General features: G+C 45.0%; 1 protein-coding gene across 1 annotated transcript; it reads left to right on the plus strand.

Annotated features, from left to right (window-relative positions):
- The first annotated feature begins 24,510 nt into the window (after positions 1 to 24,510).
- Positions 24,511 to 59,373, plus strand: LOC137414067 (uncharacterized). Its single transcript, XM_078778527.1, has 5 exons — positions 24,511 to 25,032; positions 34,595 to 34,657; positions 37,811 to 37,864; positions 49,620 to 49,763; positions 58,809 to 59,373. Exons 1-5 carry the CDS (start codon positions 24,942 to 24,944, stop codon positions 59,192 to 59,194), a joined length of 738 nt encoding a protein of 245 aa, XP_078634653.1. The 5' UTR covers positions 24,511 to 24,941; the 3' UTR covers positions 59,195 to 59,373.
- Positions 59,374 to 69,036: the final 9,663 nt, after the last annotated feature.

Genomic DNA, 69,036 nt, shown 5'->3' on the forward strand with positions numbered 1-69,036 from the left:
CGGCCCCTCGGCCGCCCCCCGTCCACTGCATCCCCCGAGGCCTTGACCAGCCCCGCATCCTCGGGAGGCCCGCGAGGAACCTCGGCAGCCTCCCCCGAGGCCTGGACCAGCCCCTCGGTTGGCTCACCCGCTTTTCGCGTGCACCGCTCGAGCCTTCTCGGCACTGCCCCCGCTCACTGCAACCTCGGGAGGTCCGCGAGGAACCTCGGCAGCCTCCCCCGAGGACTTGCCCGGCCCCTCGGCCGCCCCCCGTCCACTTCATCCCCCCGAGGCCCTAACCAGCCCCGCATCCTCGGGAGGCCCGCGAGGAACCTCGGCAGCCTCCCCCGAGGCCTTAACCAGCCCCTCGGTTGGCTCACCCGCTTTTCACGTCCACCGCTCGAGCCTTCTCGGCACTGCATCCGCGAACTGCAACCTCGGGAGGCCCGCGAGGAACCTCGGCAGCCTCCCCCGAGGACTTGCATGGCCCCTCAGCCGCCTCCCCGTCCTACACCCCCCGTCCGACCACACCGGACCCCCCCCCCTGCCTGCAACCCCCCCCCCCCGTCTGACCGTTTTTTACAGTTATATCACAATTATAAAGACAATGGTTTTCAATTACCTTTGTTTGTTGCTTTTATATAATCCTGAGCACTATTTTGAGGCCTTTATTGGATTCCTTGACCCAGAAAACATAGGATTAGCATATTTAATTAAGTCTCTAGGTTGACTAGAAGCCGAGATCGCGCAAAATATGTATTTTATGGCGGCCATTTTCAAAATCCAAAATGGCGGCCATGCAGGTGTCTGTGCAAATGCCAACATTTATTTTCAGATTCTCCATGCTCTGAAGATTCCAAAAATGTACAGGTTTGCTAATCCCAAAATTTTGAAAGAAATATTTGTTAACATAGTGAACCTGACTATTTAGTGTTTTAAAACTGTCGCATACACGGGTTAGAGTAAATGTTAGGGGGAACCACATCTATATGTCACATGCAAAAGTAAAAGTTAATTTCCAGATCTTTCTCAAAACCGGTCGTTCCAATTTTGTAGGTTCGACTCGGGGACAAGTCTGACGAGGGAGAGGGGGAGTGTTGTGGTTTTGAGTTTTGTATAATAAAGGTTAAATTTCCCCCTCATAGTTAGTCACACAAACAACATGTAGCCTCGCGATAGTGCAGTTATCTCTTAGTATTTGTGAGAATAGTCCTTTTCCTATGTTAGTTCTGCATTGAGTAGAGTAAGGAGAATAGGTCCTTCTCATACTTCCATTGCCTTATCCCGCCTCCTTATCCGGAGGGGTTGGAAAACAAAATGGGTGGTCAATTGAAAGAAATGGGAGACAAATCCACCCGGGAATTGGAAAAAATGAGAGTGGCGTCGAAGAAGGATATGAAAACAAGTACAGATACATTCAAAGTACACCGCCCCCATGCCAAATAATTAAATATCCTACAGCGCGACATTGCCGGGGCGCCTCGGGCACCCGGCAATACCGCAGTGCAGCTCATAGAGGCTGCATTGGGAGGGAGAAGTGTACACTGATTGAATAATTGTATAATTAAAATCAATAAAAGATTATCACAAAATATTTTCTTAATGAATTGGCTAATAGCATAATTAAACCACTAGTGCTTCATCCGAAGATGTATCTTCTAGAAATTTAATTAAATAACTCATTCATAAAAAATTAAATAATTAATTGATTAATCAATAAATAATTAATCGATTTTTTTTTTTTTTTTTTTTTTTTTTTTTTTTTTTTTTTTTTTTTTGTATACAAGATCGAGGCTCGTGAAAGAGCGAACATTAATCACACAGAAAGACAAACCGACACATAAAACATATAACATCGGGAGCGGTAGACAAGATGGGGAGAGAGGGGGAAGGACACAAACACAACATTTGAGAGCAGGGACCGAGAGACATGGAGACATCGAGAGATCTGAGAGAGGGCGAGGGCTTTGGGGGGGGGGGCATGGGAAGGGGGCGGTGGGAGAGGTATAAAACATATGGACACTGCCAGGACTTCCAGGAAAGAAGTTGGAATTTCAAACAAGGTGGATCTGGGGTGAATTAGCGGGGGTAGAAAAGATCAAGGTTTTGGATGGGGGAAGATAAGAGATGGTGGTGAACAGCTGTTTTAAAGACCTGGAGGGAGGAGTGGGATTGAAGGGAGTGAGGGAGTTTGTTCCAGAGGCGGGAGAAAAGAGGAATGAAAGAGTGAAGGTGAGCAGAGAGCCGAGATTTCGGCAGTTTAACCATCAGAGGGTTGCTGGCAGATCTTGTGCGACCTGTAGGAATATTTGGGGGACAGAGCACAGAGAGAGCTGGGGGTGCAAGGCCGGAGAGGAGTCGGTAGAAGACAGAAAGACCACCTACCTGCCTGCGGTGAGTGAGTGAAAGGCCCTCAGAGATAGCTTCATCGCGGGAGATTCCAATAATTCTGAAAGCTTTGGTTTCAACAGCGTGAAGCCGAGCTAGGTGTGAGGCAGGAGCACCGGCCCATAGGGGAGAACAGTATTCCATTGAGCTGCGGATGAAAGCCTTGTATGTGGTGAGGAGCTCAGGTGTGCCGAGGAAGGACTTCGCACGACGGAGGATGCCCAGTCGGCGACTGGCTTTGGAGGCCAGCTTGGAAATGTGGTTTTCCCAAGAAAGATCATGGCAGATAGTGAGACCCAAAATCTTGAGCGACAGAACTTCTTGGAGAGGATTGTTGAGAAAGTAGATGGGAGGGTTGTCCAGTCGATCTTTTCGGAGAGACATAGTAAGAGTGTGAGATTTGTCAGGATTGAAAGACATGTTCCACTTGTTTGACCAGTCTGTGATTTTGTCCAGGTCTTCAGAGAGTGAGGAGGCAGCAGACTGCCGATCTGAGGGAAGACGAATGGAGCGGCAGAGAGTGGAGTCATCAGCAAAGAGATAGAGAGGATTTTCGAGAGAGTCAGAGAGATCATTGATGAAGACCAGAAAAAGCACGGGGCCCAGAACACTGCCTTGGGGAACTCCAGCCTGAACAGGAAGAGGAGAAGAGAGAAACCCATTCAGGGCCACACGTTAACGACGACTAGAGAGGAAGTCCGCCAGCCATGCGTGGAGATTTCCATGGATACCAAAGGAGGAGAGTTTGGTGAGCAGAGCTGGGTGCCAGACCGTGTCGAAGGCACGTGATATGTCGAGGGAGACAGCTCTAATTTCCTGTTTGGCATTGAGGACCTCCATCCATTGTTGAGACAGCAGAAGCAGCATGTCCAGAGTAGAGTGACCTGGTCTGAAACCAAATTGATGATCAGAGATCAAGCCATTGGAGAAGAGGAAAGATTTCATATCCGAAGCAATGATGGATTCCATGACTTTGCTGATAATTGGGAGAAGGCTGATTGGTCTGTAGTTGCTAGGATCTGTTTTTGCACCTTTTTTGTGCAAAGCGGTGATGTTGGCTGATTTCCAAGCAGATGGGAGTTGACCTTGAGCAAAAGAGAGGGTGAAGAGAACAGAGAGAGGGTGAGATAGAGCAGCAGAGCAGGATTTTAGGACCCGTGGGCTGATGCCGTCGGGTCCAGTTGCAGAATCAGAGTCGAGGGTTGACAGAAACTTTTCCACCTTGTCAGGAGGAAAGGACACGGAGTCCAGGAGCAGCAGGGTACGACTGGGTATGGTGGGTACAGAGAGGGATGGGTTTGGGACACAAGATTTAGAGGCAAACACAGAGTTGAGGCATTCAGCTTTTTCACGTGCGGAGTCAGCTGTGTAGCCGTTTGAGGTAAGGGAGGGGATGGAGGGGGAACAAACACCAGAAACGGATTTGACCAGACGCCACCAGGATTTGGAAGAGGGAGACAGATAAGAGAGTTCGGTCTTGAGAATGGAGAGATATTGTTTCCTGGCTCTCCTGAGGGTGGACACACACTTGTTTCGGGCTTTGTGAAAGGAAATGAGATTTCCTTCCGTTGGATTTGCTTTCCAGGAGACGAAGGCAAGTTGTTTCTGGGCAACAGCCTCACCACAAGATTCCGTGTACCATGGACGGGAGGAAGGGTATGACAACTGAAGACGAGATGGGATAAATCTGTGCATGAGAGAGAGCAATTTACTTTGGAAGAATTCCCAGGATGAGTTGATGTCAGAGGTGGTAGAGATGGGAGACCAGTCCAGATGATTGATGGCTGCTTGAAGACCGTGCCAGTTGGCCTGAGTGAAATGCCAGACTCGTCGACGCTGAGCAGGCTCCCTGAGGATGGTCAGAGAGATGTCCACTTTAACAAGGACATGATCAGATGATCCGATCGGAGCAGAAGAAGAGCAGCAGACATTTTCAGGGAAGTTAGTCATAACCAAGTCCAGAAGAGAAGATGTTCCGTTGACTGAGATCCGGGTCGGGAAATTGACAGATTGTGTCAGTCCCAGTGAGTCGCAGAAGTCCTTTGCTGAAGAGCCATGGCTGGTGAGAGAGGTACCCACACCCAGCCAACTGGCATGGTGACAATTGAAATCACCACATATGAGGAAGAGAGTTGGGATGAGTAGATAGAAGTTGGTCCATATCATCAGACAGCGAGATGTAGATGGAGTCATCACTGTTTGGTGGACGGTACAACACACATATGAACAAGAGGTGGGAGCGAAGGGGAAGCCGTAGCCAGAGGTATTCCTGGGGGTGAGGTGGAGAGAGTGCAGTGCAGGGCGAGTGAGGAAGAGAGTTTTTGATAAAGATAGCAAAGTAGATAGCATAAATAGATAGCAATAATAAAATAATAGATAGCAATAAAGATAGCATAAAGATAGCAATAAAGATAGCAATTTGATAAAAATTAATCAATAAATAATTAAGCGATTAAATGATCAATCAATAAATCAAAAATATCCTTGATAGCCACATCACTTGGTCACTGTCATGTCCAAATATATTAGCTTCCCAGCTCAAAAGGTGCCTGAGATATTGGCCAAATGAGAAAGAAAATAAATAAATGATTAATAATGAAAATAAATAAATAATGAAAAAATTAAATTATTAATTAATTCGGTCACAGAACACATAAACCACCACCATTTCATCAGAATCTGTAAATGATTTTTTTATATTTTTTTGGAATTAATCGAATAATTAAATAATTAATCGATTAATTGATTAATCAATAAATCAAAAATATCCTTGATAGCCACATCACTTGATCACTGTCATGTCCAAATATTAGCTTCCGAGCTCAAAAGGTGCCTGAGATATTGGCCAAATGAGAAAGAAAATAAATAAATGATTAATAATGAAAATAAATAAATAATAATCATAAAAAAATTAAATTATAATTTATTATTATAATTAATTAAATTATAATTATTAATCAATTCGGTCAGAGAACACATAAACCACCACCATTAATCATCAGAATCTGTAACTTTAAAAAAAAAAAAATTTTTAGTCATTAATCGAATAATGAAATAATTAATCGATTAATTGATTAATTAATAAAGCAAAAATAGCCTTTGCAGCCAAATCACCTGGTCATTGGCATGTCCAAATATCAGCTTCCTAACTCAAAAGGTGCCTGAGTTGATGGTCAGAAGAGAAAGGAAATTTGATTAATTAAATAAGTACTTAATTAATCGCTAATAATTAAATAACTCCTCAATTAATTGATTAATCAAAAAACAAAAAATACTGTTTTTGACAGAGGACCTGCTCACTATTGTGCCGAAATTTCAGCTTCCTAGCTCAAAGGATGGCTGAGATATCGCCCGGACAAACAAACAAGAAAACAAACAAGAAAGCAAGAAAACAAACAACCAGAGTGAAAACTGAGTACTCCCTTTCAGCGTGCGTCACTGCCCAGCAATGACGATTCTGGGCACCGAAGGGGCCCCCTTTGGTGCCCAGCAATGACGATTTGCAATGCCTGGAGATGGCATAGGAAAGGTGCGGTGTACAACAAACAACCAGAGTGAAAACCGAGTACTCCCTTTCAGTGTGCGTCACTGCCGAGCCCCCTTCGGTGCCCAGCAATGACGATTTGCAATGCCTGGAGATGGCATAGGAAAGGTGCGGTGTACAAAAGTGAGCAAGGACGTTGGGCGCAGGTTGGGCGAGGTCGCATTGGGACACGAAGAGGTGACGCGGTGTGAGGAACGCGTAGAGAGCGAGGTAGAGCAGAGCGCAGCTAAGTTGACCGAGGGTATGGAAATCGCGACACGGGGTGTATTTAGGTACGAGCAAGACTTGGTCCCGAAACCCTACCTTGCGTTTGCCCGGAAGAGGCATTTCAAGTCTCTCGGTTCCGCCAGGCCCAGAAAGAACAAGGGGCTTAATCCCCCCTTCATAAGGGTAAGAAGGGCGGCGGAAAACCGTAACAATATAATAGTTAGTATTTGGTTCCATATCCCTTATGTGCAATAACTGCATCGGCCATGTGATCCATCGACATCACCAAACTCTCGGTATCTTCTTTTGAGATGGAAGCCTTTACTGCAGCCATTTTCAGTTGTTTGTTTTGGGGGATTTCTGACTTTAGTCTCCTCTTTAGCAAGTGAAATGTTTGCTCCATTGGATTTAAATCAGGAGATTGACTTGGCCAGTCTCAAACCATCCACTTCCAGCCAGACTTCCACTTTTTTCCCCCTGATGAACAACTTGATTGCGTTGGCAGTGTGTTTTGGGTCATTGGCTTGCTGCATGGTGAAGTGCCGTCCGATGAGTTTGGAGGCATTTTCCTGTACATACATTGCATGTTTCTGCACACTTCGGAATTCATTCTGCTGCTGCCATCATTAGTTCCACCATCAATAAAGATGAATGAGCCAGTTCCAGACACAGCCATGCAATCCCAAGCCATGACACAACCTCCACCATGCTTCACAGATGAGGTAGTATGCTTTCAATCATATGCAGTTTCTTCCTTTCACCACACTTTCACCTTTTCTTTGCTTTGGTAAAGGTTTATCTTGGTCTCATCTGTCCATAAAACTTTGTTCCCGAACTCACCTCTGTAATTATTGTCAAATTATAATCCGGCCTTTGTATATCTGGTGCTGATGAGAGGTTTGCATATTGTGGTGTAGCCTTTGTAATTCTGCTGTTGAAGTCTTCTGTGAACAGTAGATCATGAGACTTTCACGTCTGCACTCTGGAGGTTGTTGGTCATGTCACAATTCGAATCCTGTAAGTATCTTACTGCTCTTACAATCCCGAATGTCAATCCACACAAAATCCTCTGCATTAGTGCTTCTCAACCTCTTTTATTTCACAGAACATTTTCGAGTTTGCTAAATCCTCACGGCACTCCGAAACAAATTTTACCATGACAACGTGTATTATATTTTCATCACGCACAGGTCATTGGAAAGAAGAGTAAACATCACCTTTTCCCACCTAAATGAGCAAATTGTAATTAACATAGTGCATTCAAAATCATGTAAATATAAAAAAGTGGTTTACAAAATATTTCAAACAATGATATAAATTAATTTGAAGTTTTATTATGAAAGAAAATCCTCATTACCATTCAGCCTACAACTATGATTTATAAACTTGATCTGTTTCAAAAAACCTTCTCTCAAATATATCATTGATGATCACAGGGCCAAAGAAGCAATCATGTGAGAGATTGAAGGCCCGGACCTTCATTTGGCACTCGTGAGAAACGTGCGGCTTGAGGAACAGATCAGGAACTTAATGTTCAGCTCCATGATGGAAAGAGCAACGCAAACTTCCTCTTCTCGGCTCTTTAGACAAGACCTATTGTTGTTCTTGACAAGTGTTTAAACCGGTAATGATCCCTTCATTGGCACGATCAAAAACGGTTGCATGCTCCTTTTTAAAATGCATCCAGAGGCACCTTCCCAAATTAAAGTTTGAGAGCTTGGTCACTCCTAAGGTGTATAAATTCTTCTCGTGCCTTTAGAGAAAAATCTCCTTGACTGATGCATCTGCAGATGAAGTGAAAGGATCACGGACCCAGTCATACTGCTCCATTCATGTTCCTTATTCTCCTCTAATTATGAAAGTGCCGTGGCACACCAGTGCGTCACCTTGTGCTCTTCTATGTCTCCATAAATCCCATTCCAGAATTTTTCTAGCTCATCTTTTGGGGGGAATTGACATTCTCCTTCTCTTTCTCTAGTTCTCGGCAGAATCTTTTCGGGTTATATTCAAACATCTGGTTGTTGTTTTTTCCTGTTGTTGGCTTTGTAGTAGTTTCCTCCTCCCCCCCCCCCCCCCCACCCCCCTGCTATCATATCTATTTTGAGTTTGTTTTCCACACCCATTGACTCTAGGTCTCTATCTTCAATGTTATATGTATATATATGTATATATATACACATATATTATATATATATATATATATATATATATTTTTTTTTTTTTTTTTTTCAGATTATTCACTTTAGCTTTGTGCTTCCGTTTCCTTTCTTGAATTGTTATATTTGTCCTGTTTCCTTTTTGGAGTTTTTCTCTCTCTTTCCATGGTGATATTTTGTTTCTGTTCGTGGGACCCGGTCTATTTTTCTTGCAGTATTGTTTGCCTGTTATTTCCTTGAATGAGCAGTGCCGCTGCAAACCGCAGTATTGATTTATTTTGAGGGGGATGATTTTTGGTATCATTTTTCTGAGTGCTCGGTTTGTTCTCCTTACGAGTATTTTTATCCCTTTGTTGTTTTCTATTCGATAGTCGTGGTCTTTCCCCGAATGGTGTCGGTCTCATCTCTATTTTGTTGGCAAACACTTCTTCCAGCCCGAGCTCTCATCATCATCATTTTCCTCTTCTCCGCTCTGCCATTCTTCCTGGTCGTCCTCCTCATTATCATCTACCATTGTTATCCCTTCTGTCTGTGTCATCTGGTCTGGGTTAACGAGCTGGACTTGTTCTCTCTCCAGCGGTGGGTATGCATCATTTCCTTGAGTTTCCGGTGTCGGGCCGCCGTCCGAGCTCCCATCCTGTTGCGCAGCTTCTCTTTCTGTTAATGTGACTATTACATTATTGTGACTTGAATCTCTCGCTCGTGGATTCTCTCATGTCTTTTTAATGGTGTTCTTCGACCAAAAGACCTGTCGCACACAGAACACTTGTAGGGCTTCTCTCCCGTGTGTGTTACTTCATGTTTACGTAAATGTGTTGTACGAGCAAAAGCTTTATGACACATAGGACACTGATGCGGCTTCAATCCTGTGTGAACACTTTGATGCTTGTTTGAAGCTGACAATCGAGTGAAGGCTTGAGGACACAAAGGACACTTGTAGGGCTTCGGTACTTGGTGTATTCTTATATGTTGTTGCAAAAGTGATGAAGAAGTAAAACACTTGTTGCACACAGAACAAATCTTCTCTCCAGTGTGCACTCTTTGGTGATTTTTCAATGACGATAAACGACTAAATAGCTTGTTGCACAGACAGCACTTAATGGACTGATCTGTGTAGTGTGTGCTTCGATGATCTCTTAATCTTGTCTTGTTAGCAAAAGTCTCATGGCACACAGAACATTTGAACATTTTGCTAACGGTCAACATTTTGCTGGCTTCTCCTTTTACTTTTGGAAGCAAGTTCTTTTGCTTCGCTTCCTTGTGTGTCTTTTGATGACCTTTTAATATTTTGCGATCAACAAACGTCTCATGGCACACATAACATTCGAATTGCTTCCCTTCCCTGTGCTTTTTTTTATGTTTTCTGAATGTTGAGACATGAGAAAAGGCCATGCTGCAAACAGAACAGCTGTAGGGCTTCTCTCCTGTGTGTATTCTTTTATGTTCATTCAAAGACGATAACCAAAAAAATGCCTTACTACACACATGGCAAGTGTATGGCTTCCCACGTAAATGTATTTTATGATGCCTTCTTAAAGCCGAAATAGAGCAAAATGTTTTGTTGCACATCAAACAAACATCTTGAATCTTCTTTGGTATTTCTTTATCCGTCGCTTGACAGCTTTTGCAAAAGTTGATCTTCGACAGGCTGCCAAATTTGTTATTGTCCAGACAAAAAGGCTTTGAAGGGTGATCATTGAAAGAAACCTCCATGGAGAACAACTGGGAACACTTGTTACAAGAAAACATCCTCATTTGTTTCTCTGTAAAAGAAAATTCACAAAAAAAATCAATCAAAATACTATTAGTGTGAAAATGATACTGCATATTGACAGTTATTTGACACTCATGCAGCAGAATATTGTTCGCCATTCTGTGCTCACATGTGACAGAGTGAACCTATATATTAAGCATGCACTATAAATGGATGAGGTGTGTGTGTGTGTGTGTGTGTGTGTGTGTGTGTGTGTGTGTGTGTGTGTGTGTGTGTGTGTGTGTGTGTGTGTGTGTGGTTCCACTGGAGCTTTCTGATGTGGAATGTGGTACTGCACCAAAATGATCGTCATGATCTCCTGAGATGATTACGATAATTACCTCCAAATAATCCGGAAAAAATTGCCATTTAAAATGCGCAGCAGGTTATGCAGAGAGCAGTTTAATAGGTCCTTCCACAGCATGACATTCCAATTACAAAACAAATAACAAAAACAATGATAACATTCTAACCAAGCAGATATTAATTAATACTAATACTATTGTCATGTCCCAAGGGTTAAGACCCCAAGAGGACGAATGGCCAAAATGAGCTTTAACTCCGAAACATATACCCAACTTTACGGTAGTGACACGCGCGGGAAGGTTCGAGGTCTTACCTGATCGGGAACACACACAGTGGTTATCCGATCCCCACAGACACAGAGATGGGACAGCAAAATCCACAATACAAGGAAAGTAAAATTCGACAAATAATGATTTAAGGAAAACTAGAACTGCCACTTTAAAACTGCTGGCAGTGATAACCGGTTTACTCCGCATTCCAGCTTTTTTTTTTTTTTTTTTTTTTTTTGTATACAGAATCGAGGCTCGTGAAAGAGCTAACATTTATCACAAAAAAAAAAATCAAACAGACAAACAATATATATATAAAAAGAGGGAGCGGTAGACAAGATGGGGAGAGAAGGGGAAGCACACAAACACAACATTTGAAAGCAAGGACATCGGGAAATCTGTGGGAGGGGGAGGGCTTGCGTGGGAAGGGGGAGGGGGGTGGGAGAAGTAGAAAACACAAGGACACCAAGGACTTCCAGGAAAGAAGTTGGTATTTCAAAAAAGCGGCATTGGGGTGAAATTAGCGGGGATAGAAAAGATCAAGGTTTTGGATGGGGGAAGATAAGAGATGGTGGTGAACAGCTGTTTTAAAGACCTGGAGGGTGGAGTGGGATTGAAGAGAGTGAGGGAGTTTGTTCCAGAGGCGGGAGAAAAGAGGAATGAAGGAGTGAAGGTGAGCAGAGAGTCTTGATTTTGGCAGTTTAACCATGAGAGGGTTGCAGGCAGATCTTGTACGACCTGTAGGAATATTTGGGGGACAGAGCCCAGAGAGAGCTGGGGGAGCAAGGCCGGAGAGGAGTCGGTTGAAGACAGAAAGACCACCAACCTCCCTGCGGTGAGTAAGTGAAAGGCCCTCGGAGGTAGCTTCATCACGGGAGATTCCAATGATTCTGAACGCTTTGGTTTCAAAAGCGTGAAGACAAGCTAGGTGCGAGGCAGGAGCACCAGCCCAGAGGGGAGAGCAGTATTCCATTGAGCTGCGGATGAAGGCCTTGTATGTGGTGAGGAGCTCAGGTGTGCCAAGGAAGGACTTCGCATGACGGAGGCTGCCCAGTCGGCGACTGGCTTTGGAGGCCAGATTTGAAATGTGGTTTTCCCAGGAAAGATCATGGCAGATAGTGAGACCCAAAAGCTTGAGTGACAGAACTTCTTGGAGAGGATTATTCAGAAAGTGGATGGGAGGGTTGTCCAGTCGGTCCTTTCGGAGAGACATCGTAAGAGTGTGAGATTTGTCAGGATTGAAAGACATGTTCCACTTGTTTGCCCAGTCAGTGATTTTCTCCAGGTCTGCAGAGAGTGAGGAGGCTGCAGACTGCCGATCTGAGGGATGAGGAATGGAGCGGCAGAGAGTGGAGTCATCAGCAAAGAGATAGAGAGGATTTTCAAGAGAGTCGGAGAGATCACTGATGAAGACCAGAAAAAGCACAGGGCCCAGAACACTGCCTTGGGGAACTCCAGCCTGAACCGGAGGAGGAGATGAGAGAAACCCATTCAGGACCACACGTTGACTACGACTAGAGAGGAAGTCCGCCAGCCATGCGTGGAGCTTTCCATGGATAACAAAGGAGGAGAGTTTGGTGAGCAGAGCGGGGTGCCAGACCTTATCGAAGGCACGTGATATGTCGAGGGAGACAGCTCTAATTTCCTGTTTGGCATTGAGGACCTCCATCCATTGTTGAGACAGCAGAAGCAGCATGTCCAGAGTAGAGTGACCTGGTCTGAAACCAAATTGATGATCAGAGATCAAGCCATTGGAGAAGAGGAAAGATTTCATATCCGAAGCAATGATGGATTCCATGACTTTGCTGATAATTGGGAGAAGGCTGATTGGTCTGTAGTTGCTAGGATCTGTTTTTGCACCTTTTTTGTGCAAAGCGGTGATGTTGGCTGATTTCCAAGCAGATGGCAGTTGACCTTGAGCAAAAGAGAGGGTGAAGAGAACAGAGAGAGGGAGTGAAAGAGCAGAAGCACAGGATTTTAGGACCCGTGGGCTGATGCCGTCAGGTCCAGTTGCAGAATCAGAGTCGAGGGTTGACAAACTTTTCCACCTTGTCAGGAGGAAAGGACACGGAGTCCAGGAGCAGCTGGGTACGACTGGGTACGGTGGGTACAGAGAGGGGTGGGTTTGGGACACAAGATTTAGAGGCAAACACAGAGTTGAGGCATTCAGCTTTTTCACGTGCGGAGTCAGCTGTGTAGCCGTTTGAGGTAAGGGAGGGGATGGAGGGGGAACAAACACCAGAAACAGATTTGACCAGACGCCACCAGGATTTGGAAGAGGGAGACAGATAAGAGAGTTCGGTCTTGAGAATGGATATATATTGCTTCCTGGCTCTACTGAGGGTGGACACACACTTGTTACGGGCTTTGTGAAAGGAAATGTGATTTCCTTCCTTTGGATTTGCTTTCCAGGAGACGAAGGCAAGTTGTTTCTTGGCAACAGCCTCACCACAAGATTCCGTGTACCATGGATGGGAGGAAGGGTATGACAACTGAAGACGAGATGGGATAAATCTGTGCATGAGAGAGAGCAATTTACTTTGGAACAATTCCCAGGATGAGTTGATGTCAGAGGTGGTAGGGATGGGAGACCAGTCCAGATGATTCATGGCTGCTTGAAGACCGTGCCAGTTGGCCTGAGTGAAATGCCAGACTCGCCGACGCTGAGGAGGCTCCCTGAGAATGGTCAGAGAGATGTCCACTTTAACAAGCACATGATCAGATGAGCCGATTGGAACAGAAGAAGAGCAGCAGACATTTTCAGGGAAGTTAGTCATAACCAAGTCCAGAAGAGAAGATGCTCCGTTGACTGAGATCCGGGTCGGGAAATTGACAGATTGTGTCAGTCCCAGTGAGTCGCAGAAGTCCTTTGCTTAGGAGCCATGGCTGGTGAGAGCAGTACCCACACCCAGCCAACTGGCATGGTGACAATTTAAATCACCACATATGAGGAAGAGAGAGTTGGGATGAGTAGATAAAAGTTGGTCCATATTATCAGACAGCGAGATGTAGATGGAGTCATCACTGTTTGGTGGACGGTACAACGCACAAATGAACAAGAGGTGGGAGCGAAGGGGAAGCCGTAGCCAGAGGTATTCCTGGGGGTGAGGTGGAGAGAGGGCAGTGCAGGGCGAGTGAGAAAGAGAGTTTTTGATAAAGATAGTAACCCCACCTCCAGGACGAGGCTCAGGTCTATCACACCGGAGGAGGGAGTAACCCGGGAGAGATACTAAGGAATCAGAGACATAATGAAGGAGGAAAGTTTCTGTTAAGCAGATCACGTCTGGTTTGTCAGAAGCAACCTGTATGGAGAGATCAGTTAAGTTTGAACGAAGGCCCCGGATGTTTGAGGTCCATACCGTTAATGAAGAGGATGGGGGAGCATCGGATACAGAACAGGGGGGAGGAGGGGTAGGGTAAGATTAAGAACGATTAATCCGATTAAGAACGATGGAGGAGGGATGGAATGAATGTGAATTTAGAACATGTAGTGAGGGAGACGTATAAGAGATTGAATTTATTTTTTTTGAAATGGAATGAGTTGAAGAGGAAATTGAAAAAAGCCTTTTAAATAGGAAGAAAAACAGCGTGTTCTAATAAACCACTGAATAAAACACTAAAGGGGAAAGTTTAAACATATTTAAATAATATTTAAACAGAACCGTGAACAATCTTATATGCACAAAATACCAACGGGGGGAGAGCCGAGAGGGACCACCACGAGTCACGTGAAGAGGGCAAAAGGTGGATGGCAAGGAGATAATGGGGGCGGGGCGAACAGCACACCTGGACAGAAGTACAGGATGGGACAACACACGTGGAGAAAGGAAAATAAATGTTTTTTTTGTTTTGTTTTTGGAGGGTGTGGATTTAAAACGTTAGACAGAGTATTATGTCCGGGGTAGAAGGGAAAAATCTAAGAGCCAAGCAAAACGCGAAGTAGGGGACTTAAGTTAGTTAACAAACACCGACGGGGGTACAAGGCCACACACGCGGAGCAGAACACGATTAATTAATTACGAGTTACAGGAAATTCAAACCAAAACTAACTATAAACAAACAATAGCGCATAGACGATAAAATAACGAGTTGAAATTTGACAAACTCACAAATTAAAAAATAACTTCACTTTGGATGCCCGGAGAGAACCAAGCCTCAAGGTCGGAAGCTTCAACAACTAGGCTGCGCGGCACGAAATACTCGACTATTTTATACAGGTATGAAAGATTAACACCGAGAATCTTCCGAGGGACACACTATAGGTACACACACGTAAGATAAATACAGTTTCGACAAAAATACAATTGTGAACAATTACTTAACTTCGAGCGTTCGTGAAGATCGTGGAACAGCTTCGAAAAACCGTGCACGCCCCGACAAGATCTCGCGTGATATTGATAGAATATTGATAGATAAAGGTGATATAACATAACAAATATCATGAAACATTTACATTTTGTAGTCCATTGTATAATTTAAATAAACATAAATGCAAATTTTGCATGTGGAAAAAGTAAGTACACCCCTACATTTATCACTACTTCAAATACCTAAAATTAGAATCAGCTGCACCAGCTCAGGTGCAAATGATTAGAACATCGTGAGAGAGGATCTTGGAGGAAACTGTCTTATTTAAACCTCAGACATTTAGTTTGGCTTGCTCTTTGTTGTTGAAGTGTGTGGTGTCACCATGCCTTGATCAAAAGAGCTCTCTGAGGCATTCAGAAAGAAGGTTATAGATGCCTACGAGTCTGGGAAGGGATTTAAAAAGATCTCCAAACAATATGAAATCAATCATTCGACTGTCCGGAAGATCATCTACAAGGGGAGAAGATTCCAAACAACTGCCAACTTGTTCAGGCCAGGCCGCCCCAGCAAGTTCAGCCCGAGAGCAGACCGCAATATGCTGAAAGAAGTCTCTAAGAACCCCAGCATGTCATCACGGGACCTACAGGTAGCTCTTGCCACTGTTGATGTCAAAGTGCACGAGTCTACCATTAGAAAGAGGCTGCACAAATTTGATCTACATGGGAGGTGTGCCAGGAGGAAACCTTTGCTGTCCAGAAAGAACATCAGGGCAAGACTAAAGTTTGCCAATGAACACCCAGGCAAAGACCAGCACTTCTGGAAGAATGTGCTCTGGACAGATGAGTCAAAGGTAGAGCTATTTGGCCACAGTACCAGAAGACATGTTTGGCGAAAACCAAAGACAGCATTTGACCACAAGAACCTGATACCAACTGCAAAGCCTTGTGGTGGAAATATTATGGTTTGGGGCAGCTTTGCTGAATCAGGGCCTGGGCAGCTCACTATCATAGAATCCACTATGAATTCTTCATTGTACCAGAGGGTGCGTGAGGATAATGTGAGGCCATCTGTCGGAAAGTTGAAGCTCAACCGAAGGTGGACCTTGCAACATGACAATGACCCTAAACATACCAGTAAATCCACCAAGGAATGGCTGAAAAGAAAGAAATGGAGGGTTCTGGAATGGCCAAGTCAAAGCCGGGATCTAAATCCCATCGAGATGTTGTGGGGTGATTTGAAGCGAGCTGTGTGTGTGTATGCAAGAAACCCCTCAAACATCGCACAGCTGAAAGAATTCTGCATGGAGGAGTGGGCACAAATTTCTCCCAGTCGATGTCAGAGACTGAATGAATGAATGAATGATCGTTTAAAGGCCATTTTCCCCGCTAGAGCAGGGGTTAGCCTTGCAAGCCCCATGACAATCATGGTTCCCTGTTTGAGGCAATGTTTTTATGGCCGGATGCCCTTCCTGACGCCAACCCTCAGTCGCCTCTTACGATGGGCAGGGATACGGTGTACCTATTCTAAATCGGGGTACACACCGTGATCATTCATCCCAGCAAGCTGGTACTCAATTTGCTGACCTCGGAAGGATGACAGGCTGGGTCAACCCCCTGGCGTTAATTCAGCGATCGATCGGGATTCGAACCCAGGATCCTAGGATCCCAAGCCGGCACCCTGACCGCTAAGCCAACACCAGGCATATGTCAGAGACGATGTCAGAGACTGGTAGACAGTTATAAGAAACGCCTACTTGAGCTTGTTTCTGCCAAAGGGGGCAATACCACCTATTAGAGCCAAGGGTGTACTTACTTTTTCCACATGCGAAATTTGCATTTATGTTTATTTAAATTATACAATGGACTACAAAATGTAAATGTTTCATAATATTTGTTATATTATATCACCTTTATGTATCAATATTGTTGAAATGAAGATCAAATAGCTGTATGTTGAAATATGTTGAAAAAGTCAAAACTTTACGTGGGGTGTACTTACTTTTTCACGTGACTGTATACTGGAATCTAACCCCTCTAACTCCCCCTTATTTACATTCATTCTCATGAGGGAATTGGATTAGCTTAAAGTCACACTTTTCATGAATGTAACTGCAACATTTAACAAGGACTTACAGCATGAGCATTTCATAAGAAAAAACAAAAACAACAACGACGAGCAGCAGCAGCAGCAGCAGCAGACAAATGCTGTGTTCTGTGCACAAGTTTGCTCACCTTGCAGTTCAATAGCACTCATGGGCTTTCTGGGAGGAGAATCAAACAGCTTTTGCTTTACATGAGGTGTATTGCACAAAACCTCATGGAAAGTCTGAAGAAAGTCACCTTGGAAATTTTCTATCATCAGTGCATGAGCTGCACCTGCAAACAATGCGACATCAGTTCATTGCAAAAGAGAAGGGATACACAAGTGAATTTCAAATTATGAAAAAGGGACATTTTGAAAATGCGAGAGCACCTCCACATTACAGACAAGAATATGAATACAAGACAAGCAAGAACAAAGCTGCCACCTTCAATCCACAAACAATAAGCAACTTTCAATATGACATATCAATGCTCAATGAGGCCTTTTACCAAAGCCGCGTCTATTAGCAAATGTAATAACAACACCAATGATAATAACGTCTCTTATTATAATGGAGCAAACATATATGGTTATGTATGTATGTATGTATGTATGTATAGATTTAGGGATTTTTTAATGGCATATTATGATCAGTTTTGGATGCGGTTTGCGACACAGTCCTCTGTAACAGAGTGGCAGAAGTTGGAAGTTGGAAGTGGGGATCCCAATGGGATGTACCATCTCCCCTATTTTGTTTGTGCTGGTTATGGAGTTGTTGATACGTGTGGTGAGTGGACATGGGAAAGTAGTGGCGCTAGCCCCTGGTCAGAGTTTGCCAGATATGTTTGCATTCATGGATGACCTGACAGTTGTCCAACCGTCGGCTGATGCAGCAGTAGAGGTACTGGGACGACTGGAAAGGTTGATGCGGTGGGCAAGAATGGACTTTAAAGCAAGAAAGTCTAGGAGTGTGGTAGTGAGACGAAGAGTGGTCGATAACATGCACAGGTTTGAGCTGGGAGGGGAGGTGGTTTCATCATTGGTGGAGGCCCCTGTGAAGAGTTTGGGAATATGGTATACAGTGGAGTTGAATGATGTGGGAAGAGTGGAGGAGGTCAGAAACAAGCTTTTGAGAGGTTTGAAGGTGATTGAGGGATATGGTTTGCCAGGTTGAAGGTTGAGGTTGAAGTTGAAGTTGAAGGTTGAAGGAATTTGAAGGTGTGGTGTTTGAAGTTTGGATTGATGCCACGAGTATTGTGGCCATTGATGATGTATGATATTGCGAATGGGCATGTGGAGAGGATGGAGGTTGTGGTGAGCGGGTTTATGAGAAGGTGCTTGGGAGTGCCACGTTGTTTGATGAACATTGCCTTTTTTGGTCAGGGTGGAAAACTCCGGTTTCCCATGACATCATTAACCGAGGAGTTTAAGGTGGTGAGGGTGTGGTATTTCATGATGTTGCGGGTGCGGAGTTCATGATGTTGCGGGATTCAAGTGATGCAGTGGTAAAGAATGCTCTCCCAGAGAAGAAGGGAAGTCGGAAGTGGAATGCAAGAGCAGAGGTGGATGAGATGGAGGAGCAGTTGCAACAGGAGGAGGTCGTGGGCATGGTACAGCATGGGAAGCATGGCTTGGGGTGGATGAAGCATGAGCGATGGGGAAAGGCATGTGTGAAAGAGAGGACGAAGAGGGTTGAGAGGGAGGTGAGAACAAAGGAGGAGGGGGGGGGGAGATATGTGAAAGCAGTCAGACAGGCACAGCAAGGTGCTTGGACTAGGTGGGAAGGTGTGCGGGTGAGGACATTGAAGTGGCAAGAGATTTGGAGGATGGAGCCAATATTGTTGAGTTTCTTGTTGCGGGCAACGTATGATGTGCTTCCGTCACCAGTAAATTGAGATTGTGGGGGTTGTTGCAGGAGGAGAGATGTTCTTTGTCTGGTGGTTTGGGAACGGTGCAGCATGCACTGAGTGAGACCCAAACACTCCAAACACTTTGCAGCAGGCAAATACAAGTGGCGGCATGATCAGGTGCTGGCGGTGGAAGTGCAGAAGCCATATATACACTGTGCTGCGGCCCAAAGCGTAAGGATGATCCACTCTCTGACCCCACCACTCACCCCTTCACTTCAATTAACTTCAAACATTAAACATGAAAACAAGCACAGACACATAAAACATACAATGAAGGGAGCGGGAGACAAGAGGGGGAGAGAGGGGGAAGCACACAAGCACAACAACAGTGGAGAACAGGGACGTCGGTAGATCTGTGGAAGGGGGAGGGCTGGAGGGGTACACGGTATAAAGCAAATGAACACTGTTAGAAATTTCAGGAAAAACGTTGGAGATTGAAAGAGGTGGTTTGGAGTGTTTTAACGGGGGTAGAAAAGATCCAAGGTTTAGGTAAGAGATGGTGGTGAACAGCTGTTTTAAAGACCTGGAGGGACGAGAGGGATTGGAGAGAGTGAGGGAGTTTGTTCCAGAGGCGGGAGAAAAGAGGAATGAAAGAGTGAAGGTGAGCAGAGAGTCTTGATTTGGTGGTTTCACCAAAGAGGGTTTCTGGCAGATCGTGTGCGTCCTGCAGGAATATTTGGGGGGCAGAGCACAGACAGAGCTGGGGGAGCTAGGCCGGAGAGGAATCTGTAGAAGACAGAAAGACCACCAACCTGCCTGCGATGAGTAAGTGAAAGGCCCTCATATTAGCAAGTGAAAGTGAAAGTAAGTAAGTGAAACTACTTAGTAAGTATACTTAGTATACTTAGTAAGTGAAAGGCCCTCAAGAGAGCTTCATCGTGGGAGATTCCAATGATTCTGAAAGCTTTGGTTTCAACAGCGTGAAGCTGAGCTAGGTGTGAGGCAGGGGGACCAGCCCAGAGGGGAGAGCAGTACATATTCCATTGATCTGCAGATGAAGTGCATGTTATGTTATGTTATGTTTATTTGTGACCAAAATGTCTTATTCTTCAAATATATATAAAACTGAAAAACACAGTCCGTGAATCTGTGAGGCTGTGAAGGCGTGTGACGAAAAACGATTAATTTATTTACTGTTTGAACATCGGTTGCATCCTGTCCATTAATTATGTACGTCTCTATACCTTTCGACCCTGGAATATACCTTTCGACCCTTTAGATTGCTGAGACCCCTTAGACCTTTGAAGACACTGAGTCCCAAAAGACCCAGAGGACCCAAAATACCCCAAAGACCCCAAACACCCAATATATCCCAAAGACCCAGAAAACCCAAAAGACCACAAAAAACCCAAAATACCCCCAAAGACCCAAAATACCCCCAAAAAAACAAAACCAAAATACCCCGAAGAACCAAAATATTCAGAAGACCCAAAATACCCCGAAGATCCAAAAGACCCGAAAAATCTGATGACCCAAAATACCCGAAAGTCCAAAAATACCCTGACGACCCAAAATACCCAAAACACCCCAAAGACCAAGAGGACCCAAAAGACCCCAAACACTCCGAAGACTTAAAAGACCCTTAAGAGCCCAAATACCTGTAAGACACGTTCGACCCATTAAACCAGCTTGGACCCTTCACCATTTAGAGCTTCAGACCACTTGGACCTTTTTAGATTACAAATAAATAATATCACCAATATAACAAATAAATTTGTACAAAATAAATGTTTTTTTGTTTGTTTTGTTTTTTGGATACAAAATCGAGGCTCGTGAAAGAGCTAACATTAATCACACAAAAAGTCAAACCGACACATAAAACATAAAATAAGGGGAGCGGTAGACAAGATAGGGAGAGAGGGGGAAGCACACAAACACATTTGAGAGCAGGGACATCGAGAGAACTGTGGGAGGGAGAGGGCTTGGGGGGGGGGGGAGAGGTGCGAGAGGTATAAAACACATGGACACTGCAAGGACTTCCAGGAAAGAAGTTGGAATTTCAAAAAAGTGTATCTGGGGTGAATTAGCGGGGGTAGAAAAGATCAAGGTTTTTGGATGGGAGAAGATAAGAGATGGTGGTGAACAGCTGTTTTAAAGACCTGGAGGGAGGAGTGGGATTGAAGGGAGTGAGAGAGTTTGTTCCAGAAGCGGGGAAAAAGGGGAATGAAAGAGTGAAGGTGAGCAGAGAGCCTAGATTTTGGCAGTTTAACCATAAGAGGGTTGCTGGCAGATCTTGTGCGACATGTAGGGATATTTGATGGACAGAGCACAGAGAGAGCTGAGGGAGCAAGGCGGGAGAGGAGTCGGTAGAAGACAGAAAGACCACCAACCTGCCTGCGGCGAGTGAGTGAAAGTCCCTCGGAGTTAGCTTCATCACAGGAGATTCCAATGATTCTGAAAGCTTTGGTTTAAAGTGTGAAGTCGAGCAAGGTGTGAGGCAGGAGTACCGGCCCAGAGGGGGGAACAGTATTCCATTGAGCTGCGGATGAAAGCCTTGTATGTGGTGAGGAGCTCAGGTGTGCCAAGAAAGGACTTCGCACAACGGAGGATGCCCAGTCGGCGACTGGCTTTGGAGGCCAGCTTGGAAATGTGGTTTTCCCAAGAAAGATCATGGCAGATAGTGAGACCCAAAAGCTTGAGCGACAGAACTTCTTGGAGAGGATTGTTGAGAAAGTAGATGGGACGGTTTTCCAGTCGGTCTTTTCGGAGAGACATAGTAAGAGTGTGAGATTTGTCAGGATTGAAAGACGTGTTCCACTTGTTTGACCAGTCTGTGATTTTGTCCAGGTCTGCAGAGAGTGAGGAGGCTGCAGACTGCTGATCTGAGGGATGAGGAATGGAGCGGCAGAGAGTGGAGTCATCAGCAAAGAGATAGAGAGGATTTTCCAGAGAGTCAGAGAGATCACTGGTGAAGACCAGAAAAAGCACAGTGCCCAGTACACTACTTTGGGGAACTCCAGCCAGAACAGGTAGGGGCGATGAGAAAAATCCATTCAGGGCCACACGTTGACTCTGACCAGAGAGGAAGTCCGCAAGCCAAGTGAGGAGATTTCCATGGATACCATAGGAGGAGAGTTTGGTGAGCAGAGCTGGGTGCCAGACCATATCGAAGGCACGTGATATGTCAAGGGAGACAGCTCTGATTTCCTGTTTGGCATTGAGGACCTCCATCCATTGTTGAGACAGCAGAAGCAACATGTCCAGAGAAGAATGACCTGGTCTGAATCCAAATTGATGATCGGAGATCAAGCCATTGGAGAAGAGGAAGGATTTGATATCCGAAGCAATGATGGATTCCATGACTTTGCTGATAATTGGGAGCAGGCTGATTGGTCTGTAGTTGCAAGGATCTCCACGTGGGGTTTGCAATCTCTGATTGCTCTTTTTCTTGTTGTAATTGTCATGGTTTCCTTTTTGAGGCAATCTTTTTTATAGCCGGATGCCCTTCCTAACGCCAACCCTTTTAGTCGCCTCTTACAACACGCAGGGATACGGTGTACCTATTCTAAACTGGGGTACACACCGGGATGTTCAACAGCCAGATGTTCAACAGCCTGATAAATTTCCCGAAAGTCAGACAAGCAATATGGGAATCATCATAACCATCCATGCTGTTAGTAGGCACTGCAGGTTTACAAATGCTCAGTTTTGGAAATTTGTTGGAATGGCATTTGGTTCCAAGCTTTGTGTCGCCTTCAACCCAAGCTTTGTGGGATATTCTGTACAAAGCAATGAAGGCCTCCTCCTCAAAATGCGGGCCACAAAACTTCTGGCTCAATCCCCCATGCCCAGACCAGGGAAAGTCACTCCGCGTCTAATTTTGGATACTTTCGGATCCATTATATAATATAAAAAATAACCACCTTTAGAGGCCATTTTTCCCCGCAAAGCGGGGGTTGACCTTTTTCGGGAACCGTGGTTGTTGTTGTTTTTTGGTCCCCTTTTTGAAGCAATGTTTTACGGCCGGATGCCCTTCCTGACGCCAACCCTTTTTGCCGCCTTTAACGACAAACAGGGAATTACCAGTGAACTGGTACTCAATTAGCCGCACTTGGAAGGATGACAGGCTGAGTCAACCCCCCTGGCGTTAATTCAGCGATCGACCGGGATTCAAACCCAGGATCCTCGGATCCTAAGCTGGCACCCTAGCCGCTAGCCCAACACCAGGCTTTCGGATCCATTGGCCACTCCAAATATACTACCTTACTGCCTCAATGCGATGATATTTTATTGTGACCCACAGCAACACAGCTCTTGCCAATCAACATTTTGTTTTCATTGCAGTCATTTATCGCACAGTACAAGAGCTAATAATATTAAAACAACGTCTGCCCAGTAATTAAGTTCTCTGGACGACGTTGCATGCCAGAAATTTCTGGTCATTCCGAGTACAATCACAACTACAGCAAAGTCAACGACAGGTCATCGCAAACCCACACGCTTCCCACCTAAAGCAAAGTTAAAAGATGGCAAAATGTTCCACTGGGATTGACCCAATATCAGATTTTGAACTTTTAAAAAATTCAAAATTCAAATAAGATCAAATAAAATAAAATAAATTATCAAAAATTCAAAAAAAAAAAACCAAAAAAAAAACCTCAATTCAAAAATCAAATTTTAAAAAAAGTTAACATGAGCAACAACAGGCTGGGTAAGCAATTCAAATGGGATAAGTGATTGGAGGTAAAGTGAAACAGACCTTTGTTTTGCAAAGATGAATAATCGACAGACTCAGAAGCAGACTCTGACTCCACCTTGACTTTCACTTTCATAGTAAAATCTGAAAAAGGAAATCACCATTACTACAAAAACACTGAGCAACTAATTGAAAATTTCAAACATGAATATTCAGGCCAAGACCCAAAAGACCCTTTAAGACCCCGAGACCCAAAAGACCCAAAATACACCAGACTCCAAAAGGCCCAAAATATGCTGAAGACCCAAAACACCCTAAAGAGCTTCAGACCACTTGGACCTTTTTTGATTACAAATAAATTACAAATAAATAACATCAACAATATTACAAATACATTTGTACAAAATAAATGTTTGTATTATGATTGGTGTAAATCATGACAACACCCAAACTCAACTTCAGTCAGGTCATTATTCTCAATTCAAACAAGCCTGTGCCTCTGCGGCGTTGCATGGTGAGGCGAGCGTGGTGAGCTGATCCAGTCTAGTCATTAGAAAAAAGGAGCTCGGTCTCGGCATGCATCCATCCCTCTGTCTGTCCATCCATCCTTCTGTGAAGCAGTGCGACTATATGTCTATTATTGTAATGTAAACTTTTGACCCTTTTGACTGCTGAGACCACTTTTATCTTTGAAGACCATTTAAGACTCCCGAGACCCTTCAGACAACCAAGATACCCCAAAGACCCAAAATACCCCAAAGACCCAAGATACCCCAAAGACCCAAGATACCCCAAAGACCCAAGATACCCAAAAGACCCAAGATAGCCCAAAGACCCAAAATTTCCCATTTCCTGCCGTCGCTGTGTTTCCCGCTTCCTGCCGTCGCTGTGTTTCCCACTTCCTGCCGTCGCTGTGTTTCCCGCTTCCTGCCGTCGACGTGTTTCCCGCTTCCTGCCATCGTCGCTGTTTCCCGCTTCCTGCCGTCGACGTGTTTCCCGCTTCCTGCCATCGTCGCTGTGTTTCCCGCTTCCTGCCGTCGCTGTGTTTCCCGCTTCCTGCCATCGTCGCTGTGTTTCCCGCTTCCTGCCGTCGCTGTGTTTCCCGCTTCCTGCCGTCGCTGTATTTCCCGTTTCCTGCCGTCGCTGTGTTTCCCGCTTCCTGCCGTCGCTGTGTTTCCCGCTTCCTGCCGTCGCCGTGTTTCCCGCTTCCTGCCATCGCCGTGTTTCCCGCTTCGTGCCGTCGCCGTGTTTCCCCGCTTCCTGCCATCGCCGTGTTTCCCCGCTTCCTGCCGTCGCCGTGTTTCCCGCTTCCTGCCGTCGCCGTGTTTCCCGCTTACTGCCGTCGCCGTGTTTCCCGCTTCCTGCCGTCGCCGTGTTTCCCCGCTTCCTGCTGGTATCGATCGATGTTCTCCTTTGCTTTCTCGCTATTCTCCACGATTTCCCATCCAAGTTGGTACTCACGACACGGAGCATTACGGAAAGTCAAACCTCACGGTATGGAGGACACACCACGTACCAGGTACCGAACCCTGATCCAGGTGTTCGCCGACGCTGGACCCGCGCTCCACACAAGATCCTCCCGAAGCGGCCATGTTTCCTCCAGCATTGCAGCAGCTGTAACGCGGCGCGATCTCTCTCTGTCCGTTGTTGGGTAATCGTCGCTTCATAACGGAAAACACAAAAGGAGGGACAGATACTTCGTGAACGACATCAATCCGACCCGTTGCGCCTTCAACCACGTGGCCACCCTCTCCCAAAGCATGTGCTATTTGCCATTTCCGGCAGGCAGATTCGTCATGGCGAGCAGGTCCGTCACCCGGACGGTTAAACCGTCGGGCCGCGTCTGTCCGACCACCTCTGTTGTCATTACAAACACATCGATATTTGTTTTGTTTCACTTCAACATTATTCGGAGAAAAAACAAGTTTCCTATTTCGGGGCCAAAATTGACGTGACGTAGTAACCAATCCGGAAGGCGCGACCACTTCCGTTATGCCGATTCAACACAACATTTCGAGTTTATGGATTTCTGATGCGTCATCTGTTTGTGATGACGTAGGCAATCATGTGGCTGGGGATGGGGTTATGGGACGCGGTCCCAAATAACTACGAAGACTAATAATGCTAATTTAACAAAAGGAAGGTTGTTTTGTTCACAAATTATTAGCACAGGGAATTTAACACATTTTGTGATTGTAACAGGTGTGATTGTAACAGGTGGACGGAAGCAACGGCAAGGTTGATGTTTTCCTGCCAATGACGCGGTTCGGACCGATTTGTGATGAATCTGTTTTAGTGAAATGGCGATTCGGACAAGCAGTGAAACAGACAGACCGTCTTGTTGTGATGAATCTGTTTTAGTGAAATGGCGAATCGGACATGCAGTGTTGTGATGAATCTGTTTTAGTGAAATGGCGAATCGGACATGCAGTGCAACAGAGCAGTCGTCTTTTTGTGTTGAATCTGTTTTAGTGAAATGGCGAATCGGACATGCAATGCAACAGAGAGACGGGTCGGCACGTTTTCCACTCGCCATGCCAAACGGCGACCTTGATAATTCCTGATTTCCTTCCCATTTACATTCCTGTGTTATGAAGCGATATGTCTTTGGTGAAGGGATCGAAGTGAATCCACGGGGAATTATTTGTGCTTTTGTTGGAGGAAACATGGCCGGTCCGGGAGGTTCTTGTGTGGAGCGCGGGTCCAGCGTCTGTGAACACGTGGTTGGGGATCCCTTACCCGGTACGTGATGTTAGTTACACACCGTGATGTTAGTTACACACCGTGATGTTAGTTATACACCATGATGGTAGTTACACACACACACCGTGATGTTAGTTATATTATTATGTTATTAGTTATACACCGTGATGTTAGTTATATTATTATTATGATATTAGTTATACAACGTGATGGTAGTTACACACCGTGATGTTAGTTATATTATTATGTTATTACGTACACACCGTGATGTTAGTTATACACCATGATGGTAGTTACACACCGTGATGTGAGTTATATTGTGGCGGACACGAAAGCTCACTGGCGTGAGGGCATCATTCCACGCACCAAGTGGGTGGCGGCCACGCCCGAGGGGTAGGCGTGGCCGCGGGATAAACACCGGGCGCGCAGCCCGGAGCGCGCCAGTGCTACAGTGAACTCTTTTAATAAAGACACTTAAACTTACCGCGTTGTCCGCTTCCTTCTTATTGTACAAGTAAGTGCGTGTAGCACCGCGCTTCATTTGGTGACCCTCCGACGTTGGTTCAGCCGTCGCTGACCGACCGAATACGCCATAGCAATGGCAAACAACGCGGTTACGATCAAACTCCCCGAGTTCTGGGAGACGCAAGCTGAAGTATGGTTCCTGCAGGCGGAAGCCCAGTTCCGACTTCGAGGCATCACGGTGGACGAGACCAGGTACTGCCACATGGTCGCCTCCCTCGGGCCCGGCACGGCAGGCCGAGTCGTGTCGGTCCTGAGGAACCCACCAGCCGACGGCAGGTACGAGGCGATCAAGTGTCTCCTCCTCGCCACGTTCGGCCTCACGGTGGACGCTCGGGCCGACCGCCTCCTGGACCTCCCCGAGCTCGGTGACACGCGGCCGTCGGTCCGCATGGACCATATGCTGTCGTTGTTGGGCGACGAAACCCCGGACGCTTTATTCTGGGCGTTGTTTCGACGCCAGCTGCCGGCACGAGTCCGCCTCGCGTTGGCCGGTTCTGTGACGACGGAACCCCGGGCTCTCGCTGCAGAGGCCAACAGGTTCTTCGTGGCTTTGGACACCCAGGCGAGTTTTGGCACGGCCGTCGCGGCGATCGGGGCTGATGCTGATGCTGACCCTGATGCTGATGCACCACACCTCGTGGATCTCGAGGCTGATGCGCATTTCATGTCCGCCGCCATGCCCCACCCACCGCCGCCGCCGCCACGCCCCGCCCACCGCCGCCGCCGCGGAGGAAACCGCGGCCTCCGCCGCCTTCGCCGCAAACCTGGTGTTTTTTCCACGCCCAGTTCGGCCACATGGCTCGGCAATGTCACCCGCCGTGCTCATTCGGCAGGTCGGGAAACACCCGGGCCAGCCCTCGGTAGTGGCAATGAGTGCCGGCCGTGCAAACAGCCTACTGTTCATCACGGACACCTTATCCGGGTGCCGTTACCTTTGCGACATGGGAGCGCAGGTGAGTGTCGTTCCCGCCGGTACGTCCGACAAGCAGTTCGCGGGCCGGGGCCCCGCGCTGCTTGCCGCCAACGGTACGTCCATTCGCACGTATGGAAAACGCTGCCTTTCTCTGCGGTTCGGAGGGCAGGTTTTCCGGTGGTCGTTCGTCACTGCCGACATGCCTATGGCACTGCTCGGCGCGGACTTCCTCTGTGCCAATGGCCTGTTGGTCGACGTAAAGCACAGAAGGCTTGTCCAGGCTGACACATTCAGCTCGCTCGCTTGCGCGCTGCCCGCCTAGTTGAGCGGTTCGGTTCCGGCCAGGTTCATCTGTACGCTTCCGGCAGCGAACGAATTCACCCGCCTCCTCGTGGGTTTCCTGGCCCTCACGCGGCCCACCTTCTCGGCGGGGGCCGTCAAGCACGGGGTGGAACACCACATCCCCACCGCCGGGCCACTGGTCTACGCCCGGGCACGCCGCCTCGAGCCGACGAAGCTCGCCGTAGCTAAAGCGGAGTTCGCTACGCTGGAGCGGCTCGGCATCGTGCGGCGCTCCGAGTGCTTGGGCGTCGCCGCTTCACATCGTGCCAAAGCCCGGCGGGGGATGGCGACCGTGCGGGGACTACCGGCGCCTCAACAACGCCACCACCCCCGACCGCTACCCCGTCCCCTCACATCCAAGACTTCTCCGCCCGGTTGGCGGGCATGTCCTCCTTTTCGAAGGTGGACCTCATACGCGGCTACCATCAGGTCCCCGTCAGGCCGGAGGACATCCCGAAGACTGCGGTCATCACGCCGTTCGGGCTTTTCGAATTTCTTCGGATGCCCTTCGGTTTGAAGAATGCGGCTCAGGCGTTCCAGCGACTAATGGACAGCGTCTTGCGCGACTTGGATTTCGTGTACGTCTATCTGGACGACATCCTCGTCACCAGCGCGTCCCGCGAAGAGCACCTTCACCATCTCCGCACGCTCTTCGAACTTCTGGGCCAGCATGGCCTCATCGTGAACCCCGCCAAGTGCCGGTTCGGCGTCGCCGACATCGACTTTTTGGGGCACCGCGTCACCAGGCACAGGGCCGTCCCCCTACTGGCCAAGGTGGAGGCGGTGAAGGGGTTTCCGTGCCCCCGCACGATCAAGGGGCTCCAGGAGTTCCTGGGCATGGTGAACTTTTACCATCGGTTCCTGCCCCGCATCGCCCAGCTCCTGCGCCCCTTCACGAGGCCCTCCGGGGGAAGCCGGGCAAAGGTGACGTTACCTGGACCGAGCAGATGGACGCGGCGTTCGTCGGCGCGAAGCTCGCCTTGGCCAACGCCACCATGCTCGCGCACCCGGCGCCCGATGCACCGATCGCCCTCAGCACCGATGCGGTGGGCGCGGTGCACGAGCAATGGGCGCGTGGTGCTTGGCAACCGCTGGCGTTCTTCAGCCGGCAGCTTCGCCCGCCCGAACGCCGCTATAGTACCTTCGACCGCGAGTTGCTCGGGCTTCACCTGGCGGTCAGGCACTTCCGCCATCTGCTCGAGGGCCGTGCGTTCACGGCCTTCGTCGACCACAAGCCACTGGTCTTCGCGATGGGCAAGGTCGCCGAGCCGTGGTTGGCCCGGCAGCAGCGTCACCTCTCGGCCGTGTCCGAATATACAACGGACATCCGGCACGTCGCGGGGAAGGACAACCCGGTGGCAGATTGCCTTTCCCGGTCCGTCGCCCACGCAGTCCACCTTGGCATCGACTATGCCCGGATGGCGGCGGACCAGGCCGCCGATCCCGGCGTCCAGCCCTTGCGGACCGCAGTCACGGGCCTCCGCGTCACCGCGGTGCCGTTCGACAGCGCGGCCCTCTTGTGCGACGTCTCCCTCGGGCGGCCTCACCCCATCGTGCCGCGGGCTGGCAGCGCCAGGTTTTTGACGCCATCCACGGCCTGTCCCACCCGGGCACGAAGGCCTCCCAGAGGTTGGTCGCCGACAAGTTTGTCTGGCATGGCCTCCGGAAGGCCATCCGTGGCTGGACCAGGACGTGCCTCGCGTGCCAGCGCGCGAAGGTGCACCGGCACACCCAGGCCCCATTGGCCCCGTTCACGGTGCCGGAACGAAGGTTCGACCATGTACACGTGGACCTGGTGGGACCTCTGCCCCCCTCGCGGGGTTTCACCCATGTCCTGACCATGGTGCACCGCACCACCTGGTGGCCGGAGGCCGTGCCTTTGGCGGCGACGACGGCGGCGTACGTCGCACAGGCGTTCATCGCCACCTGGGTCGCCCGGTTCGGCGCCCCCTCGGACATCTCGTCCGACCGCGGCCCCCAGTTCACCTCAGAGCTCTGGGGGGCGGTCGCGCGGGGGCTCGGGGTCCAGCTGCACCGAACCACGGCCTACCACCCCCAGGCCAACGGCCTGTGCGAGCGGTTCCACCGCTCGTTGAAGGCCGCGCTCCGGGCCACCCTCCGCGACGGCGGCTGGGTCGACAGGCTCCCCTGGGTCCTGCTGGGCTTCCGGATGGCGCCCAAGGACGACCTGCGCGCATCCGTGGTGGAGTTGGTCTTCGGACAACCGCTGCGGGTGCCGGGCGAGTTCCTCCCCGACCCCACGGCGCCATGGTCCGTGGCGCAGGAGCGCCCCGCGCTGCAGGAGACAGCCCGGAGGTTCGCCGCGGTGCCGACGGCGCACCACGGGCACCCGCCTACGCACGTCGCCCCGGAGCTTCGCACCGTGGAGTACGTCTTCGTCCGGCACGACGCCCACCGGACACCACTGCGGCCCCCGTACGACGGGCCTTTCCGCGTACTTGAGACCAGGGCGAAGCACTTCACCTTTGACATTGGCGGTACTCCCGACCGCGTCTCGGTGGATCGCCTCAAGCCGGCCCACCTCGACGTGGACCACCCACCGCCGGTGGCTCGGCCCCCGCGTCGGGCCCGCCCCCCTGCGGGCGGACCATAGGCACCGCCCAGTACCGCCGGCACACCGCCCCCCGGTCCTGCACCCATCCCGGGTGCATCCGGAGGCATCCCAGCTGGCATCCCTGCACCCCGGACGCCGCCGGTCGCCAGAGGGCGCTTCGGCTGGGTCATCCGTTTGCCCCGCAAACTGGCCCTCCAGGTGCGCGGGAATTCTGGGGGGGGCGTGTGGCGGACACGAAAGCTCACTGGCGTGAGGGCATCATTCCACGCACCAAGTGGGCGGCGGCCACGCCCGAGGGGTAGGCGTGGCCGCGGGATATACACCGGGCGCGCAGCCCGGAGCGCGCCAGTGCTACAGTGAACTCTTTTAATAAAGACACTTAAACTTACCTCGTTGTCCGCTTCCTTCTTATTGTACAAGTAAGCACGCGTAGCACCGCGCTTCAATATTATGTTATTAGTTACACACCGTGATGTTAGTTACACACCGTGATGTTAATTATACACCGTTATGTTAGTTATACACCGTCATGTTAGTTATACACCATGATGTTAGTTACACACCGTGATGTTAGTTATATTATTATTATGTTATTGGTTACACGCCGTGATGTTAGTTGCACACCGTGACGTTAGTTACACACCGTGATGGTAGGTATACACCGTGATGTTAGTTACTCCCCATGATGTTCTGGTTTGTGCTCATGGTAATTACACCCCGTGATGTTAGTTTCTCCCCGTGATATTCTGGTTTGTGCTCATGTTAGTTACACCCCGTGATGTTCTGGTTTGTGCTCATGTTAGTTACACCCCGTGATGTTCTGGTTTGTGCTCATGTTTGTTACACCCCGTGATGTTCTGGTTTGTGCTCATGTTAGTTACACCCCGTGATGTTCTGGTTTGTGCTCATGTTAGTTACACCCCGTGATGTTCTGGTTTGGGCTCATGTTAGTTACACCCCGTGATGTTCTGGTTTGTGCTCATGTTAGTTACACCCCGTGATGTTCTGGTTTGTGCTCATGTTAGTTACACCCCGTGATGTTCTGGTTTGTGCTCATGTTAGTTACACCCCGTGATGTTCTGGTTTGTGCTCATGTTAGTTACACCCCGTGATGTTCTGGTTTGTGCTCATGTTAGTTACACACCGTGATGTTAGTTGCACACCGTGATGTTAGTTATACACCATGATGGTAGTTACACACACACACCGTGATGTTTGTTATATTATTATGTTATTAGTTATACACCGTGATGTTAGTTACACACCGTGATGTTAGTTATATTATTATTATGTTATTACTTATACAACGTGATGGTAGTTACACCCCGTGATGTTCTGGTTTGTGCTCATGTTAGTTACACCCCGTGATGTTCTGGTTTGTGCTCATGTTAGTTACACCCCGTGATGTTCTGGTTTGTGCTCATGTTAGTTACACCCCGTGATGTTCTGGTTTGTGCTCATGTTAGTTACACCCCGTGATGTTCTGGTTTGGGCTCACGTTAGTTACACCCCGTGATGTTCTGGTTTGTGCTCATGTTTGTTACACCCCGTGATGTTCTGGTTTGTGCTCATGTTAGTTACACCCCGTGATGTTCTGGTTTGTGCTCATGTTAGTTACACCCCATGATGTTAGTTACTCCCCGTGATGTTCTGGTTTGTGCTCATGTTTGTTACTCCCCGTGATGTTCTGGTTTGTGCTCATGTTTGTTACTCCCCGTGATGTTCTGGTTTGTGCTCATGTTTGTTACTCCCCGTGATGTTCTGGTTTGTGCTCATGTTTGTTACTTCCCATGATGTTCTGGTTCCTGTTTGGGGTTCTTGCTGCCCCCCATTGCAGGAACTCATTTTTATGGGGACCTTGTCCCATTCATCACAATCGTTTTGATGTCTTGATTCGAGAAGCAATTCCATTCATTTGAATCACGAGTTTCGCAGCTTTATCAGTTTTTTCCGTTTGAGAGAGAAATCCTTGTGCGGAGGGACATGTGCTGGACCAGGAGGTCGATCTGCTACTCTCGTCGTTGTGGGGAGGGACACGTGCTGGACCAGGAGGTCGATCTGCTACTCTCGTCATTGTGCGGAGGGACATGTGCTGGACCAGGAGGTCGATCCGCTACTCTTGTCGTTGTGCGGAGGGACATGTGCTGGACCAGGAGGTCGATCTGCTACTATCGTCGTTGTGTGGAGGGACATGTGCTGGACCAGGAGGTCGATCTGCTACTCTCGTCGTTGTGTGGAGGGATACATGCTGGACCAGGAGGTCGATCTGCTACTCTCGTCGTTGTGCGGAGGGACATGTGCGGGACCAGGAGGTCGATCTGCTACTGTCGTCGTTGTGCGGAGGGACATGTGCGGGACCAGGAGGTCGATCTGCTACTCTCGTCGTTGTGCGGAGGGACATGTGCGGGACCAGGAGGTCGATCTGCTACTCTCGTCGTTGTGCGGAGGGACATGTGCGGGACCAGGAGGTCGATCTGCTGCTATCGTCGTTGTGCGGAGGGACATGTGCGGGACCAGGAGGTCGATCTGCTACTATCGTCGTTGTGCGGAGAGACATGTGCGGGACCAGGAGGTCGATCTGCTACTCTCGTCGTTGTGCGGAGGGACATGTGCTGGACCAGGAGGTCGATCCGCTACTCTCGTCGTTGTGCGGAGGGACATGTGCGGGACCAGGAGGTCGATCTGCTACTATCGTCGTTGTGCGGAGGGACATGTGCGGGACCAGGAGGTCGATCTGCTACTATCGTCGTTGTGCGGAGGGACATGTGCGGGACCAGGAGGTCGATCTGCTACTCTCGTCGTTGTGCGGAGGGACATGTGCGGGACCAGGAGGTCGATCTGCTACTCTCGTCGTTGTGCGGAGGGACATGTGCGGGACCAGGAGGTCGATCTGCTACTATCGTCGTTGTGCGGAGGGACATGTGCAGGACCAGGAGGTCGATCTGCTACTATCGTCGTTGTGCGGAGGGACATGTGCGGGACCAGGAGGTCGATCTGCTACTCTCGTCGTTGTGCGGAGGGACATGTGCGGGACCAGGAGGTCGATCTGCTACTGTCGTCGCCTTTTGCAGCTTTTACCAAACTACATCCTCGGCCTCGTTTCCCGTTAATGCAATGACTTTTGCACCTTGGTTGCTGAAAGTAATCTCGTTTGTTACCTGTGCCACCGAAGGTGGACGGGCGTTATTTTCACCCCTATTTTTCAGTATGTCTCTGAGCCAGATATTGATGGAGATTATTGCTGGAGGGGCGAGGTGTGTGACGAGGAAGAAATGATTCGATTTGGGTGAAGATCTGGATCAGGGAATTTTTAAAGTGATTCTCCATTGAGAGATCGAGCCAGAAAGATTCATAGCTCGAAATCTCAAAAAATTGTGGACGAATTCGGACGAAACCTGGTGGAGAGGGTCGGTGTCTGACATGGACAAAATGATTCGATTTTTGGTTGAGATTCAGATCCGGATCTGGATCGGAGAATTTTTAACGTGATTCTCCATTGAGAGATCGAGACAGAAACGATTTGTAGCACGAAATCCGGATCTGGACACCGCACCTTTTTAGCTCTTTCACGAGCCTCGATTCAGTATACAAAAAAAATCTCAAAAAATTGTGGACGAATTCGGACGAAACCTGGTGGAGAGGTGCGGTGTCTGACATGGACAAAATGATTCGATTTTTGGTTGAGATCCGGATCTGGATCGGAGAATTTTTAACGTGATTCTCCATTGAGAGATCGAGACAGAAACGATTTGTAGCACGAAATGTCACATAAGTTATGGAGGAGATATAACAAAACAAGGTGGATGAGTAGGTTATGTGACGAGAACAAGCCGATGAAGTTTAGGTTAAGGTACGAATCCAGATCCAGCCAATCGGTGGATACAAAACTTAACCTGTTCGCCCTGGCACAGGTACGCGCTCCCCCGAGTACCCTTCTAGTTCCGACATGTTATGCGTGTATGAAGGTTGTATTCATGGGATGATGCTTTTTTTTTCAGATTTTATTGTGAGAGTGAAGGTGGAGTCTGAATTCGTGGATGATTCACCAGCTCAACAGAAAGGTCTGAAATGCAACATTCTTCTTCTTACAGCTGCTATTAGTGATGATTGTTCTTCTCCTTCTTCACTTGCTCTTGCCCTTTTGAGAGATGCTGTTGGACTTGCCTTCAGGCCTTGTAGTGCCTCAAACATTGAAGCATCACCATGTTTTTAGAGATAGATGGTCGGTGAAAACGTGCTGGCACCAATAGCTGTGATGGAAGCAGTGCTCTTGATACCATTGATGGTGCTCTTGATCCCATTGATGATGCTCTTGATCCCCTGATGGTGCTCTTGATCCCATTGATGGTGCTCTTGATCCCATTGATGGTGCTCTTGATACCATTGATGGTTCTCTTGATCCCACTGATGGTGGGTGCTCTTGATCCCACTGCTGGTGCTCTTGATCCTACTGATGGCGCTCTTGATCCCACTGATGGCGCTCTTGATCCCACTGATGGCGCTCTTGATCCCACTGATGGCGCTCTTGATCCCACTGATGGCGCTCTTGATCCCACTGATGGCGCTCTTGATCCCACTGATGGCGCTCTTGATCCCACAGATGGCGCTCTTGATCCCACAGATGGCGCTCTTGATCCCACTGATGGTGCTCTTGATCCCACTGATGGTGCTCTTGATCCCACTGATGGTGCTCTTGATCCCACTGATGGTGCTCTTGATCCCACTGATGGTGCTCTTGATCCCACTGATGGTGCTCTTGATCCCACTGATGGTGCTCTTGATCCCACTGATGGTGCTCTTTATCCCACTGATGGTGCTCTTGATCCCACTGCTGATGCTCTTGATCCCATTCATGGTGTCCTTCAGTCCAGCCAGGTAGCAGACTGGACTAGTGGGATGTTTTTTTCTGCTCTTGGTTGATGGCTGTACTTACTGTAGATTTAATTTGTACATTTATTGACAGCCACAAATAAACCACAGTATTTATATCCTGATGATATATCTGCCAAGTAAGCCGTTCAAATGTGCTGACAGGGTGGCTTTTAATATTTCTAATGTTTGAAGAGTTGATGAAGTTCAAAAGTCATCCAATTCAGTAATTAATTGACCATTGAGGTGGATCCTCGGGTTTCTCACGACCCCCCATTCCTCCCACAGCCCCTCCCCTACCCCCGGCACACAAATAAAAGCAGGGTTGAGCAATTGGTTAATGTCCGTCTGTCTAATTGTCTTATCACGTTATGATTGTCAGTATATGCTCAAGGAACAACTTATTTAAATTGAATGTTATATTTTGAACTTGAATCAGAACTTGATCTGTGGCCTCTTCACTCTCTGCCGCTCCATTTCCTCATCCCTCAGATCGGCAGTCTGCAGCCTCTTCACTCTCTGCAGACCTGGACAATATCACAAACTGGGCAAACAAGTGGAACATGTCTTTCAATCCTGACAAAACTCACACTCTTACTCTAAACAAACAACAACAACAGGCATTTTAAGGCCATTTTCCCTGCTAAAACGGGGGTTAGCCTTGCGGTCCCCATGACAATCTTCTCCATTTTGCCCTATTTTCTGCATCTCTCCTTGTTAACCCCCTTGCCTGCATTTCTTCTTCCACCATCTTCAGCCAAGTCTTTCTCGGTCTTCCACGTCCTGTACTTCCTTCTACATTCATTTCCATCACTCTTGTCAACCAGTCACTTTCATCCTTCCTCAACACATGACCAAACCATCTCAACCTGTTCCTCTTCACAGCATCCATCACAGGCTCTATTCCCATCATCTTTCGCAATTCATCATTTGTCTTCCTCTCTCTCAACGATACTCCGCACATCCGCCGAACCATTCGCATTTCCACCCTTTCCAGCCTTCGTTGCTGCTCTACGTTCATTACCCATGTCTCGCTCCCATAAATCATAACACTTCTCTCACACATCTCTCCCAGCTCCCGCAGCTCTATCTGTGCTCTGTCTCCCAAATATTCCTTCAGGACGCACAAGATCTGCCAGCAACCCTCTTATGGGTAAACTGCCAAAATCAAGACTCTGCTCACCTTCACTCTTCCATTCCTCTGTTTTTCCCACCTCTGGAACAAACTCCCTCACTCTCTTCAATCCCACTCTTCCCTCCAGGTCTTTAAAACAGCTGTTCACCACCATCTCTTATCCTCCCCCATCCTAAACCTTGATCTTTTCTACCCCATTAATCCACCCCAAATCCACCTCTTTCAATCTCTGACTTCTTTCCTGAAATTCCTCGTACTGTCAATTTGTTTTATACCGTGTACACCCTCCATCCCCCTCCCACCCCAGCCCTCTCCCTTCCACAGATATCCCGATGTCCCCGTTCTCTGCTGTTGTTGTGCTTTTGTGCTTCCCTCTCTCTCCCCCTCGTGTCTCCTGCTCCCCTTATTATATGGTTTATGTGTCCGTTTATGTTTTTTTGTGTTTCATGTTAGCTCTTCCACGAGCCTCGATCTTGTATACAAAAAAAACAAACTTGAATAGGAATATAATTTTCTCATTTTTCCGTGCGTTCACTCTGATTTCGTCTCAACCACGCATGTGCAGAGATGAGTGAGATGATATTTTTACTCTGTCTGTCTGACAGTCAAACATAAAGGAAAATCATTCCAAACAGGAAACTTCCTGTTTTTAAGGACCTTATAAAAGGGCACAAACAACAGGCACGAATAACGAATGTAATGCGTTGGGTAGGGTGATGTAATAGACACCGGGTAAAATGGCTGTAAAATACAGAATAAATTTATTTATACACCTTTAAACCACTTTAAACTTAAAAGAACGACATGTAGAACTACTGCACTGCACAATGCAAATCACCTTCATCATACTTCCAAGAGCCATGGTATATATCGACATGGAGCACGAGAGGCCGTCCCATGTGTGAGGGTGCAGAAGAGGCCACCGATATGGCTAATAGTACGATTCCAGTTGACACCGCATTTTATTTCCATAGCGCTAAAGTAATGGATTTTTTAAACAATCTTTAAAATCATTATTTTATTTAAATTGCAGTGCAGTGTCGTAGAACACTGTGCAGGGTATTTATTGTGTTCTATGAGCTCTATTTCTCTTGTTTCGGTTTTGAATAACTACGTTCTGCATGTTTAAAATCTAAGTCGAAGACGAATGTAACGGTGATTGTTTTTGAAGGAATGCTTCTCATTAATGGAATGATGTTTTTACTTGCAGATTTAATTGTGAAAGTCATAGTGGAGTCTGAGTTTGTGGACAAATTCGCTCAAGGTCTGAGTCACAACATTCTCCTCATAATACTTACAGACAATAATAATTGTACATTTGTTCTAATTTCTCTTTCGAGAGATGCTGTTTCCTTCAGCCCCTGTAGTGCCTAAGATACCTGGTTATTTAGGCCTTGTCGTGCCTCAAATACCCAGTTATTTAGGCCTTGTCGTGCCTCAAATACCCGGTTATTTAGGCCTTTTAGTGCCTCAAATACCCAGTTATTTAGGCCTTGCAGTGCCTCAAATACCCGGTTACTTAGGCCTTTTAGTGCCTCAAACAACCGATTATTTGTTTAGGCCTTGCAGTGCCTCAAATACCCGGTTATTTAGGCCTTTTAGTGCCTCAAACAACCGATTATTTATTTAGGCCTTGAAGTGCCTCAAATACCCGGTTATTTAGGCCTTGTAGTGCCTCAAATACCCGGTTATTTAGGTCTTTTAGTGCCTCAAATACCCGGTTATTTAGGTATTTTAGTGCCTCAAATACCCGGTTATTTAGGCCTTTTAGTGCCTCAAATACCCAGTTATTTTCGGCCTTGCAGTGCAGACCGGATAGGATGGGAAAGGTATAAAACACATGCACACTGCTCGGGCTTCCAGGAAAGAATTTGATATTTCAAAAAAGTGGATCTGGGGTGAATTAACGGGTGTAGAAAAGATCAAGGTTTTGGATGGGGGAAGATAAGAGATGGTGGTCAACAGCTGTTTTAACGACCCAGAGGGAGGAGTGGGATTGAAGAGAGTGAGGGAATTTCACCAGAAGAGGGTTGCTGGTTGATCTTGTGCGACCTGTACGAATATTTGGGGGACAGCACAGATAGAGCTGGGGGAGCTGGGCCAGAGAGAAGTTGGTAAAAGGCAGAAAGACCACCTACCTGTCTGCGGTGAGTGAGTGAAATGCCCTCGGCGTGAGCTTCATCGCGGGAGATTCCAATGATTCTGAAAGCTTTGGTTTCAACAGCGTGAAGACGAGCTAGGTGTGAGGCAGGAGCACCAGCCCAGAGGGGAGAGCAGTATTCCATTGAGCTGCGGATGAAAGCCTTGTAGGTGGTGAGGATTTCAGGTGTGCCAAAGAAGGACTTCGCACGATGGAGGATGCCCAGTCAGCGACTGTCTTTGGAGGCCAGATTGGAAATGTGGTTTTCCCAGGAAAGATCATGGCAGATAGTGAGACCCAAAAGCTTGAGTGACAGAACTTCTTGGAGAACATTGTTCAGAAAGTAGATTGGAGGGTTGTCCAGTCGGTCTTTTTGGAGAGACATAGTGAGAGTGTGCGATTTGTCAGGATTGAAAGACGTGTTCCACTTGTTTGACCAGTCTGTGATTTTGTCCAGGTCTGCAGAGAGTGAGGAGGCTGCAGACTGCCGATCTGAGGGATGTGGTATGGAGTGGCAGAGAGTGGAGTCATCAGCAAAGAGATAGAGAGGATTTTCAAGAGAGTCGGAGAGATCATTGATGAAGACCAGAAAAAGCACAGGGCCCAGAACACGACCTTGGGGAACTCCAGCCTGAACAGGAAGGGGAGATGAGAGAAATCCATTCAGGACCACACGTTGCCTATGACCAGAGAGGAAGTCCTCAAGCCATTCGTGGAGGTTTCCATGGATACGATAGGAGGAGAGTTTGGTGAGCAGAGGGGGGTGCCAGACCGTATCGAAAGCACGTCATATGTCAAGGGAGACGGCTCTGATTTCCTGTTTGGTGTTGAGGACCTCCATCCATTGTTGAGACACCAGAAGCAGCATGTCCAGAGTAGAATGACCTGGTCTGAATCCAAATTGATGATCCGAGATCAAGCCATTGGAGAAGAGGAATGATTTGATATCCAAAGCAATGATGGATTCCATGATTTTGCTGATAATTGGGAGCAGGCTGATTGGTCTGGAGTTGCAAGGATCTGTTTTTGCACCTTTTTGTGTAAAGCGGTCATGTTGGCTGATTTCCAAACTGATGGCAGATGACCTTGAGCAAAAGAGAGCGTGAAGAGAATAGAGAGAGTGTGTGAAAGAGCAGCAGAGCAGGATTTTAGGACCCGTGGGCTAATGCCATCTGGTCCAGTTGCAGAATCGGAGTCGAGGTTTGACAGAAACTTCTCCACCTTGTCAGGAGAGAAGGACACAGAGTCCAGGAGCAGCTGGGTTCGACTGGGTAAGGTGGGTACAGAGAGAGATGGGTTTAGGACACAAGATGTTGAGGCATTTGAGCACATTTAACAGGATTTATTTTAAATTAGAGCAGGTTTAGCAGGATTGACTTTAAATTTGAGCAGGTTTAGCAGGATTGACTTTACATTTGAGCAGGTTTAACAGGATTGACTTTAAATTTGAGCAGGTTTAGCAGGATTGACTTTAAATTTGAGCAGGTTTAGCAGGATTGACTATAAATTTGAGCAGGTTTAGCAGGATGGACTTTAAATTTGAGCAGGTTTAGCAGGATTGACTTTAAATTTGAGTACTTTTAACAGGATTGACTTTAAATTTGTACAGGTTTAACTGGATTGACTTTAAATTTGAGCAGGTTTAGCAGGATTAACTTTAAATTTGAGCAGGTTTAGCAGGATTGACTTTAAATTTGAGCAGGTTTAGCAGGATTGACTTTAAATTTGAGCAGCTTTAACAGGATTGACTTTAAATTTGAGCAGCTTTAACAGGATGGACTTTAAATTTGAGCAGGTTTAACAGGATTGACTTTAAATTTGAGCAGGTTTAGCAGGATTGACTTTAAATTTGAGCAGGTTTAGCAGGATTGACTTTAAATTTGAGCAGGTTTAGCAGGATTGACTTTAAATTTGAGCAGGTTTAGCAGGATTGACTTTAAATTTGAGCAGGTTTAGCAGGATTGACTTTAAATTTGAGCAGCTTTAACAGGATGGACTTTAAATTTGAGCAGGTTTAACAGGATTGACTTTAAATTTGAGCAGGTTTAACAGGATTGACTTTAAATATAAGCAGGTTTAGCAGGATTGACTTTAAATTTGAGCAGGTTTAGCAGGATGGACTTTAAATTTGAGCAGGTTTAGCAGGATTGACTTTAAATTTGAGCACTTTCAACAGGATTGACTTTAAATTTGTACAGGTTTAACTGGATTGACTTTAAATTTGAGCAGGGTTAACATGACTGACTTCAAATTTATCAGGTTTAACAGGATTGACTTTAAATTTGAGCAGGTGCAGCAGGAATGACTTTAAAGTTGATTAGATTTAACAGAATTGACTTTACATTTAAGCAGGTTTAGCAGGATTGACTTTAAATTTGAGCAGGTTTAGCAGGATTGACTTTAAATTTGAGCAGGTTTAGCAGGATTGACTTTACATTTGAGTAGATTTAACAGGATTGACTTTAAATTTGAGCACGTTTAACAGGATTGACTTTAAATTTGTCCAGGTTTAACTGGATTGACTTTAAATATGAGCATGGTTAACATGACTGACTTCAAATTTAGCAGGTTTAACAGGATTGACTTTAAATTTGTCCAGGTTTAACTGGATTGACTTTAAATATGAGCATGGTTAACATGACTGACTTCAAATTTAGCAGGTTTAACAGGATTGACTTTAAATTTGAGCTGGTTTAACAAGATTGACTTTAAATATAAGCAGGTTTAACAGGATGACTTTAAATTTGAGCAGGTTTAACAGGATTGACTTTAAATTTGAGCAGGTTTAACAGGATTGACTTTAAATTTGAGCAGGTGCAGCAGGATTGACTTTAAATTTGATTAGATTGAACAGAATTGACTTTAAATTTAAGCAGGTTTACCAGGATTAACTTTAAATTTTGGCAGGTTTAGCAGGATTGACTTTAAATTTGAGCAGGTTTAGCAGGATTGACTTTAAATTTGAGTAGATTTAACAGGATTGACTTTAAATTTGAGCAGGTTTAGCAGGATTGACTTTACATTTGAGCAGGTTTAACAGGATTGACTTTAAATTTGAGCAGGTTTAGCAGGATTGACTTTAAATTTGAGCAGGTTTAGCAGGATTGACTATAAATTTGAGCAGGTTTAGCAGGATGGACTTTAAATTTGAGCAGGTTTAGCAGGATTGACTTTAAATTTGAGTACTTTTAACAGGATTGACTTTAAATTTGTACAGGTTTAACTGGATTGACTTTAAATTTGAGCAGGTTTAGCAGGATTAACTTTAAATTTGAGCAGGTTTAGCAGGATTGACTTTAAATTTGAGCAGGTTTAGCAGGATTGACTTTAAATTTGAGCAGCTTTAACAGGATTGACTTTAAATTTGAGCAGCTTTAACAGGATGGACTTTAAATTTGAGCAGGTTTAACAGGATTGACTTTAAATTTGAGCAGGTTTAGCAGGATTGACTTTAAATTTGAGCAGGTTTAGCAGGATTGACTTTAAATTTGAGCAGGTTTAGCAGGATTGACTTTAAATTTGAGCAGGTTTAGCAGGATTGACTTTAAATTTGAGCAGGTTTAGCAGGATTGACTTTAAATTTGAGCAGCTTTAACAGGATGGACTTTAAATTTGAGCAGGTTTAACAGGATTGACTTTAAATTTGAGCAGGTTTAACAGGATTGACTTTAAATATAAGCAGGTTTAGCAGGATTGACTTTAAATTTGAGCAGGTTTAGCAGGATGGACTTTAAATTTGAGCAGGTTTAGCAGGATTGACTTTAAATTTGAGCACTTTCAACAGGATTGACTTTAAATTTGTACAGGTTTAACTGGATTGACTTTAAATTTGAGCAGGGTTAACATGACTGACTTCAAATTTATCAGGTTTAACAGGATTGACTTTAAATTTGAGCAGGTGCAGCAGGAATGACTTTAAAGTTGATTAGATTTAACAGAATTGACTTTACATTTAAGCAGGTTTAGCAGGATTGACTTTAAATTTGAGCAGGTTTAGCAGGATTGACTTTAAATTTGAGCAGGTTTAGCAGGATTGACTTTACATTTGAGTAGATTTAACAGGATTGACTTTAAATTTGAGCACGTTTAACAGGATTGACTTTAAATTTGTCCAGGTTTAACTGGATTGACTTTAAATATGAGCATGGTTAACATGACTGACTTCAAATTTAGCAGGTTTAACAGGATTGACTTTAAATTTGTCCAGGTTTAACTGGATTGACTTTAAATATGAGCATGGTTAACATGACTGACTTCAAATTTAGCAGGTTTAACAGGATTGACTTTAAATTTGAGCTGGTTTAACAAGATTGACTTTAAATATAAGCAGGTTTAACAGGATGACTTTAAATTTGAGCAGGTTTAACAGGATTGACTTTAAATTTGAGCAGGTTTAACAGGATTGACTTTAAATTTGAGCAGGTGCAGCAGGATTGACTTTAAATTTGATTAGATTGAACAGAATTGACTTTAAATTTAAGCAGGTTTACCAGGATTAACTTTAAATTTTGGCAGGTTTAGCAGGATTGACTTTGAATTTGAGCAGGTTTAGCAGGATTGACTTTAAATTTGAGTAGATTTAACAGGATTGACTTTAAATCTTAGCAGGTTTAGCAGGATTGACTTTAAATTTGGGCAGGTTTAGCAGGATTGACTTTAAATTTGAGCAGGTTTAGCAGGATTGACTTTAAATTTGAGTACATTGAACAGGATTGACTTTAAATTTGAGCAGGGTTTGCATATTCCTTTTGAGGTCAAATGGTCAAGGTCGCCTAAAATCGTCATTTTTTTGTATTTTACTCCAGCTGTTTTTATCATGTTTAGCATGGAGAAGAGGAAGTCTGAATATAAAACTGTTGCGGACGGCTTTGCATGTTCAGATGCTTTCTGGTTTAATTTGTTCTCTTTTTGATGAGGTGCTTTAATCGTAAATTCTGCCGAGTGACAGATCCATTTCTAAACATTGTACAAACGTGCCGGCATGCTGAGGTAGCTAGACTTGGGTATTGGTCACGTTTAAAGAAACAAACACTTTGTGGGTACTTCTCCTTTATGGCTGGCATTGAGAATTGATGAGGCATGAAACTAAACTTTGCGTACTACCTGTTTCTCCAATTCCCACTGGAAAAATTGCATTGAAACTCAAATTGGAATCAACATTAACAAGTCAAATTTAAAACGTCAAGAGCGGAACCGTTGTGCCAGAAAGTTTTTTTTTTTTTGTATACTTAGTCTCGGCTTGTATGAGAGCTAACATGTTTTTATTTATGTATTTATTTATTTTTATTTTGTTTTGCCTTATCCTTATATTTTTCTAACCTTCTGTTAGCCCAGTGGTTCTTAACCTTTTTAAAGGCGCCGAACCCTAATGAAACCCACCGAACACTCGCGGAACCCCTCAAATTTGACCAAAAAATTAAGAAGAATTGCATCTTAATGCATTTTCTGTTCTTCTTTTCGGGAGGCGATCTGGGAAATGCGTGGTTTTGTTTTGGCAAGGGCCACCCTCAAATCATTTTCGCATGCAAGCCTGCTCCTTTTCTTTGTTTTAATGTCCACCAGTTTTGAAAACGCATGCTCGCAGAGATACGTTGTAACAAACGGCGTGAGGATCTCAAGGGCAATTTTAGCGATGTGAGGATACCCTTCCACTTGGCGGCACCAAAACGTTGAGAGTGTTGTTGTGCTGAAGAGTTGTTGTTGATTCTGGCTCTGCTGAAGTTCGATGAGGTCGTCGAGGTATTGGTCGTTGACATCTGCCGTTGCAACGTCGAAAGTAAACGGCTGCCGCACCCATGCTGGGTATTGCTCTTGGTCGGGGAAGTAGCCGTCAAATGACTTTCCCAGCTCATCCAAGTGCGTGGCAATCGCTTGCTTCAGCGCCCCCGGTACAGCAGTGCCTCCAACTTCAGACTTATCTTCGATCCCGCTCACGCACTCGTCCAGTAGCTAAACGTTCGTGAAGTTGTCGTTCTCTGTTCGCTGCCTCCACAACGGTAACTTCTTTCGGAAAGCGCTAAGCTTTTCTTCAGATTCGATGGCATTCACTCCACCACCCTGCATCTGGCAATTGAGATGATTGAGTGCGTCAAAGATGTCAGCCAAGTACGCCAAGGCGAGGATGAACTCTGACTCTTGGAAGTGCGTTGCATGGCAATGCTGGTGTTCTCGCAAAAACAGGGCTAATTCTACACGCAAGGCAAAAACACGGCTCACTACCTTCCCTAGTGATAACCATCGAACGTTAGAATGGTAGAGAAGGATTTTGAATTCAGAGCCGATTTCATTGCACAGCTCTTTGAAGATGCATATATTCAGAGCACGGCTTCGCACGTAATTCACAGTTTCATCGACGATTTTCAGAACATTGGCCAGTTTTGGAGGCAGGGTTTTTGATGCCAGCGCGTGTCTGTGCAGGACGCAGTGCGTGACGATGATGTGTGGTGCATCGGCCTTCACCAGCGCTCCAAAACCAGAGTTGCATCCCAGCATGGCTGGAGCTCCGAGCAAACTGCAGACACCATGTTCCACGAGAGGCCGTTGCTTCTGAAGAAGTTGTCCACAAGCTTCTTCATGTCAGCTGCCTTCGTCTTTGTTGTGAGAGGCTTGCAGAACAGAAAGTCTTCCTTGATCTCGTCTCCTTTGACATAACGCACAAATAAGATGAGCTGGCTCAAATTCGAAACGTCGGTGGTCTCGTCGAGTTGAAGGCTGAATTTCGTCGGGCTCGCGACTAAATCTGCAACTACCTGGGCGAGGATGTCGTCGCTCATGTCGTCGATTCTGCATCTGATGGTGTCATTTGAGATTGGAACGAGAGACAACTTGTTTTCAGCAGCTTTTCCCAGCATGATGTTGGCCATCTTCAACGCAGCCGGTTTGATGAGTGTCTCGCCAACGGTGTGCGGTTTGCCCTGCTTTGCGATCAGGTACGCAACTTCATATGACGCGGTGATGATTGGTTTGTCAATTGGAACGAAGCCGAGAGTGGGCAAGGTAGCACTTGCGTCGAATAGGACTCTCTTCAATTTGAATTCATCCAGCGTTGCGTCTTTGTACTGCCCCTCGCCGTGCAGTTTTTTTTAAGTGTTCCCGTAGTTTTGCTGGTGCTTGGCTGGAGTTGCTCAACTTGACATTGCAAAGCATGCATTGAGGACGCTGACTTCCGTCCCGTTCCGTCAAACACGTGAACCCGTACCGCACGTAATCCTCCGACCACTTCCTTTTTTTGCTGAACATACTGCAAAAAAAAAAAAAAAAAGTAATAAACTGATCTTAATTGGGTTCGGGCCAATAATTATATGAAAAAAAAAAAAAAAAGGAACATGCTTAAATATAATCAGTACCCCTCTGAAAACTGAGAAATTTTAACGAAGAAAACATAACTTATAGTTACGATGACGGGATTTATTATCTACTCAACTCTATGTCACCTCAAATCCCATTATAATATTACATAGAAAACTGCAAATTGTTAGTTTTGATTGGCGACCAAAGGAGTTATATCACCACCTAATTTTCTGAGGAATTCAATCATATTTTATAATCACCAGCCACTTTTGACTTTAATATAACTCTGAACCCGCCCTGCATATCCACAAACATTTCCAACTTAGATTTCAATTAATCAGTAACTCCAAAGTAAGGCGCGACCAATGACACACGGCACACGGCAAGCTAATTGAAGCTATTCACTGGAATTTCCGAACACCTGCAAAGTCCAAAATCCAGTAAGTAAGTAAGTAAGTAAGCAGGTAAGCACCATCAACAGAATAATTAGCAAGTTGCTCATTGATTCTACAGTCAGTGTGAAACGACTTATCTTAAACACAGACCAGAGAAACCATGTATGGAATGGGAATACAATTACAAATAACATTTCCATTCTTTCGTAACATACATAGCAAAATAATAATAATATTAATAATAAGCGTAATTACACATAGATTCAAAATTGATACAAAACTTAAAAAAACAAAAAAACAAATTGCAATGCGTTTCGGAGGACCTCCGCCGAACCCCTGAGACTGGCTCACTGAACCCCTGGGGTTCGGTCGAACCCAGGATAAGAACCACGGTGTTAGCCCCTTAGAGTAGCTGTATGCATTGTTTGGACGATATCCATAAAAAAAAGAATATATAATCAAAATCCACCAAGTGTTCGTCTGCCCGTCCATCTGCCCATTCGCAGGTACCGCAAAAACGGCTGAACCGATCGCAACGATATTTTGGGTGGGTAATCCTGGGACCCCCTGGAGTAAATTAGGCTATATTGTTTTTCCAATTTCAGCTTTCGCCCCCAACATTTTCCGGTTTGGACTCCCGCATAACGTTATTTACCCGGGTGCCGCACAAACGGCTGCACCGATCGGACTCGGTGACTTCGGACAAAGACCTTTTATAAGGACATAGGTTGAATCCCTGCTTGAGAGAATGCCAACCCCCTCCCCGCCATCACGGTCATCTCTCCAACTCACAATCCGACGAGATATGCAGAAAGAACGACCCAAAACCAAATCTCTTCTTTTTGATTTGTATATAAACATGATTAAAAGTAAATAATGACCTCGGCCAAAGTTCAAACGACGTGGGTTTAATCCCTACATGAGAGAATTCCACATAGCTATTTGGGCGGTGTATAAGTTAACAGATCGCTGTCTCCATCGATCTTGCCAAGGCCGTAACACCTATCGGCTCAAAATCCTTTTAACTGTTGACTTGGTAGTTTTTACAATGAAGGAAACACGTATCGGGAGTGCAAACTACATAGCGATTGTGAATGTGACAGCTCTGAGGCATCTTTCGCTTTGCATCAAATTATTCATTACATTCATTAATTCATTTAATGATCATTATGCTCTTTCTTACGTTCATTAAACGTTCATTAAACATTAAACGTTCATTAAACGATTACGAAAATAAAAACGAAAAACATTACGAAATTACGTTCACACCGTCACATCAAACACTACCGTGAACACAACCATCGTCACAACATCGTCACAATAAAAACATCGTCACAAACGTTACGTTATGTAATTCAAACCGTGAACACATCGAATATTGGAGATCCCATTGCCCAAATTTGAAACACGATGGAATAATATTTACCGATATGAACAGTGATGTGGATTTTATTGAAATTCTACAAATACTGTTTAGATTTTGATAATTTGCGTGTGATATGATTTAACGGATGTTTATATAAATCGTTTAAAATTAAAAAGCCTTCAATTTCTGATATTTTGCCTTTTCATTTGGGCCTCCCAATTGAAGCCCCACCCGTAGGGCGGGTACCATTGCTAGTATAATCAATGGAGCCAGAGACAAGAGCGGGGGAGAAGGGGAAGTACAACAACAGTGGAGAATAGGGACATCGGGACATATGTGGAAGAGAGAGGGCTGTGGTGGGATACACGGGATAAACAAGGAATTTGAAGGATGTGGATTTGGGGTGTCTTAATGGGGGTAGAAAAGATCAAAGTTTTAGATGGGGGAAGATAAGAGATGGTGGTGAACAGCTGTTTTAAAGACCTGGCGGGAGGAGTGGGATTGAAGAGAGTTTGGGAGTTTGTTCCATTTGCAGGAGAAAGGAGGAATGAAAGAGTGAAGGTGAGCAGAGAGTCTTGATTTTGGCAGTTTCATCAGAAGAGGGTTGCTGGCAGATCTTGTGCGACCTGTAGGAATATTTGGGGGACATTGAGCATATATTGTAATGTTTTTGTGAAAGACATGTTTTATCAAAATCTATGTAATAAAATAAGTTCCATCACACATCTATATAATATACTAGCCGAAAGCACCCGGCGTTGCCCGGGTTCTTTTTGAATTAATTTACTACTATAATTCAGCTTTTACTCGCGGCCGTAGAAGATTGACTACTATAATTCAGCTCAGCTTTTAATTGCGAAATGGTCCCAGTCTGGCCGAGGCGACCTCGACCGGCCTCGCCACCTAGCCTATAACCTTCCCGGGGCCTGTCCCGACATGTTTAGTTCTTTTTGAATGAATTTACTACTATAATTCAGCTTTTACTCGCGGCCGTAGAAGATTGACTCCTATAATTCAGCTGTTTTTAATTCCAAAATGGGCCCAGCCTGGCCGTGGCGGCCTTGACCGGCCTCGCCACTTAGCCTATAATCTCCCCGGGGCCCGTCCTGACATTTTTCGTTCTTTTTGAATGAATTTACTACTATAATTCAGCTTTTACTCGCGACCGTAGAAGATTGACTACTATAATTCAGCTCAGCTTTTAATTGCGAAATAGGCTTAGCCTAGCCGAAGCGGCCTCGCCACCTAGCCTATAACCTTCCCGGGGCCCGTCCCGACCTTTTTTGTTTCAGAGGTTTCCTCCTATCTTTCACCGTTCAGGAGACTAGCGTGTGCAGACAAACAAACAAACAAAAACTTTCTTTTTATATATATATATAGATAGATGCGGAGGAAGCCTCAATGCAGGAGGAAGCAATAATTGGGCTCGTCAAGCTTGCACAATGGTTGCCATCCCAGTGTTGTTTGTCCGTGCTCTATCCTCCAAATTTGTGTAACAAAGAAGCCAATCAAGCAAGGAAGCAGCACGTATCATTTTAAAAGTTTTTGCTATGACTCGTTCGGGGTCAGGTTCGAATAGCCGACCTCCCAGACGAAGAGTGGACGGTTTACCCATTGCACTAAACTTTATTGATGCCTTATGATTTGATCCAAAATGAAGAAAACTTTTCAGAAACTGTATTGAAAGTGTGTTTGGCAGTCAGTAATGGTCTAATATTCTGTCAATTTTTGAAATTCCGCATTTGTAGCCTTCCCCCATGACAGCTGAGCACAGGTATTTAATCTAAATATAGTGAAATGCATCTCAATTATGTTACAATGTTTGCAGGTGAATCTCATCCCATGATGACAGAAAATTTCCAAAGTGACTTTCATCAGCCTTCCCAGGATGTTTTAAGCAAGAAGCGTGTAAACCAGGAAGTGTGTGATTCTCCTCCCAAGAAATCCAACAATGCTGCTGAGCTGCAAGAGGGTAAGTTGAATTTTGCAACGAAATTGCACACAACATACGGAGAACGGAATGAGGCACATGTCAGATGTCAAAGCAGAGACAGATAAAGCAGGCTCACTAGCTAGGCTTTAAAGTGTGGGGGGATGAGGTAGGCAAGACATCACAAAAACACACATTAAACTAGAACTGTGACTTTATAACTGCTGGCAGTGATTACCGGGTACCACACGACGTCCCGCTTTGATACACCCCGCTTTGTTACTTTCATGGGACATGCGTGACACATGACGTCCTCTTTATGAAACTGAATACAGTGTTGTATTTTTTAAAACAAAAATTTTAATGAGGGTTCCTCTGGGTCTTTTGCATCCTTTGAGTATTTTGGGTCCCTAGTGACTTTTGGAAAATCTCAGTATTTTGGGACTTTTAGGAGTTTTGGGTCTTCTGGGTGTCTTGGGTCCTTGTGCTATTTGGGTCTTTGGGGTCTTTTGAGTCATTGGGGTATTTGGTGTCTTCACAGTCCTTTGCGACTCGGGGTCATTTGGGTATTTTGGGTCTTCGGGGTCCTCTGGTTCTTCATGGTGTTCTGTCGTCTTGGTGGTTTTAAGGGTCTTGGGGGGGTCTTAAAGGTTCTTCAAAGGTATAATGGGTCCCAGGCGGCTAAAAGGTCGAAAGGTACATTCCGATAATATGTAATTAATGGACGTACGTAAGTAATACAGGATGCCACTGAGTTCAAACAGTAATATAATTAATAGATGTACTGAAAAGTCACATGGCTGGAGAAGATAATATGTAGAGTTTCTTCTTCTTCAAACAATAAAAAAAATTCTGGCTGCCAGACCATGTCACCGATCATGTTAAAATTTTAAATAAGTATTCCCCTTGTCGACTACTACATTATTTTGAGGTTTCACAACGATGGATGTCGCGTTTCAAGAGAGAATGTTTTTAAATTTTTCATTCAATCCAATAAGGCTGCCACACCATGTGATCTATCAATTATTCAACTACACCATGGTATCCCCAAGGCATGGGGAACGTACCTGTGAAGTTTCCACTCGATCTGTCCTGCCGATCTGGAGGAGTTTATTTTCAAAGGTTTATTCTTCAAAACATCATAGCTGCCAAATCATGTGACATATGACAAAAGGTCATGGCTTTATTTGTTCGTCATTGATAGGTGATAATGCCTGTAAAGTTTCGCCTCAACCTGTTCAGCCGTTTTGGAGAAGGAGGGTTTTCTGTTAAAAAAAGAATATGGCTTTTGAACCATATGACCGTTGACGTCGTCAACTTTTTTTTTTCCTTGACCAATTTATCCCTAGATCACGCTCAAAAAATTTCATACTGATCGGATGACGTTTTGTACTTGTCGAAGTATGATGTAATAATGTATGATGTTTGATTTTTATGTGATTGTTGTTAGCTCGTGCACGAGCCTCGATCTTATATACAAAGAAAAAAGAAAAAGAGCAATCAGAGATTGCAAACCCTCGCCAGGATGTATTTTTAGTGGTTTTTAAGGCTTTTGTGTCAAAACAAATATGGCGACCGAACCACGTGACCGATTACATCATCATTATTTTTTTTCTAAACTAATTTATTCCTACATTATGCTCAATAAATTTCATCTTGATCGGATGACGTTTTGTACTTGTCGAAGTATGATGTAATAATGGAGGCACCTATGACATCGCCATTCACATGTGGTATTCCCCGTGGGGAGTTCTTTACAATGAGCCACATTTAAAATTTTTCCTTGCAGCGGTTTTGGAGATAGAGGTGCAAAGTTTTTCGGTTTTTCCAAGATGGCGCCCTACCACGTGACCCATGACATCATAATTATAATTTTAAAAATCTACAGGAGGAGGTGCACCTATGGTGAAAATTTCATTTCAATCAGACCAACGATTGCAGAGAAAATAATTTTAAAGGGAATAAACCTGCAAATTGCCGGCAGAAGAATGTTAACAATCTGAACAAAACAATATGGTATGTGCCTGAAAGGCAGGTGGTAACCAAATAATACAGCTCAATGTGGTACGGAAGAACACAGAAATTTGATGACAACACAAGAAAACAGGTATGAAATGGTAACAGAAAGACATTACAGATCTGGTCCTAAAAACTTAACTTTGACAAACTGCAAGGACGAGCTCCTTTACCGCATGTGTGATCGTCTCTCTTGTTAAGGAATATGGCACTCTTCATCGCCATCGGCACATCTGAGCTGAGCTTAAAAACTATACCGGGGAATATTACTACAAACGAACTACAATACCCTACTTTCGAAATGACGTATTATTTGCTAATGAGGCCTTTTGCACATGCGCTGTGTGTGTGTGTGTTTTTAATGACTCGGTTCTGCTTGCCGGGCACTTTTAACCAGCGATTGCTGGAGTGAAATGTGTGGTTCAGATCGTCTTTTAAACATCATTTTCAGCATTTAGACGAAAGAGTGGCAGTTTCAAAATGGATAACCATATTTGTTCTCTTCTTGAATGCAAATTGGACTCAGGATAATATAGGATACTAGCCGAGTACCCACCCTCCTGGGTGGGTCAAGTTTACGCATTATTTGTGTGGTATGCGCTTTAAAGGTTCTCGATGGTCTTGAGTATACATTCCAATAGTAGTTTGTGTATAAGGGGTTGAAAGGGTCTTATCTCTCAAGTAGGTAAAAAGGGTCTGAAAGGTCCAATTGGTGTAAAGCTCTGAATGGTAAAGGGTCCAAGCTATCTAATCTGTCTGAACGAACTACAATACGCTACAAACGAACGAACCGTAAGCGGTCTAAATGGTGTTAAGGTCTAAGGGCTCTAAAGGGTCTGAAAGGGTGTAAGGTCTAAATGGTGAACGGATCCAAAGGTGTCTAGAGTGTCTTAAAGGTAAAAGGGGTCTTATGGGGTTTTTAGGGGTCTTGAGGGTCTTGCATGTCTTTTGAGTTGAAGCATCTTTGGGTCTTAAAGGGTCTTTGGGGTCTTAAAGGGTCTTTGGGATCTTCAAGGTATTAAGGGTCTTTGAGGTCTTAAAAAGTTTTGGGAGTCTTGAGGGTCTTACAGGTCTTTGGGGGTCTTAAGGGTCTTAGCGGTTTTTGGGGTCTTAAAGGGTATTTGGGGCATTAAGGGTCTTGTGCAGTCTTAGGGGCCATAAGGTTCTTCGGGGTCTTAAAGGGTATTAGGAGTGTTAACAGTCTTGGGTCTTCGAAGGTCTAAAGAGTCTCAGCAGTCTAAAGGGTTGAAAGTAGAGGTCGACCAACATGGGATTTTCAAAGGCCGATGTCGATACCGACATTTAGAGAGCAGGGGGGGGGGGGCCGATGGCCGATGTAATGCCAATATATGCATCTGATTAAACAATTCAATAAATTATGCAAATTACAAAGAATTGATGAACTTAAATAAACAAATTAATTTAACACAAGATATACGAGTATTATTCACTCAAAAACAAAAGGTATCCTGCACTTGAAAACAGCTAAAATAAATTTAGAGGAATCCTAACATCCTTGAGGCATTCTATGCTTATCGCATCCACCACAATGAACAGGCCTAAGCTGAGATCTATATAACCCAGAGAGCGTAATCTGTAATCTATATACTGTAATCTATATACTGTAATCTATATACCCCAGAGGGTATAATAACATGACCCTTCCTGCCATTTCCATGAAAAGTGGGTGTACTAGTTGTTACAAACAGTCCAAAATCCTTTGAATCTTGGTCTTTTATCCTGAAAACGAGCAACCCTTTGGTCATCAAGCTGCCTAGCATATATATATTGTTGTGGTTGCCGGAGGTACGAGGGGCCGGGTTCAAAAATCCCCCTCGACGACAACAATTTTGTTGCGTGATTCCCCTTGGTTAATACCGGAGAATCACGAATACCTTCAAGGTGCACGGATCAAGGTGCACGCGTGTGCCGAAGAACCGCGCGATCGAACCCTCACTTTCCCACACCTTATAGGTGCCGAGCGGATTTGCACGGTGTGGAAAGCGGCGTTACCCCACGAGATTTATGGACCTGAGTCTAGCCAAATTCGGTCCCGGATGATGCTAGGCCAATTGGTGAAAGGACGTACCGAACAGGTTGGAAAGTAACAACAGAATGTACAGCCTTTTATTTTGAAGTCACAGAGAAACAGACGAAGATACAGCTTACCAACTCTTACCTACTAATAACCCCGACTTGGCGCTTTCACACTTTGACACACACACACAGGGAAAAAGACACTGGTTATTGGCATACCGATGTACGTGCTGGAATTGCCTCGCTGGTGACCACGTGGTCTGGTGTGCGCAGCTCGCAGCTCGATCGTGATGTGCAGCCTGGATGAGGTAGGTCTGAAGGACGAACCGCCGCCTCGAAGTCGGCACGGACGAACTTAGCACAGGTAGATGAACTTCAGCGCAGGTGGGACGAGCTGCCACGCAGGCAGACAACTTCAGCTCAGGTGAGTCATGTCGAAAGCCAACGCTTGCAAGTCAGCCGGATGGTGCAAAAGATCGGCGCAGAAACGATTGGTGTTGACGAAGAAGACAAAGGCCAAACACGTGTCATCTGGTGGAGCCAAAACAAGAGAGTCCAGAGCAGGGTGTCGTCCACGTGGCGAAATCCAAGGCAAGGTAGATCGTGTCGTCCATGAGGCAAGGAGAGAACAGAGCACGAGGTCGTCGACATGGCAAAATCCACAACAAGAGTTCAGAACAGGTGGTGTAGCGCAGCAAAATCCAAAAGCAAAGAGAATGATAATGCGCTCCGCGTGGGCTATTATCAGACCTGCCCACGCCCTTCAAAATGTTCCAGAGCCTCCCATTGGCTGAGGCTTGTCGCATCATGGCGACGGGTTCCCGGCTCGCCATTGGTCACATTGGCCGTGCTTTTGGCCACGCCTTCCTGCTCATTAAAAATGGCTTCCCTTAACCAACGAGGGTTTGGAAATCCTGTCTAACTTCAACGCATATTGGTTTTGATTACTACACAATGGGAAAGGGCTAATCTTTACATTCAATAGAAAATAATTAACTACTGCAGGCTACATGTTTTCGTGCAATTTAACTATAGGGGGTTTGCCTTTATGGCACAACCGCAACAATATATATACCGGCACCATCATCGATCTGAAAATGCCAGATATCAGCCGACTCCTAGACTCGAAAGGTTTAAAAGATACATTCCAATAGTACGTAATTAATACACGTATGTGCAATCTTATGCAACTGATGTTCAAAACAGTACGTGATTAGTAGACATATAGTCACATGGCTTCACAGATGGACAGACAGATGAACGACTTCATGGAAGGACTGTTTTTCAGAGGGACAGATATACTGTCCGACCTCAATATTTGTGGTCCCAACATTCCCGGACCCTGCATATTTGCGGTTGATAAAATGTGACCTGCTTCTTCATTTGTGGCCCTGTGCCTCGCGTATTCGTGGTTTTTTGCGGGGCAAAAAATATATATAACGCCACTTGGTAGAGAGCATACCTCCACCAAGTTGAACAGTTTACATTTTTTAAATCCCATTAATAGGCCCAATCTGGAGTCGGACCTGAACGAAAATAGAATTGGCTTGTTCTTGTCACATACCCAACCCATCCACCAAGTTTTGGCATAGTCCGTCCAAAACGTTTTTGAAATATAGTGCTATATATCAGTTTTAGCACTATCACTCAATGGTGAAGAATTGCGAAGAAGAACCCTAGCGGCTAGGGTGCCAGCTTAGGATCCTAGGATCCTGGGTTCGAATCCCGGTCGATCGCTGAATTAATGCCAGGGGGGTTGACTCAGCCTGTCATCCTTCCGAGGTGGGCTAATTGAGTACCAGTTCACTGGTAATTCCCTGCTTGTCGTAAAAGGCGACAAAAAGGGTTGGCGGCAGGAAGAGCATCCGGCCGTAAAACATTGCTTCAAAAAGGGGACCGAAAAACAACAACAACCACGGTCCCCGAAAAAGGCCAACCCCCGCTTGCGGGGAAAAAATGGCCTCTAAAGGTGTTTTTTTTTACTCAATGGTGAAGAATCACTTCAGAAGGACAAGAAAATTCGCTGATCCGGATCCAGATTTGAATCTTCACCAAAACCGAATCATTTCATCCTTGTCACATGCCCAACCTCTCCACCAAACTTTTCTGAATCCATTCACAACTCTTTGAGATGTCCTGTTCACAAACAAATGGACAGGAGTGAAAACATAACCTCCATCCACCTTCTGTGGTGGAGGATACATTGTCAGTGTTCAAATATATACTTCAATTTTAATAAAACAATGATTTTAAAGATCGTTTAAAAAAAACTCCGGAAGTTTAGTGCTCCTGAAGCAGTCTTATACATCACCCTTATACACTGTAATAAGACGACGTTAAGTCACAAATTAGGAGATGGAGGCATTATTGATCACCATAGAACGCAGCATCAATTGGCATCATACATATCCATACTGGCAACCAATACTGCACCCTCTCATAAGCCACGTGCCAACAAATAATTAAATATGCATCAAATAATCATTTGAATGGCTTTATTTATATCAGCGACACTCAAAACATGGGTTTAGATTCCCTACTTATGGTGTTTGGATGTTTCCTTGCAAAGATATACAAAACCATTCCATTTTTGTTAATGTCGACAGCTAATGCAAAATAATGTACTTTTAAAAAATTGGTCAAAGTTGCCAAGGTGGCATCACTCGGTTTAGTTATCTTGACTCTTGAGGCTGTGAATATATCAAAATTGCAAAAAAAACGTTTACTGGAAATCAATGCTGTGAATATATCAAAAGTGCAAAAAACGTTTGATGGAAATCAATGCTGTGAATATATCAATAGTGCAAAAAAAATGTTTCATTGGTATCAATACTGTCAATATATCAAAATAGAAAAATAACTTTTAGTGGATATAAATGCTGTGAATGTATGAATGAATGAATGAATGATCGTTTTAAGGCCATTTTCCCCCACTAGAGTGGGGGTTAGCCAATGCTGTGAATATATCAAAAGTGCAAAAAATATATATAAAAAAACGTTGGTGGATATCATTGCTGTGAATATATCAAAAGTGCAAAAAAAAACATTTGATGGATATCAATGCTGTGAATATATCTAAATTGCAAAAAAAACCTTGAGTGGATAACAATGCTGTAAATGTATCAAAAGTGCAAAAAAAAAAACACGGGTGGATATCAATTCTGTGAATATATCAAAAGTTCAAAAAAACGTCAGTGGATATCAATGCTGTCAATTTATCAAAAGTGCAAAAAAAAAAGTTAGTGGATATCAATGCCTTAAATTTATCAAAAGTGCAAAAAAAAAAGTTAGTGGATATCAATGCTGTGAATATATCAAAAGTGCAAAACAAAACGTTTAGTGGATAACAATGCTGTCAATTTATCAAAAGTGCAAAAAAGTTAGTGGATATCAATGCTGTAAATTTATCAAAAGTGCAAAAAAAAAAAGGTTAGTGGATATCAATGCTGTGAATATATCAAAATTGAAAAAAAACATTACTGGATATCAATGCTGTAAATTTATCAAAAGTGCAAAAAAAAAAGTTAGTGGATATCAATGCTGTGAATATATCAAAAGTGCACAACAAAACGTTCAATGGATATCAATGCTGTAAATTTATCAAAAGTGCAAAACAAAACGTTTAATGGATATCAATGCTGTAAATTTATCAAAAGTGCAAAAAAAACGTTAGTGGATATCAATGCTGTGAATATATCAAAAGTGCAAAACAAAACGTTTAATGGATATCAATGCTGTAAATTTATCAAAAGTGCAAAAAAAAAAAAATGTTGGTGGATATCAATGCTGTGAATATATCAAAAGTGCAAAAAATCGTTTAATGGATATCATTGCTGTGAATACATAAAAAGTGCAAAACAAAACATTTAATCGATATCAATGCTGTGAATATATCAAAAGTGCAAAAAAACAACGTTTAATGGATATCATTGCTGTGAATATATCAAAAGTGCAAAACAAAACGTTTAATGGATATCAATGCTGTAAATTTATCAAAAGTGCAAAAAAAAAACGTTGGTGGATATCAATGCTATGAATATATCAAAATTGAAGAAAAAAAAAAACATTTAATGGATATCATTGCTGTGAATATATCAAAAGTGCAAAACAAAACGTTTAATGGATATCAATGCTGTAAATTTATCAAAAGTGCAAAAAAAACGTTAGTGGATATCAATGCTGTGAATATATCAAAAGTGCAAAACAAAACGTTTAATGGATATCAATGCTGTAAATTTATCAAAAGTGCAAAAAAAAAAAAATGTTGGTGGATATCAATGCTGTGAATATATCAAAAGTGCAAAAAATCGTTTAATGGATATCATTGCTGTGAATACATAAAAAGTGCAAAACAAAACATTTAATCGATATCAATGCTGTGAATATATCAAAAGTGCAAAAAAACAACGTTTAATGGATATCATTGCTGTGAATATATCAAAAGTGCAAAACAAAACGTTTAATGGATATCAATGCTGTAAATTTATCAAAAGTGCAAAAAAAAAACGTTGGTGGATATCAATGCTATGAATATATCAAAATTGAAGAAAAAAAAAAACATTTAATCGATATCAATGCTGTGAATACATAAAAAGTGCAAAACAAAACATTTAATCGATATCAATGCTGTGAATATATCAAAAGTGCAAAAAAACAACGTTTAATGGATATCATTGCTGTGAATATATCAAAAGTGCAAAACAAAACGTTTAATGGATATCAATGCTGTAAATTTATCAAAAGTGCAAAAAAAAAACGTTGGTGGATATCAATGCTATGAATATATCAAAATTGAAGAAAAAAAAAAACATTTAATGGATATCATTGCTGTGAATATATCAAAAGTGCAAAACAAAACGTTTAATGGATATCAATGCACGCTTCGTTCTCCTCAAAATGACTTTTGACATCCGGACTATTCACACATTTTTTCATTTTAGCTACAATACCTGCTTTCGGAGATGCATTGTCCTGTTTATTTTATTCTCCTTTTACTGCTTTTGATTATATTCCCCTTTTGATATCCCACTTTAGGAGATTCCAAGCAAAGAAAGAAGCTTTATATGTGTTCTATCTGCAGCAAGCCTTTCGTGTCTTGCTCATCAATGAGAAGACATGAAATAATACACACAGGAAAGAGGCCCTTCGTGTGTTCTGTTTGCAGCAAGGCGTTTTCTCGTTTATCAGATTTACGTCAACATCGAACAATACACACCGGAGTGAAAGCATTTAAATGTTCTGTGTGTCTTAAAGCTTTTGGTCGATCATCCAATATGTATCAACATCAAAGAATGCACACAAGGGAGAAGCACACGTGTTCTGTGTGTCATAGGGATTTTGCTGAAAGAAGATCGCTCGCAAAGCATCATGAAAAACATCCAAAGGTGTTTGGGAAATGGCACAAGAACACGATATGTTGATTTGCTTTGTGAATTCTCAATAACTAGGTAATCTTGAACCCAGAAATAACCAAAGTTATTCGATGCAAACACCATCATGACTCTGCAAGTGCTTTGTTCAGCCACCAAGTATGTTTCAGGCTAATATTTGACACTTCACCAGCATTTTATCTCGCAGCTTAATAAAACCTAAAATGCAATTTAATGCAGGTTGCACATTTATCGTCCTATTTCAGCAGGATCTGTGGCAACAACGACCCATTACACAGACGATGACATCAGGGCCTAATTGTACTTTGGGGCTGTCCTAAGTTTGAGAAGACCATCCTTAAAAATATCCTTTTGGACAACATTATGAAACGGAAAACACCAGAAACAGTTACTTAAACTAACTTTAGCATATCACAACTTGATTCTTGAAATGTAATCCCTAATGCAAAGAAGAGGGATACGTTAGGTCTGGAAAGTAGCTGAGGGTGGGGTGGGGGGCATTTTACTTTTTACCCCCATGATTAGGTTTGTGAACAGGATATCTCAAAAAGTTATGGATGAATTCGGACGAAACATGGTGGATATGTTGGATGTGACAAGGAAGAATTTATTCAGTCTTGGTGACAATTCAAATCCGGTTCAACGATCAGAATTTTTTTTTTGTGATTCTTCACCATTGAGTGATAGGGCTGAAACTGATATAGCACAATATCTCAGAGTTATAGACGACTTATAACCAAACGAACTAGGTGGATGAGTTGGTTAGGTGACGAGAAGAAGCCGATTAGATTTTGCTTCAGGTCCGAATCCAGATCTGGCCAAAACGGAAACTGTTCAGCCTGGCAGAGGTATGCTGTTTACCAAGTGCCTTTCTAGTTGTTACTCATTTTTGGAGATTACAACCAATGTGAGAAGTGAGGAGCAGAATCTCAGCCTCACGATGATCACGATGAGACAGATGTTTGCACTAAAGCAAAAAAGTATATACAGTGAAACCTTGACTTACGAGTTTAATTCGTTCTGTGACCGAGCTCGTAACTCAATTTGCTCGTTTCTCAAATTAAATTTCCCCATTAAAATGAATTGAAATGCTATTAATCCGTTCCAGCCCACCAAAAACCACACCAATTTTTTTTTAAATATACAGTATATATAAAAATATCTCGCGCTTTATATTTCACCTGTATGCAGCATACAAGTTGGCAGGATGGCCTGGACTGGAGGTACGCACACTTGACTCTAAACTGTCCAGCCTGGGTTTGAATCCCGACCCAGCTATAACCTGTCATGGGTGAATCACAGGCAGGGTGATTCATCAATGTGTGTACCGCTAAACCGGGTGCCCCGTTTGCGTCCCATTAGTTGTTGGATGTTAAGGATCTCACCGTGTTTTCCACAAAGAGAAGGCGAGCTATCGCCGGCACTCTGAACAAGTTGTGGCCTGGCATGCTCTTCTCCTCTGCCGTTATATACGTCCTCCTCGGCATCCTGCGAGCTGCTTCTCCGTCAACCACACAAATAACAACTTCTCCATCTCTTCATGGATAGAGGTCCGGAGCTTTGAAATAATCGTAACGCCCTTGGCTGGCGTTATAGCCTTTATCGCCTCCTTCTGCTTCAAAATCGTACATATCGTAGAAGTACTACGATCGTATTGCCTCGCCAAGTCGACAACACGCACACCTCGCTCATGTTTTTCGACGATTGCGTGTTTTATATCCAAGCACATCATCCTCTTCTTCTTCTCAGTACTGCCCTTGGCACTCAATTTCTTAGGACCCATGGTTAAAACTAAGACATTTTCCAAAATAACCAAAATGCGAAAACAAAGCAGCAGCGATATACGGCAGAGATGCTTGCACGGTAAGATAACCACGTGACCGGAACCCACCTGGTGGCGGGTGGCGTAAGCTCCAAAATAACCAAAATGCGAAAACAAAGCAGCAGCGATATACGGCAGAGATGCTTGCACGGCAAGATAACCACGTGACCGGAACCCACCTGGTGGCGGGTGGCGTAAGCTCCAAAATAACCAAAATGCGAAAACAAAGCAGCAGCGATATACGGCAGAGATGCTTGCACGGCAAGATAACCACGTGACCGGAACCCACTTGGTGGCGGGTGGCGTAAGCTCGTAACTCAGATCTCGGCTCGCATCTCAAAGCAATAAACCGCCCGAGCGACGGCTCGTATCTCGGAAAACTCGTAAGTTGGTGCACTCGTAAGTCAAGGTTTCACTGTATATATATGTGGGGGCAGCAGTCAGCCCCCCCCCCCCTTCCATTTCCCCCTAATTCCCCAAGAAGAAATCCAGGAGGCACTGGAATTGCTGTACAAGAGGTTTATTATAGAATTACTAATAACGTGCATGGAATATTTCAGTCTATGGGCCAAGGAGACAGTCCCCCTCTCACAAGAGACTGCCTCGATGTCATACACCGAAATCTTAGAGTTCTCACCGTCAAGCCGGTCACTTCATAGTCCACACCATCCCCCCTACCCTCATCCCATACTGATAAATCAAAGAGGTGGTCCAGACAGTGAGGAGCCTCAGGGGAGAGACAAGGCCACAGGGAGAAAATATCAGCTCATTCCCAGGCAAAAAAGAATTACAATACTGGCCTTGACAAGATGAGGTCGGCAGGGAGCGGGGTGACAATATACAAAGACGTCTGCTTCCCACCCTGCTGGCCCTCTCAGGGGGAGGTCGTCCGGCAGGGAGTGGAAATGTCATTCATGGTCTTAAACTGCCCTCCAGAGGATTGGGAGGGTGTAGCAGGGGGGCAATACTCATTAGTATTTCAGTACCCCCAATCGTTGCCACGACATATATATATATATATATATATATATATATATATATATATATATATATATATATATATATATATATATATATATATATATATATATATATATATATATATATAAGGGGCAGTCAATAAGTAACCTTAAAATATTTTTCACAACTTGTTTATTGCATGTACATGTGTAACAACTGTTATTTTTCAACATAATCTCCAATGTGTTCAATGCATTTTTTCCAGCACTTTACTGAGGCCTCGATTCCTCTAGAAAAAAATATATTTTGGCTGCTTGTGTAGCCATTCGTGCACCCCCTCTTGGACCTCTTCGTCAGATAAGAAAGTGGTTCCATCAAGCGCCTCTTTAAGTGGCCCAAAGATGTAGTAATCCGAAGGGGCGAGGTCTGGCGAGTAGGGGGGATGAGGAGGACTCTTAAAATGCAGGTCCTCGATTGTTGCAGCTGCAGTGCGGGCATTATGGGGACGAGCATTGTCATGCCGCACCAAAACACCGGTGATGAGTAGTCCACGATGTTCTGATCTCTTTGCTGGTTTCAGATGATATTTAAGGAGGTCGCAGTATGATGCACTGGTGACTGTGGTCCCACTGGGCATGTAATGCTCTACAAGTAGGCCTCGGCTATTCCAGAAGAGTGTCAGCATCATTTTTCCAGCGGACGGCTGTGTACGTAATATATTGGGCTTTGGTAAAGTTGAATGGCGCCACTCTTTGCTTGCCCTCTTCGTTTCTGGCTGAAAGTAGTGGACCCAGCTTTCACCCCGAGTCACTACGCGCTGTAAGAAAGCGTCGCCTTCTGTTTTGTAACATCGCAGAAGTTCTTCACGTGCGTCCACTCGCCGTTCTTTCAGTTCGGTTGCGAGTTGTCGAGGCACCGACATTGCAGACACTTTGCGGAACCCCAGCACTTTGTGAATGATATGGTGTGCTGCACCATGGCTAATGTTCAATTCGGAGACCACTTCATCCAGCGCAATGTGACAGTTTTCCCTTAGCACGCTCTCAACTCCTGCAACCATTTCTGGTGTGTCGGCTGTGTGAGGCCGGCCCGAGCGAGCAGCGTCTGCCACATTGTATACTCCACTTTTAAACTTCCTGTCCCAGTCATACACCTGCTGCAGCGATAAACATGCATCGCCATATTGCATCTTCATTCTGCGATGGATTTCACTGGGATTCACACCCTCACTTTCCAGTAAACCGATGATTATTATTATTCATCAACTATTATAACGTTGCTCCTCCCTGGTGCATGCTTCTAAGAGAGCCGCCATCATGGAACTGTTCTACTGACATCATACGCACAATGTTGCCAGATCTAAAACAGCCAAAACATGACTCTTACCCATAGATATAACATATGTCGTCTACAACTACACACATTCCATTCTCGAATTTATATCGCCATTTTAAGGTTACTTAATGACTGGCCCTCATATATATTTACCTACTTATTTATTTATTTATTTTTATATAGCTGTAAAATTTCCACCTGCATCAACAACAACATAAAAGTTAGTCCAGCTGAACAGAAGAGGCATTAAAGAGCATAGCTGTGGTGTAAAGGAGACTTACATCATCCACGCTTGCCAAGCAGAGATGCATGTTGGGTGTATATGTGGAAATGAAAAACGTTTTTTGAACAAAGAGTAGTGAAAAAAAAATCGAAATTGGACACATTGTCACTTGGACATACAGTAAGATCACTTCAAAAGACATAATAGAGCAAGCCAGTAGTAAGTAATGAGAGATCACAGCAAAAGAACCGCAAACTAATGAAAGTAAAGACGAAAATATGATTTGAAAACACTATATTGGAGTATGGAATTTGCCAGATGAAAGAGCAGGAGGCCAGCAGGTTGCAGGATGAGCTCACTGGGGAAATAAGATTAGGAGAGAAAGTTGGGGCACCGGTCAGATATACCTCAGGTTAAATTGAAGCTGTGTGGTATCATGCATGCGGGCAGTGTGGGACACTGCTGCTGTAGTCGGGGCTCAAGAACAAGAGTCCCGTGCCATATGGCGCATGTGCAGGCTGGCTCAAGGAGGAGTAATACATGCGTGCGCAGACCAACAGGCTCGATGAGCGGAATACCGGAGCACAAACGGTTACAATCGTTGTGATACAACAGTAATTATTAAAGTCATTACAGGTTAATGGAGGATTTTGGTCTAATGGAGTTCCAGGACAAGGCAGTCTGACTCCAACCATGACACTTTGTTTAAAAAGTGCAACAGTGGATTGCTGTGACCTCGAGGATATAATGCGCATTGAAACCATGTTTGAATGACTTGTGCATGCATTTCATTGTTTTTGTTGATCAGTACTTTTCTCTATTTCAATAAACGTTTTAAAATATTTATTAAAACTATGAGTTTTGTTTTCTATAACTATAAGAGGTGAGTGTGTATGTTGTAATCTGCACATTGGAAGTGGTGTATATTGTTACGTTTGTGGGGATAGGCATGAAATACCTTCGGAAAGTTAGCAATGTGTAGATTGACATGGACTGTGTGATGCGAAGAGAAAGCCCACCTCGATGTAACTAATTAGGGAATCTTTATAGATTAAGGTCGTATGTGTCTCTCCATACGAGAGGTGGAGCTATGCTTATTTGGTAGGGCTTAAGGATAACCCCCAGTGTGTAATTGCCCCTGTGATTTTTCTCTTCGTTTTCATTTCATCAAAAAGGACCACCATTGCAACAGCAATAATCGCTGACAGTGCAACCGGACATTACGATCGGCAAAGGAACCCCACCCAGCCGAACATTCCTGAAGGATGGCTAGGCTCCACCTCGGAGGACCGGAATTGACAGGCCACACTCCGAGCTTCATGACTGATTAAGGAGCCATGGAGTCATGAACAGAGCTCAGTGATTGGACAGTGTGACGTCAGCGGTGGAACATTCGAGAGCTAGGAGAGCGAAAAGAAGCCTCTCGCCATCTTGGCCCCTTCTTGTCCTGGCGTTCATTGGAGGCGGTTGTATTCTCTTTTTTTCTGGCTCACATTGAAGGCAGACACATTTTCTCTCTTGGTGCTGGTGTTTGTGAAAGGTGGTCGCATTTTGTTTCGTGTGCGCTGGTGGAGCGAGTTCGGAGCCTGTGTGGACCTGGTGCAAAGAGGAGCGGTGTGGCAAATTTCAATCTTGAGGAGGGCGTTGCCGGCGGTTCGTGGAGCTCGCAGCGTTTTGGACGGAGTGGAGAGCGCAAGTGGACTGCCGGGTCGAATTACCTCACATACGTGGCGTGATGAAAACGCGGCTCGGCGCCATCTTGAGCAGGTCGACGCACGGCCATTTTGCCGCCCAACCGGACCTGAGACGACTACCAAGCCTTCGTTGAGACCGGAGCTAAGTGGCTGCACGACAAAAACATTATTTATTTTCTTTTACTTTTATTTTCCCCTTGTTCCTATCTGAGTTGGAGTGGAGGGACCCTCATTTAGGAATTTTAGTTTCGCTTATCTTTCGTTGTTCCCTTGCATTATTTTAATAAACCCATTATATGTTGCATGTTACTTTGTGTTCTGTCTTGTTTATTCATGGTGGGTTCGAGGTTGCCCTGTGAACTCTGTGCAGGTAAGCCCTTGCTGCCGTCCATCCTGCGTGGGCCTCTACCGCCAAGTTCAAAATACGCCTCAGTGTAAAGCTCGTTTCGGTCGTCCGTCACCCAGGGGTGGCAACCCCGGGACACGACAATATTTAGTAGGCAGGAATCCACTCGAACCTGCACATTGAAAGACCTTTCGAGGCCATTTTTCACAGCAGAGCAGGGGTTGGCCTTTTTTGGGCACCGTCGTCCCCTTTTTGAAGCAATGTTTTACAGCCGGATGCCCTTCCTGCCGCCAACCCTGTTAGTCGCCTCTTGCGACACACAGGGAATTACCAGTGAACTGGTACTCAATTTCCCGACCTCTTTAGGATGAGAGGCTGAGTCAACCCCCCTGGCGTTAATTCAGCAATCGACCGGGATTCTAACCCAGGATCCTAGGATCTCAAGCCAGAACCCTAACCGCTAAGCCAACACTGTACTCCCACGTTGCTGGGAAACAACAACCAGAAGGGGGAGGTTCTAATATGGCTTATTAAACGAGCACCGCAAGCGATAGTGGTGACCCGTAATCACGCTGGTTTCTGTGTCTCTTGGTGTCGATGACGTGACATTGGCGAGGAGGATTAAAGTCGACTGAGTGTGCACCGTCAAGATGGCATTTGGAGGTACCGATTTATCTGCTATTCGAGGCATAAAGTCATTCAATACAATGGGTGATGTGTGTGCGATGGCAGCCTTGGCTTGAAGAGTTTGAATCGTATGTGGACAGCAAAGGCCTATTTTTGGATGGCTTGGCTTGAAGAGTTCAAATCGTGTGCCGACAGTAGAGGCCTAGTTTTGGATGGCTTGGCTTGAAGAGTTCAAATCGTGTGCCGACAGTAGAGGCCTAGTTTTGGATGGCTTGGCTTAAAGAGTTCAAATCGTATGCCGACAGCAGAGGCCTAGTTTTGGATGGCTTGGCTTGAATAGTTCAAATTGTATGCCGACAGCAGAGGCCTATTTTTGGATGGCTTGGCTTGAAGAGTTCAAATCGTATGCCGACAGCAGAGGCCTAGTTTTGGATGGCTTGGCTTGAAGAGTTCAAATCGTATGCCGACAGCAGAGGCCTAGTTTTGGATGGCTTAGCTTAAAGCGTTCAAATCGTGTGCCGACAGCAGAGGCCTATTTTTGGATGGCTTGGCTTGACTAGTTCAAATCGTGTGCCGACAGCAGAGGCCTAGTTTTGGATGGCTTGGCTTAAAGAGTTCAAATCGTGTGCTGACAGTAGAGGCCTAGTTTTGGATGGCTTAGCTTAAAGAGTTCAAATCGTGTGCCGACAGCAGAGGCCTATTTTTGGATAGCTTGGCTTGACTAGTTCAAATCGTATGCCGACAGCAGAGGCGTAGTTTTGGATGGCTTGGCTTGACTAGTTCAAATCGTGTGCTGACAGTAGAGGCCTAGTTTTGGATGGCTTAGCTTAAAGCGTTCAAATCGTGTGCCGACAGCAGAGGCCTATTTTTGGATGGCTTGGCTTGACTAGTTCAAATCGTATGCCGACAGCAGAGGCCTAGTTTTGGATGGCTTGGCTTGACTAGTTCAAATCGTATGCCGACAGCAGAGGCCTAGTTTTACATGGTGCGTCACCAGGCCAAAGAGCACAGCGGAGAGTACGGTTATTGTTCAATGCTGGTGCAGCAATGAGAGAAACCTTCAAGACGCTTCATGATGCTGCAGAAAAAGAGAATTATTGATGAAGAGGTGGTGAGAGCACTAAACGGTCATTGCATTGTAAAGACTAATGCTACGTTTCAGGCCCATGTTTTCTGTCACATAATGGAGAGACTGTGGCACCGTTTGTGACGCGTTTGAAACAAGCTTCTGATGGATGCAACTACGAGTGGGATCTGGAGAATCAGATCAGGGATCAAGGGGTTCAACACTGCAGGTCCGATAACCTGAGATGCAAATTACCTGAGAAAGGTGACCGTCTCACTTTGGCAGAAACACGAAATATTTCTTCAATGTTTGAAACAGTTGAAGCTCGATTTGAGGAGATGAAATTGGATGCTGGAAAAGGTCTGTCCAACTCCAGTAGTCACGTGAACAAGATTACCCAGAGAGGTCAGAGTAGGTTCTGCCCAAGTAAGACAGATACAGAATGCTTCAGGTGTGGACATCTGGGACATCGTGGGTAGGATTGGAGTTGCCCTGCAAAAGGCAAATTATGTGGAAAATGTGGAGGAAAGGGTCATTTTGCGATGAAGTGTAAATGTGAAACTGATAGATATGACAAAAATGTTCGTTGAGTGGAGAAGAACAGAAACTGCGATGATGGTGATGGTGATGGTGATGATTATGATTGCTATGCTTTTACAGGAAAGGGACTTTGGCATCAGGAGAAAGTTCCTGTAGTGATTGGTGGTGTGGATGTACAATTCCTGGTGGATGCTGGAAGTGATAGCAATGTGATAGAGCATTGTGGGAGGAGATGAAGCAAAACAAGCATTCTGAGTATCACGCTGCAATACATGTCCCCGACCGGCAGTCTGTCGTCCGGAAAACTGTTGGGGAAATTACCAAAGTTCAAAGTGCCATAACTTTGTCAAAAATGATCGAAACGTCGTGAAGTTCGAACTTGATCTGTAACTTATCATGAGGAAACCATGTACCAAGATTGAAATCATTAGCATTAAGAGTTTAGAAAAAAAGTCCGGAAAACTGTTCTTTGCGTGACAGACGGAGGGACGGAGTGCAAACCTATAGTCCCCTCCGGTGTACACCGGTAGGGGACTAATAAGCCCGCAAGGTCGCTTCGTGGGGCAGCCTGCACGTATTGCACTATGTGTGAATTATATAATTACCAAGTCAGGGTCTGAGGTAACTCGGCTGAACATTATCCAATGTGCACCAAATAAAGTTTATGAATGGTTGCACAGACCCCTACTTCTCACTAAAAGTGGAAACAGGAATGTAAATTGGAGTTAAAACAAGGAATATTAACAGCTTTGACTTACCGCACTCCAAATTATTGTCCGGAAAACTGTTGGGGAAATTCCCAAAGTTCAAAGTGCCATAACTTTGTCAAAAATGATCGAAACGTCGTGAAGTTCGAACTTGATCTGTAACTTATCATGAGGAAACCATGCGCCAAGTTTAAAATCATTAGCATTCAGAGTTTAGAAAAAAAAGTCCGGAAAACTGTTCTTTGCGTGACAGATGGAGGGACGGAGTGCAAACCTGTAGTCCCCTCCGGTGTACACCGGTAGGGGACTAATAAGCCCGCAAGGTCGCTCCATGTGGCAGCCTGCACGTATTACAGTATGTGTGAATTATATAATTACCAACTCACGGTCTGAGGTAACTTGGCTTAAAATTATCCAATTTGCACCAAATAAAGTTTATGAATGGTTGCACAGACCCCTACTTCTCACTAAAAGTGGAAACAATGTAAATTGGAGTTAAAATAAGCCTGCAAGGTCGCTCCGTGGAGCAGCCTGCACGTATTGCACTGTGTG

The sequence above is a fragment of the Myxine glutinosa genome, chromosome 5 (genome assembly GCF_964187855.1).
Source record: "Myxine glutinosa chromosome 5, kmMyxGlut1.1, whole genome shotgun sequence".
Taxonomy (NCBI): domain Eukaryota; kingdom Metazoa; phylum Chordata; class Myxini; order Myxiniformes; family Myxinidae; genus Myxine; species Myxine glutinosa.

Coding starts and splice junctions, on each gene's coding strand:
- LOC137414067 (XM_078778527.1), top strand. CDS start 24,942: ATGTTCTCCTTTGCTTTCTCGCTATTCTCCACGATTTCCCATCCAAGT. Junction 25,033..34,594: donor ACGGAAAGTCAAACCTCACG/GTATGGAGGACA, acceptor TTTTTTTTTCAG/ATTTTATTGTGAGAGTGAAG. Junction 34,658..37,810: donor TTCACCAGCTCAACAGAAAG/GTCTGAAATGCA, acceptor TTTTACTTGCAG/ATTTAATTGTGAAAGTCATA.